The sequence below is a fragment of the Cervus elaphus genome, chromosome 25, assembly GCF_910594005.1.
Source record: "Cervus elaphus chromosome 25, mCerEla1.1, whole genome shotgun sequence".
Lineage (NCBI taxonomy): Eukaryota > Metazoa > Chordata > Mammalia > Artiodactyla > Cervidae > Cervus > Cervus elaphus.
Window position 1 is genome coordinate 66,885,476 of NC_057839.1, and position 72,089 is coordinate 66,957,564.

Here is a 72,089-nt window from a genome sequence, read left to right on the forward strand (position 1 = left end):
TCGACGATGCCATCCATCCTGGGACTTTGATATCTCTGGCTGACTCATGTCTTTATGCAACCACCCACGTGCAGCCTGTAGGTGAATCTCTTCTCCTCTGTGAACCCAAGGGTTCAGGAATTTATGAAGTCTTTTCCTGTAAAGGACAAGCTAGTAAATATTTCCAGCTTTGCTGGCCAGAGACTAAAGTCTCTGTTGCAGCTACTGAGCTCCGGTGCTAAGTGTGAAAGCAGCCACAGACAGTGGGTAGGCGGGTGGGTTGCCAGTGCTCATTCTTGCTCTCTGATGTATCCTGAGTTCTCTTAGAGCTCTCGATTCATCATCAAATTATTAGCTTTCCCTCCAGCCACAAGGCTAGATTATAAGCTATAGAACTTAATTTACGTGTTATTTCACCCAAGGATTGGAACTGGCACCTGAACTTGAGCCTTACTGCACATGGCTTTGACTCCTGACTGGTCATTCAGGGCCAACGAGTGGAAATGGACAAGGAGGAGATTTGGACTAGCACTCAGAACTGTGCATCAGAGATGGTCCATCTGGGAGTCAGTGAGTGAGAGGTGAGTACCCTGACTTTGGGGGTCACTGAGCAATGGCTCCAGGTTGCTTTGTTCTGGAAGTTACAGATTGGCCTTCCTGGACTCTGGAGACATTTCCAGTGCCTGACCTTCTGCTGTGGATCTGGAGTCTGGCTCCCTGCTCCTCACTCTACCTCCTGTCTGTGTGGGTCCCTCCCAGGCGGCCCCAGTGGTGAAGAGCCTGCCTGCCAATGCAGGAGACCTAAGAAACGTGGGTTTGATCCCTGGGTTGGGAAGATCCCCTGGAGGAGGGCATGGCAACCCACTCCAGTATTCTTGCCTGGAGAATCCCATGGACAGAGGAGCCTGGCGGGCTACAGTCCAAGGGGTCGCAGAGTCAGACATGACTGAAGCAACTTTTGACGCATGCTCCCTGGGCTGCTACTGCTGCTGGGGGTATGGATGTTGCAGGTCATCTCACCCAGTGCAAATCAAGTCGGGACAGATGCCTGTTGGAAAAATGAGTTGGAACCGAGACGCTGACGTTGAGTTATTGAATTGCTTTGATGGGCTCCAGAGCCTGATACGGTCACACCTGGCAGCCACAGCCTCAGCTTCGTCTGGCTGCTTATTAGTTTTGCAGTGAGCTGTAACAGCACACTTCCTGCTCCAGGGCTCTCCTTGGCTTCAGGAGCCTGCCTCCCCCTGCTTCCTTAGCAAGTGTCTGTGAGGCAGGATGGAGGCCCACTGGGTACAGAGCTCTTCTGGCTCCCCTGACCCTGCTAACAGGCAGCCTGTTTATTCTGTAGTTGCTCTTGTAGCACATCTAAGCCTCCCATGTCCCAGATGTCAACAGATTGGGTCCAAGAGGCAACACTCGTCCCTAGAGGGGTGTCAGGGCCGTGAATAGGGCTGAGTTTTTACCTGAGTGCCAAGCTCTCATGTTAGCCATCAGTCTCCTAGAGGCTGGTAGAAGACACGGCACTCAGAGACAAAGGTGATCGCTGAACACGGCAGGGCAGCCTCCTTGCCCCCGAGTCCCGTGGGCATAGGCAGGTGGGCCTCTGCACACAGTAGGTGTGTTATCACTCAGGAAACTTGAGCTCAGGGGACCTGAGTCTTTCAGTAATGGCCAGTGAGCATGCCCGTCCTTTTCTCTGGAGGGAGAGACTGTTTGTATGGAGGGATTCTCCATCGCATCACCAGGGGCATCTTGAACCGAATAATGCTTGGTTGCCGGGGGCTTTCCTGGGCCCCATAGGGTTTGGCAGCATTCCTGGCCTGGACTCACCAGATGCGTTGGCACACCCATCCCAACTATGCAAAGCAGAAATGTCTTCAGGCGTTGCCAAATGTCCACTGAGGAAGCAAAATTGCCCCTGACTGAGAACCATTGCTCTATGCAATGTATAAGCATGTATTCACTACCGAAACATCCTTGAGAAGAAAGAGCATCCTTATAACAAAGGGCAGGTGAGTGTTACCTGAGTGGGTTTGGGAGACAGTGATGCTCAGTATCTGGTCCAGGGTGCAAGGGTGGCCAGATACCTCATGAGTTTTAGTTGACATTTATCCATGGGTTCCCTTCTCCTGAGGATTGCCCTGGGACACTGATCTCCCCCACTTCCAAATTATGTCTGTATGAAGCTCAGCACCTTCTGTAGCTCGGGATGCTGGGTTTTTAAAAATTGTTTTAAAGGATACATCTTTAGCGCTCAAGGCAGAATGCAAACAGTTTTTTTTGTTGAATGAACAAATATAAAATCAGGCACGAGAGCTCGGATTATCCTCTTATAATGAGGATTTTTCTCTCTGTTGCTGAGGTGAAGTCTACCACAACAGTTTGTTCCTCTTCGATTCTTTGTCACCTGGTTTCTTCTCCCTGGAAAGAGAGAAGGGATGGGGAAGGTGGGCCTCAGGTTCTTCTGAGCCCTGGGAGTAACCACGCTGAAGCAACCCCACTGCATTTCCCGCACGGAGCTACGACGTGATGGCCTTTGCCTGCAGTTGGTCATCGTGGGGCTGAGGCCATGAGACGCAGGACAAGAGGAGGGTCGCCACCAGAAAGGCCTGACCGAGGGCCGCGGGGGAGAAGCTTTCTTTACATATTTGAGTGACAAGGCTGTGGATGCTACCTTGCTACTTAACTTTCACTGCTCTGTTCTGTGATGATCAGCATCTCTAAAGTTTAATCAAAGTATGAATTGGACCGGCTTAGTCTTGTTTTTAATCTTCACTCCTCTTTCTCCCTTGGGTTGTGAATGGAAATCTTTCATCCCACTGGCCAGTGGGGTATAAACACAGCCTTTTCCAGGAAAGGACTCCGTGTAAGCTTAAAGGAGTTTATTAAATTAGGATGTGGGATATGATTTCACCCTAGTAATAAAAGCTGCAGCTGCTTTTAAAGAAATGGCTTTCAGTCTTTAGCACTCCCACACAGGTGCTCTGTTCTGGAGACAGACGGCCGTGAGAGGCCTTCCTCGGGAAGGATAATCAGCCAGGAGACAAATGAGCGGTCCTGCCTTTCATACTGTACATGCCGGCTCTTCACTAGCGGAGGTTGGAAGTCATGGATTTCATTACTGCAGCACATTAAGGGCCAAGGGAAAAAAAATCCAATCTGCTGCTGCCTCAGTGACTTTCTGTTTTAATCAAATGGATAGGAAAGAATCATTAACGGATGCTCAGGCTGATTAAAATTCCAGCGAGAAAGAAAATAAATGAGATTGTGACACAGCCTTAGAAGGTCACTCGTTGGCTGGCAGTCCCTAGCCTGCAAAGCTTCAGACTGTTGATTGTTACTGCATGTTTACCTAGCATCCCAAAGGGGTGGGAAGCCTGATCACTGTCCTTGCTCAGGCGGTCCCTGCTGTGACGGAAGGTGGCTGTTCTTCCTGGAATGAGGCAGCAAGAGGGTCACGTACATCTTCTCTGTGCTGATAAAGTTTCCGTCTCCCTGCAACCTTGGATCTTGACTTAAGATTGCAGAAACTTTTAAAGATGTGGCCACGGTAGTGATTACTTGTGTATTTGCAGGGTTACTGGAGGCATGGAAGGAAGCTGCAAATGCATTTGAAAGCAGTCTGAAAGCTATGAAGTGCTACTCAAATTTCGAGCACCTGCTATTATTGTTATTATTATTATTTCCATCCCTGTCATTATTGTGATTACTGTCAGTGCTACTGGGAAGTTTAAGATCGCACGAAGTTTTCCACGTGGCTTGTCTGCTTGACAGATAGACAGAGCCCAGAGGGGCAGCTGGTGAATGGAAGTCTTTTCCAAGGCAGAATTTCCCTTCCTGACTGACAGGCTGCTGTCTCCAGGTGCAGCCTCAGGACCCTGGGGAGAATTCATCCACAGAGAAGATGGGAGCAATTTCACTGATGCGTTTGTGGGAGGTGGCTGCCACACAGACGCTTACGCCTTAGGGCAGGTTGTAGCCTTCATTCATTCTCGTTCATTCACTCCTGCCTTCCCTCCTTACCCCTTTAAGAGTGGGAGCCTGCTGTGTATCAGGCTGTGCTGTTCTCACGATCACATTTCCCGTCTTCCAGGAAGGCATGCTCCTTCATAGTCAGAACCCTCAAGGGCTGGCAAGATCAGCACCCAGAGGGGAGCCCCCTGAGGCCCCTGTGTGGGTGCAAGGATGTGTAGAAGGCGGACAGTCTTGATGGAGTAAGTCAGACATGCGTGGCTGTAAAATATATTGGAAACAGTTTTCCCAAAGCATGGACAATTTTTGAAAAGTCAAATAGGACTAAGAGATGCCATGGCCATGCGAAATGCAAATTAGACCCAGAAGCGACACGGAGTAGGCAAACAAAAATAAAGACAGGCAAGCTGCAGCATCCCTCAGAATTGCTGAAGCTGTATAAAAATCTGGACTGAGAGCTCTGGGCGGGGTGGGGGGCAGAGTGGAAGGGGATGAGCAGGTGGTAATCTGGTCTCCATTGCCCGGACTCAGAGAGACAGAGCCTGTCCTGCTACGATTTGGAGAAAAGCTAAGAGGGCTTTTTTTTGCTTTGCCTGCTTGGTTCAGTAGATAAAGAATCCACCTGCCAATGCAGGAGACACAGGAGATGAGAGTTGGATCCCCGGATTGGGAAGCTCCCCTGGGGAAGGGGATGGCTACCCATCCCAGTCTTCTTGTCTGGAGAACTCCATGGATCTAGGGACCTGGCGGACTATAGTCACAAAGAGTTGGACATGACTGGGTGACTAAGCATACACACAATGGGTACCATCTTGAAAGGTGGTACCCATCGGTGAAGTTACCCCTAATCTTCCCTGCTGCCCCTGAGTCTGCAGTCCTTCTTGACTTGGAATTTTCAGCTTAAACCCAAGTCAGAGGGTTGTGATTTCTGTAAGATGACCACACAGCAGGAGAAGTGGCTCTTCCTCTTGGAGACCCCTTGTCTTCTTCAGGGGGACGATGTAGGTTTCACATTGAGGGACTTGATTTAAACAACTGATGAGAATTAAAAATTGTATTGCTATCTGGAGTCCTATTTACTTTATTTTAGCCAAGGTGTTTGTGAACACCTCCCACGGGGACTCTGGCCGTGGCAGAGATGAGAGATGGCTGACAGTGTACTGAGCCCACCGCTGTCTCCCCCTCCCTTGCAGGAGCCAGGAGGGACCAGGACAAGCCCTTCTGAACCAGGAGCAATGACTGGGATGGTTGTGAGGAGGAAGAACAAGTGGAGAGGAGGAAGCCGCTGGGGCCAGTGTTCTGTCTGCGGCAGAGTCCTCGGCTCCCGATTGAACAAGACTTGTGTTAAAGGGCAGCTTCAGCCCTCCGCAGCTCACAAACCCAAGTAACTACAGACTGATGAGGACCTTTGGTGTTGCTCAAGTGTGCTTGATTCTTACAGCAACTTGCTTCTCTTTTTTTCTTCCTGGTGAAGAAAGAAAGAAAGGAAGGAAGGGAGGGAGGGAGGGAGGGAGGAAGGAAGGAAGGAGGTGAAGTCGCTCAGTCGTGTATGACTCTTGGCGACCCGGTGGACTGTAGCCTACCAGGTTCCGCTGTTCATGGGATTCTCCAGGCAAGAACAATGGAGTGGGTTGCCATTTCCTTCTCCAGGGTTCTGGTTAAGAATTTTCCTTTATTAAAACTGCCTTCCCCCCATACATACACACACCGAGTCTAAACCTTTGCTAAAACAATTTCTATACTTGCTTTCCAATATATTTTCCCTGAATGTTTTTATCCCACACTAACCTTTTCTCTTCTCGGCATTTTGATAATTACGAAGTTGTTATTAATACACCATCTCTTCCCATCACCCACCCCCCCATGCTGAGTCAATTTAGAATTAACTTGTTTCTTATTATGAAAGTAGTTCAGAATCATGCGTAATGTTTTCCAACAGTAGCAACAGAAGGGCAAACCACTCTCATCTTGCCTGCTAAGCACAGACATCGTTTTATGTGCTTCATGCATATGCGCTCACCTGAGCCAGACAACCCAGCCCGGTCCTCTTGGACGTGGCCAGCTTCCATCCCAGCCTCTGCCCCGGCTTCTTTCCCACCTCCCTTCCGATGGCGGCTCTGTTCTTTCCCACATCTCTTGCATTGATCGGCTCTAGCAGGCACCTGGTCGGGGAGCATCAGCTCTTCAGGGCGATTCCTGTCTATCTGCTCCATGCATTCCAGATAGTACTGACCTCAGGGGTAGCCCTCAAGGGACTTCCTGTTTCTGAGTTATTGAGGGGGAGCTCTTCAGGTTCAAGTGATGCTCTCTCAGGGAACATGAGCCAGTCCGGGGCCGGGGTGGGTTGGAAGTGACGATGAAGAAGTGTGTGTGAGTAAGAGACGATAGACTCCACTGAAAGGCCATGGCGCATGTATCGGTTATTGAGTGACGTTCCCTCCCTGGGATGACGCTGCGGGGACTTCAGGTCCTCCTTGCAGAGCTGTCTGAAGGTAATTGTGACTCCTGATGGCAGCTTCGTGGACTCCGTAGTGTGTCAGGGGGCAGCGCAGGAGCTGCGGACCACAGAACAGGTGGTTCAGTGGGTGGAGGTGAAGACCCTGATTTTGGGGGGATGGTGCATAGGTGCTCCTGGTCCAGTCCTGGCCAAGGCTGCGGGAGGGGCAGGGTGTTGGTCATGTGACCCTGGAGTAGCCGGGGGAAAGCTGACTGTGTCCTCAGTTCAGTTCAGTCGCTCGCTCGGTCATGACTATTTGTGACCCCATGGACTGCAGCACGCCAGGCCTCCCTGTCCATCGCCAACTCCTGGAGATTACTCAAACTCATGTCCATTGAATCAGTGATGCCATTCAACCATCTCATCCTCTGTCACCCCCTTCTCCTCCTGCCTTCAATCTTTCCCAGCATCAGGGTCTTTTCCAATGAGTCAGTTCTTTGCATCAGGTGGCCAAAGCATTAGAGTTTCAGCTTCAGCATCAGTCCTTCCAATGAACACGCAGGAATGATCACCTCTAGGATGGATTGGTTGGATCTCCTTGCAGTCCAGGGGACTCTCAAGAGTCTTCTCCAACACCACGGTTCAAAAGCATCAATTCTTCAGTGCTCATCTTTCTTTACAGTCCAACAACTGACTGTGTCCTGGGACTTCTCAAATGTGCTCAGATGTTTACTGTCCATGAATAAATACCCATTTGAACTCCTTTGATATTCTGCTGGGGCCATTTCAGTAACCAAAGGATGTGCAGCTGTAAAGTCATTCAGGATGTAGGAAAAAAAAAACAGAATACTGGCCCTAGACAACTAAGAATCATATCAAACGAAAAATTTCAATAAGCCCAGACCCTTGCATCTTTCCACACATAGAAGAACACTAAAATCATTAACTCAGTGTGTCTGTTTTTGTGATTAGCAGTAATCTTTGATGTTCAACTACATTTTTCTCCAGCAAAAACTCCTCTACATCTTGTCTTGTCTCTTATCTCTCTGCAACAGTCCCTCAGAATGATCTGAGAGGCTGGTTCCCAGGCTAGAGTCCTTAGCAGTGAAGAAAGCATGAGTCTCAAACTTTGCATTGTGCTCTTTTTCCTTTTAGTCAACAGCAGATCGGATAATCTTATTTTAAAGGGATTCATTTCTGTCCTCATTGTATGCCTTCTACAACTAATTTCACTTTCCAATAAAAAAGGAAATGGTTTACACACATCTTTTTTTTTTTTCTTTTCTTTTCTCCTTCTTTGAGTTGTTTATCATGCAGAGGCAAGTTAGCTCCCTGTGGTCTAAGAGGGGTGCCTCCTTTCAATATGACCTGTGATATTCTAGAGAGTGGCCTCAACTGACCTCACGTGCCTCATTATTGATTGGACACGCTGTTTCACGTTTCTAGCATTTGCCACCCATCACAGAAGTGGAGGAGGATTTCCGTCCCCCAGGAGGGCAGTAACAAGGTCACTGCCACTGTGCTTCTTCCCTCCCCCCGCAAAAAGTTCAGAGTTTCTTTTTCTCTCTTTAAATCATTTGCACCAGCCCTTTAATGAGCACATGCTTTTTCTTACACAATTATTTTTTTCAAGCCAGCCAAAAAATCAATTTCCTCTCCACCCATCATCCCCCACTCCCCACACTTGTGAGACAAAAGCGGTAACAGTGTCTGTTTCATTTCCTCTGTGTGTAGCAGGAAGGATGACGGGCTGCTGTCATTGGGGGAGGGGAGGTCTAGTTCTTAACCAGCTTTTTCTGCTTCTTAAATTTCAGCAGAAAGGACATCTTAATAATAGCTTTTGATACATACCAGAAGTTCTGAGAAATCACGACTATATTTATTTTCAGTTCTATTATGGTGAATCACGAAATATTTAAGATCTATAAGATGGCTTTTTTGAACATTGTGATCACAGGAATAAAAACTCTTTTTACTTTGGATGTAGAAACATTTATCATAATAACTACGCTTAGCTTTTAAAACTCCCTGTGAAGCCAACCATTTTCATTAGTCCAGCAAATGACATTTATTTTGTGTGGAATCATAACAATTTACTTATTGGGCTAAAGAACCCAGACCAGACCTATATGTTTGACTACCTCTGATGATTATTATAAGGGAAAGCTTCAGATCCTCAGTTACACTTCTGTTTGCTGTTCTATCTCCACATTGATGGTTTCAGGAGGATTTTGGAATGAATCAGTGGTGTTAATATGTGAAAGGCATGATTTTTTTTTCCTGAATCAGGTACCATGGTATGAAATGTGAAAGTTTGTGGTGGCCAAGTGTTCACAGCGATGTTGCTTTTTGATCCTTCGATGTGAGCTCTTCCTACCATTGTGAAGCAGAATTCACCAAGCACTGGATTGTTCATCCACTAATAGGGAATGTGAGCTGTGTTTAGACCGTCTTGAGACAGGTTAGTTTTCCCCTACTGATGATGTAAAAGTTAGCTCAAACACAGTGAGTGAGTGAAGTCGCTCAGTTGTGTCTGACTCTTTGCAACCCCGTGGACTGTAGCCTACCAGGCTCTTCCGTCTGTGGGGCTCTCCAGGCAAGAATACTGGAGCGGGTTGCCATTTCCTTCTAGAGATGCATTAATTAAGATGATCACCCTCGACACGTGGCCTTTTCTCCGCCTCCTCCCTCTTACCTGGGTTGTGGGAAACACTCCCTTCCAGCCCATTCTCTGGGCTTCTGGCAGATCCATGATCTCGAACATCTCTCTGACCACAAGACCACCCTCCCAGGACTGTAGTAGCTCGGTAGTTAACACTGCTGCTTTCCAAAATCCTTAGCCTGGAACTCAGGGGCACTCACGCACCCACCCACCTGGTCTCCCGACTTCCTCACACGCCTGAGTATGTCCCCATCCCCCCGTCCTGGCCAGCACCTGGAGGCTTGTCTCTACCCACACCTCAGCCCGGCCTCCTGAAACCAGACTGATTCCCAGACAGTCTGATCAGTGCCTTCTTCTGAACACCTACAGTGATGCTGCACTGTGTATACCACAGACCGACTCATTCTCCCTGGAATCTCCATGACTATTTTGTCCTATTGTTCTCAGCTTCCTGTCGCATGTCAACATCTATCTCTACATCTTATCTATATCTGTATGTGTGTCCAGGTCTATATCTGTATATATGTATATATATACTGTTATGTATGGGGATTTCCCAGATGACTCAGTGATAAAGAATCTTTCTGCCATGCAGAAGATGTAGGAGATGGGAGTTTGATCCCTGGGTCAGGAAGATCCCCTGGAGTAGGAAGTGGAAACCCACTCCAGTATTCTTGCCTGGAAAGTCACGCCGGGCAGGCTACAGTCCATGGGGTCAAAAAAGAGTCAAACATGACTTAGCGACTAAACAACCAACAAGTAAGTTTAAATGACATCATAAGGATGAGGTCCTAATCCAAGCAATTCAGTGGCATTATAAGGAGTGGAGGAGAAAGTGCTCTTTTTCCAGACACTGAGAAAAGGGCATGTGAAGATGCAGCAAGGAGGTATCCATCTGCAAGCCAGGAAGAGGGCCCTCCCCCCACCTGACCACACTGGCCCCCTGATCTCCCAGACTACGAGAGATGGACTCTTATTGTTAAGACTCTGATGCTGGGAAAGATTGAAGGCAGGAGGAGAAGGGACGACAGAGGATGAGTTGGTTGGATGGCCTCACTGACTCAATGGACATGAGTTTGAGCAAAATCTGGGAGATGGTGAAGGACAGGGACACCTGGTGTGCTGCCGTCCAAGGGGTCGCAAAGAGTCGGGCATGAATGAATGACCGAACAACAACAGCAAAGCCACCGAGCTTGTGGGGTCTGTTATTGTGGCAGCCCGAGCTGACTTCTACTCCACACATGGTAAAATCATTCCACATTCATTCAACAAGTCCGGGCTCTGTGCACTTGGGAAGAAGTCATTTATCTCCACAGTTAGGTTCTGGAAGCAACAATATTATTGAAACTCAGGTTCTGAATTTTCTGTTTCTTTTTTCCTGACTGCAGATTATGTTGACCTTTAGCCATCGCAGGCTCATGAATTTTGAGAAATCACCAGGTCTGTCAGGAAGCTGTGACAGTAATTGAAAGGATTTGTTTTTCTGCCCTGGCTCTATTCATCTGATTACATTGTAAGCAATATTTGTTTTAGTCCCTGTGGACAAAAATTGTTCATAAACTACAGAGAAATTGCAAGGCCTTGGAAGAAATCAACTTGTTAAGTGGGCCATGTTTTTCCCCGTAAGCAAGAGAGAGCCTGTAAGACGTTCTGTTGTGGAAAAAAAAGAAAAGGAAAGGAAAGAAAGGGAGGGAGGGGGTCCTGCAGATATGTGGGAAGAGCAGGTTTCCAGGCCAGGCATGCGGCACCCTCTCCTGCAGGGGGCTTATTTTAATAAGGGCACAGAATTGTGATGCTCTTTCCCCCACTTGGGGGCACTTTTCAAGGACATGTCAGTTAATAAAAGCAGCTGTATCAGCAAAGGCAAGCACACCAGTTAGCTGGAATCGATCCACTCTGAAGGCAGAAAGTGGCAACTGCCAGAGAGCAACCGTCAGAGTCTGGGGCGGTTCTCTGGGCGTGTCACTCTGCGTGGGCTTCCTTGGCTTGTGTCTTTCTGTGGGGTGAAGGAAGGGAAAGGCGAACGCCAATGACTCTGGAATTTTTTCTTTTTTAGAGGAAATCAAGTTGCCAGGCAACGATAATCCCCCAGCAAGGAGGGGCCAACCTCGGGGTCTCCACCAAGAGGGTCCCCAGCTGCAGACATGCAGGCCAGTGTAGACGTCCCTGTCACCCGGAGCGCACTCTGTCTCTTGCAAGAATGGAGTGGCAGTGAAATATTCACCTCCGAACTCTCTCCCATCAGCGCCCCCGACTTTCTGACCGTCTGTCCTCTAACTGCTCTTGGCCGCCCTGATCAATTCAGCTCTGTCACAGGTGGCCCTTGGATTCTGGACAACCAAGACACATGGTGCTGCTGGCTTACTCACTAAGTCGTGTCTGATTCTTGCAACCCCATGGACTGTAGCCCACCAGGCTCCTCTGTGCATGGGATGTACCAGGGAAGAATACTGGAGTGGGTTGCCATTTCCTTCTCCAGGGGATCTTCCTGACCTAGAGATTGAACCTGGGTCTCCTGCATTGGCAGGCAGATTCTTTACTGACTGAGCCGCCAGGGAAGCCAAAGGGAGACACATGCCAGGTTTAGAATATTTTATTTTTGTCTACTGGGACAGCACAGATGCTGGGAAAATTGTCATTCCTGGTTTGGCTCATAAAAGAACATTCTGAATAAAGGACCAGGCCACCCTCTCCACTGCTCCAACACTGGACAATCTCCCCCCACTTCCACTCCTTTCAGCGCCATGGTGGCCTGCATTCAAGGGCACCAGGTCCAGGAGACGCCAGGAGGGAGGGAAGACTCAGCTTATTCCTGTGACCTTCCTCCTGACCCCGATGTGTCTGCCCTGGAGTTTGTTGTTGTTCAGTTGCTAAGTTGTGTCTGACTTTGCGACCCCATGGATTGCAGCACACCAGGCTTCCCTGTCGATCACCAGCTCCCGGAGCTTGCTCAAATTCATGGCCATTGAGTTGGTGATGCCATCCAACCATCTCATCCTCTGTTGCCTCCTTCTTCTCCTGCCCTCAATCTTTCCCAGCATCAGGGTCTTTTCTAATGAGTCCATTCTTCTCATCAGGTGGCCAAAGGATTGGAGTTTCAGCTTCAGCCTCAGTCCTTCCAATGAATATTCAGGGTTGATTTCCTTTAGGATGGACTGGTTGGATCTCCTTGTTGTCCAGGGTACTTTCAAGAGTCTTCTCCAGCACCACAGTTCCAAGGCAACAATTCTTTGGCACTCAGCCTTCTTTATGGTCCAGCTCTCACAGCCGTACATGACTACCGGAAAAACCATAGGTTTGGCTGTAGCCCTGGTGTATAGCATTTGTGATTCTCAGCCCCAGTGCATCGAGTGTTCCTGGCACAACCAGGCCTTTCGGTCCAGATGGAAACCCTCGGAGTCCATCTCATGGCTAACATCAACTGGTCAGGAAAATATCACTGCTTGAATAATACATAACATCCAGGGATAAAGCGAAGCTAATGTATTCTTGAGCAAAGAGAGGTTTGGTGTATGCATTAAACAGGAAAGGAAACAGAGGCGTCTGGGAGAAAATTAGTTAACAAAAACAGCTTTCATCCAGACACTGGAGTCTGGGACAGCCGTGCAGTTTCATCCGAAGCACAGTGAACACGGCCGCCTCCTGCTCCCGTGTCTGAGTGGCTGTGTATTGTTGGCCGTGCTGACCTGTGAAGGCGCCATGTATGGTGCGCCTGGGTCAACCCTCCTGCTCAGATGTCTCCTAGGCTGTGGGTGTTGCTCCAAGGATGAGAGGTTCATTTTTCTGAACTCTCATGGTTCTTCTGTCTCATGAATCAGTTCTTCCAGAGCTACAGTCCCCGCCAGGCTGCTGCCCTCTTGTTAGGAGGAGTTATGAGGTCTGGCAGAGGATGAACCCTGGATTCTGGCAAAGGATGGAGCTGAGCCAGCCCTTAGCAAGCACTTGCCTCCCCCTTTAGGGCACTGGACTTAGGGACTGCCCACAGTCCTTGACATCAACTAAACACAACTTTGAGATCTTTCTGGTAAAATACAATCTAAGTAAAATGTTTTCTCAATTTGTATGGGCTTTTCTCTCCCCCAGAGTTAGTTCTCTTAGACAGAACAGTATTTTGTTTGTGTCTTGGGAGAAAAAACAGAAGCACTGGATGAAAACACGCCTATGCAAGCCAAAGGATTTGGAGCCATACGGAGCGGGCTGTATTCTTTTGATGAAGAATAAATCCAGAGGTTGTAAATTTAGAACAGTAACAGAGCAGCTATGACCTCGCTGCTGTGAGATCTGCCACTCACTGGCGTAGAGATGGGTAGTTGAGGATCCATGGAGTGGGGGTCAGGAAGATTTCATAAACTTCATAATCTGAAGGTCAGATTTTGTAATTCCTCCTAACAAGGGGATAGCACAGCCAACAGGACACGACCACTCAGACACGGGCTCCCAGGACGGGTCCTCCAAGCTCCCGGTGAGAAGCACGCGTCAGTGTGAAAGTGCTACTCTGGCATGTCCCCAGGCTCCCACGAGATTCTCTGTGTGGATCACAGTCGGAAGGGACTGACACGAACCAGACTTGAGGTCTGCAAACAATTGCCCTGGCTCTCCGCAGAGCTGTTGCCTTTTAATTTAAGAGAGTGGCGGTTCCGGTCGCAGAGGTCTGGATGAGCCGGTGACGTTGAGTGCTGGGGGCTCCAGGGCGCAGATGGTATGAAGCCATTTTTCATGCCAGTTCCCAAGCCTAATCCCTGGAGGTTCAGGCGGCATCAGTTCCTGATCAAAGTGCTCTGGGTGGTTTCATTATTTCAAACTGAACCGTCTGCTCACCTGTCTGTTTCTTTACAAATTATTATTTTAAACCGCATCGCAGTTAGTGGTTTGAAAATAGCAAAAGGGACAGGATGGGTTGTGGGAAGCACAGGCTAAGGCTGCTCTGCTGTGTCCCCTGGGGCCAGGGCTCAGCTTCTGGGTGGAGGCAGTCTTCCTAGGGGACTCTGCACAGCCCCCATTTTCCCATCTTGGGGTGGGGGGCAAAGAGATAAACAATGGATAAAATTCCAGGTAGCACAGTGGTAAAGAATCCTCTTGCCAACCCAGAAGATGCAAGAGATGTGGGTTCCATCCATAAGTTGGGAAGATCCCCCGGAGTAGGAGGTGGCAACCCACCACAGAATTCTTGCCTGGGAAATTGCATGGACAGAGGAGCCTGGTGGGCTTCAGTCCTTGGAGTCACAGAGTCAGACACGACTGAGCGTGAGCAAAAAGTCATTGGCAGCAGCTCCTGTCCATCTCAGGCTCAGACTCCCTGGTGTCCCATGAGGCCTTGTCCAGTAGAATAAAACCTCCATCTAATAGACTGCATTCTTCATTCTTACTAAACATGGATATTCACCCTCAGATGCAGACAGATGAGCAGGCATCTAACCCTGGGAGAAGGGTACTATTTGGAAATTTTCCCTGATATGTTTTTCTCCTTGAAATTCCCATTCACCTTGGGATTCTCCTGCCATTAACCTGGACACGAGGACAAGGCTCATTGTCCCAGGAACGGAAGACACCGAAGGGCCCAGAGAGAACACAAGGTTATGTTTTTGGCTTTGCTTCCGAAAGAGCCTTGGAGGCTCTAGTTTTAGGTTGCAAGAAATTGTGAGAAGAGTGGCATGTCTTATGAGCTTATTCATTTGTCCTATTTGGGTTTTAGCATGACGAATCTTGGCTTCAATACCAGGAGCAAACTCTAGAAGACTCAGAACACAGAAGCTCACCCTACTCCACAGGCTGGGGGTGGGGTGTCGAGGCTGCAAAAGCAGTGCCTCCTTCACAGATCGAGGGGTGACCCCCCAGGCTAGGGGGACGTGCGAAGGGGCTAGGAGAAGGAGACACCAGCCCCCTACCTCCTCAGGGGAAGTTCCTGGTGGAGAGGACCACAAGGAGCCCCCCAGACAGTGGGAGGGTTCCCTCACTGAGGGGCAGCCGCCACTGCAGCGGGCAGGTCTAGGCAAAGATGGATACCGTCACTCCCTCCCCAACCCCAGCATTCGCGACCTCAGCTGGGGACAGGACTGTCTGAAGATGCAGTAGCAACCTCACCCCAAGAGACACAGGTAGTGATGGAGAACGGCCCGTGGTGCAGGGGGTCTCAGGACCAGAGGGTGTGCGAGCCGCAGTGGCCACTTCTGCCAACTTGCAAAGGGTGCGTGTGGGGTCAGACCCTCATCCAGGATACCAGCCCGCAGAGAAAATAGCTGTAGACAGAAGTTTCCCTCTTCCTTGGCACCATGAAGTAAGTCCATAAATTCCCCATGAAGTGATACTCTCATGAATGTGAAGTGTTCCTCTCAAGGATGAGGAGATAGGGTGGGCTATATCAGTGTTCTGAACAGAGTGGAAATTCAGCAGAAGTCCCTGATCCAGTTAACACTGTCCACTTTGACCTTCCAAACTCAAAGTGAGCTTCTGGTTTGAGCTTTTGTGGCCACACATTATTTTTTTTTTATAAATTTATTTTGTATTGTATCATAGTTGACTGAGAGTCTTGAGAGTCCCTTGGACCACAAGGAGATCAAACCAGTCAATTCTAAAGGAAATCAATCCTAAATATTCATTGGAAGGACTGATGCTGAAGCTGAAGCTCCAATACTTCAGCCACCTGGTGCGAAGAGCTGACTCACTGGAAAAGACCCTGAATCTGGGAAAGATTGAAGGCAGGAGGAGAAGGGGATGACAGAGGATGAGATGGTTGGATGGCATCACTGAATCAGTGGACATGAACTTGGGCAAACTCCGAAAGAGAGTGAAGGACAGGGAAGCCTGGTGTGCTACAGTCCATGGAGTCACAAGGAATCAGACATGACTTAGTGACTGAACAACAACAAATAGTTGGTTTGCAGTGTTATGACCATATATTTTAAACAGGCTTCCCAGGTGGTATAGTGGTAAAGAACTCGCCTGCCAACACAGGAAATGCAAGAGACCCAGGTTGGATCCCTGGGTCTGGAAGATCCCTTGGAGGAGGAAATGTCAGCTCACTCCAGAATTTTTGCTTGGAAAATCCATGGACAAAGGAGCCACACATTTTAAATGACCACACATTTTAAGCTTAACACAACCATCTTATCTCATACTGGACAAGAACTTCAATGAATTAGAGAGTCTTCCGGCTGGGTCTTGCAGGATAATTCTCCATTAGTTTTGAGTTATGATATATTTTGCGGTTAATGTGAACATTAGTGGGATGTGACTTCAGGAAAGGAAAACCTATGCAGAGAAAAATAATCTGAAGCTGGTTTTACCTTTCATCCAACTCTCAGTGGCTGTACAACCCTAGCAGAACTGCAAGAAACACACTGAACTGGGCGCTGGAGCCAGACGTCTGGGGAGCAAAGGGGGAGGGGCTATGGCAGTGGGGAGGGGGCCGCCTGTGAGTCTCAGGGGTGCCACCTCGCAGGGCTTCTCAGAGGCTAATGATGCTGTCTTCTGGGCCCCGCTGACCCAGGGCCACATCCTTGATGGAAGTCAGTGACCTTGACTCCTGTCAGCCTGCTCGCTCAGTGGGGCTCTGCCTTCTCCAGGTCCCATGGGACCCATTGATCACATGCCTGGGGTTAACAGCCTCGCTCCCCTTCCAGGGCTGCCTGCTGGGCTGGCTAGACCCGGTTCTGGGCAAACTCTGGCCCCTGCTCCTCACTACTCCTCACTGCTCATCACTCAGTCCTCCTTTCCTCCACTTCTCTGCTTGCATGGTCCTATCAGGGGGGTCACAATACTGCCCCCTCTTCATTTGCAGCCTAAAGGTTGGTTCTGAGAATAGTCCTGGCTCAGGGCCTAGAGAAAAATCACCTAGTCAGACACCAAATTAGAATTTAAAAGGTTGCTTAGTGAGCATAAAATTGGAGCAAAGTGAGTTGGGTATTCTTTAGGGATGTTTCCAATGTGCTGCGGTAGCAAGATACGGTGTCCTTTTCAACACCGGGCTATTTGCAGAAGACCTGGGAGGGGGCACCTGAAATCAGGGCATCCATCCTCTGAGACAGTGCTTGGAAGAGCACAAACACCCGCCTCCCACTCCCACTTCCGGCTACATATTCCTCTTGTTTGCCCAAGGCTGATGCATTACAGGCTGTGAGACTGTCTCATCTTTTATTAGTTCCGTTTGCATCACTTGCTTCCTAATGGGATTTTGAGGAGGTGCCTTAATCTCATCAGTGATGTATTTACCGATCTGGAAAGAATTTTGCTGATGAGTGAATCTGACCCTCTGTGTCAAGTCTTAGATTTCCCAGTAGGTGGTGGGGCCACCTGACCCACACTCACAGGAGGCCTGGGGACCGCTCACTGTTCCCCTTTGGGTCACAGGCTTCACCGCTTCCACTGCCTTCTGCCTGTCCACCCACAGGCACCACTCAGCTCAGCACAGCCCTGGCTTCTGGCCAGGAAAGACTCTCTGAAATTGACCCTTGGAGTCCTGAACACCCCTCTTCATTTGGAATTTTATTTGATTAATGTGTGTATTAATTTCCTAGGACTGTCATAATGAACCCAGTATACAGTGAGTGGCTTAGAACAGCAGAAATTTATTGTCTGTTGATTATGGAGACCAGAAGTCTGAGATCAAGATGCTGATAGAGGCAGGCTCCCTCTGAAGGGGCGGGTGATAGGTCTGCTCCAGACCTTTCTCTGAGCCTCTAGCAGCCTCTGGTGTTGCCTGGCTTATAAATGTTCCACACCACCCTCTGCCTCCACATCATCTTCCCTGTGTTCAAATTTCCCCTCCATGAGGACAGCCATCCTGTTGAAGTAGGGCCCAAAGTTAATGGACTTATTTGAGCTTGATTATCTCATAAAGATATCTGGGATATATCAGGGATATATCTGGTATATCCCTGATATCCTTGATATACCTGGTATTTCCCTGATATATCTGGTATATCCCCGATATATCCCTGAGATACTTTGATTATCTCATAAAGATACCTGGTATATATCAGAAATATCAGGGATATATCTGGTATGTATCAGGGATATAAAGATATCAATGACCTCCCCGGCGCCCTCCCCACAGAGTTCTCTGGTCCTGTGGGAGCACCAGTGTGGTGTGTAGGAAGTGCTCCAGGGGATTCTAAGGGGGGGCCTGGGTTAAGGATGCGGCTCCTGGTCCATTTGTGAGAGCTGAGGCCCGGGGTCAGTCTGCGGAGAGGCAGCAAGTTCTGCTCTGCGTGGGCTTTAAAGGGGCAAGTCAGTGCAGCCCACACACCCGTGTGAGCACAATTTGGGGGAATTTATATAAAGAAAGAAGAGTAGACGACAGCAACAACAATTTGATAGATTGGTCTCCACGGAGGAGCTGATTGTCCTGCATCTCTCCTGAGACGAAGGACAGGAGAGGTCGGCCTTTCTCGCTTTTCAAGGTCCTTCTGCCTGTGGGGGTGTTGGGAGCAGGCGAAGGAGCTCTGCTGGCACCTCTGGAGGTGGAATCTCACGATGCTGAGGTGATTCCTCCACAGTCGTGATGCGAAAACGACCCAGGGCAGGAGGAAGAATAAGAAGGAATAGCAGCTTCTCAGGGGAATGTCCTGATCCAGGTCCCTTTGGAGTAAAGGAAGAATCCCAGCGCTAGGTGTGAATGAATGAAGCAGATGACACAGTGATATCTTCTCATGACACCCAGGGTTTGTTCCCAAAGAAGCCGTGCATAGGAGATTCATGTGTGAGGTGCTGGGAAGTTCTGAGAGCTCTCAGCTTGGAAATCTGTACTTAATGAAAGACTGGGAAAGTAAGGGGGCCTGTGAAGGGCAAAAAGATGTTGTTTTAGATGTAACCAAATGGGGACAATTATCCATGATGAAAACATGATTGCCAAAAGAAATTGAGGATATGTGTCAAATTGGGAAAAATCCCATTTGAAGTCAATAAGTTCGGCAGAAAACTATGTTTTTGTAAGCAAGGACCCATATGATTAAAAAAAAAAAACTCCTATTCTCTGATGTGAAATTTTGAAAACATGGAAAGTCATCTAGTCTATGCTACAAATAATCACTCAAACCAGCATGAATACAGGTTTGAATTAAACAGTCAGTCATGCATGTCTGAAAGCCAGAGATTTGAAAATGAAGGAAGAAAATCTCACTATCATCAAGTTGAGAGATCCTTTAGTGAGGGCTCATTACTTTTCCACCAACAAACATTTTCTTCCTATTCCAATATCTGTTACGTCGATAATAATGAGAGAGTCTTTATCTGGCTGCCATCATTCAATGGGTATCATAGTACAGATAATGCGGAACAACCTTCCATGTGTAATCCAACGAGTGAGGCCTTAAGCGAGAACTCCATCTTCAGTTATTACAACAGTATATATGATGGAGCCAGAATCTACCCATGCCTTGAACCTGGGAATCACTTTGACCAAGACTCAGGTCTCATGAATCATCAGAGAACTCAGTGTTCAGAGAACCATGATGAAAGGGATGAATGTAGAAATGTCTTTTATCAAAGCTCAAATCTTATTACAGATAGGAATATCCATACTGAAGAAAATAATTACAAATTTAGTGAATGTGGTCAAGTTTCTAACCAGTCATCACAACTTACTCAACATCCGAGTATTCATGCTAAGGGGGAACACTGCAAGTGGAATAAATGTGGGAAAGTCTTTCCTCAATTATCAAATCTAAACGGACACAGGAAAACCCATACTGGAGGGAAACCTAACCAATGCACGGAATGTGGCAAAACCTTTAGCAAGCCCTCAAACTTACTCGACATCTCAGAACTCATACTGCAGAGAAGACTTACAAGTGTACAGAATGTGGCAAAGCCTTTACTCGGAGTTCAAACCTTAATCAACATAGGCGAATCCACACTCGGGAAAAACCATATAAATGTCAGAATTGTGGGAAAGCCTTTAACCAAAGTACGGCACTTACTCGACATCAGCGAATCCATACTGGGGAGAAACCATATAAATGTCAGAATTGTGGGAAAGCCTTTAACCAAAGTACGGCACTTACTCAACATCAGCGAATCCATACTGGGGAGAAACCATACAAGTGTAAAGAATGTGGCAATGCTTTTAGCAATTGCTCAAACCTTAATCGACATCAGAGAATTCATACTGGGGAGAAGCCTTATAAATGTACAGAATGTAACAAAGCCTTTAATCAGCGCTCAAACCTTATCCATCATCAGAGAATTCATACTGGGAAGAAATTATACAAATGTACAGAATGTGGCAAAGCCTTTAATCAGAGTTCAAACCTTAATAAACATAGGCGAATTCATACTGGAGAGAACCCATACAAATGTAAAGAATGAGGCAAAGCTTTTAACTGACACTCAAACCTTACTTGCCATAAAATAATTCATAGTGCCAAGTAGTCTTACAAATATAAATAATGTGGCAGAGCCTTGAAGTGAACCGCCACCTCACTCAACATCAGAGAGTGTGTGCTGGAGAGAGATCCTACAAATGTAATAAGTGATGAAAGAGGTTTGTCCTAAGCATGCACATCAGAAAATGCCAGAGGGGTCATCCTGGGAAGAACGTTTAATGCGGTGAGAAGTGTACAAAACGAATTTAAAAACTCAGGTTTAAATAAATATCAGAGAGTTCATCAAAGATAGCATTCAGTCAATAACCCTTTTCTGGTACTACTTTAAATCAGGATATTATAGAAAATAATCCATAGTTAAAACACTTAGAAAAGTTATTTGTTACTTGGACCATAGGATCAAGGTGACAGATGTTGGACAATATAATTATTATCATTGTATCCTTGTTCATATTGACATTATGTGAAAATAAAATTTAATATAACTCAACTTTCAAATTACTACAGGCTAGACCTTTGTTTCTAGTGTGTATGTGAACTAATATGCTTTTTTAAAAACTAATATTCTTGATCTTTGCTGCCTCAAAGTTAAACAAGACCCTTCTATATTAGGTGGAAACAATTTTTATCTACTTTTCTATGGACTATTAAGGATCTTGTAATGTGAAATGTATAGTGGAAGTCTAAATGAAGGTGATGACTGTCATTGTTTAAAACATCCCTCTATGTCACCATTAGGTAAGTGTTCAGAGAATAATTCTTTGTATTAAAGTAAGAGAGTCTAAATTTTAAATAGGTGTGCCAATGGTTTTTTATGGATATAAAGATGGCAGTTCACTGAAATCTTGACTCATGTTTATAACTGCAATAACTAGAAGTCATGAATTTTAGTTGACATGGTAGCAATCAGGAAATCTTCACAGATACCCAAGAAAAATATATGTAACCTTTTCCTGAAAGGTCATGTAATGAATGTACATCTTTGTTTACTAAATAATGGCTCTCTCTGTTTTGTAAACCATAAATATCACATTTCTCTGACCATTGTATCAGAAGAACAAGAATGTTTCCAAATGCTTGTAATCTGTATTTTGATCAAAGATTATAAACTTTGGAAAGTTTTATTTAGATTATGTGTGAACTTACTATATGTTAACTAATAAAAGTGAACGGCTTTTCATATTAAAAAAAAAAAAAAAAAGATATCCCTGATAGCTCAGTTTGGTAAAGAATCTGGCTGCAATGCAGGAGACCCCAGTTTGATTGCTGGGTTGGGAAGATCCCCTTGAGAAGGGAAAGGCTACCCACTCCAGTATTCTTGGGCTTCCCTTGTGGCTCAGCTGGTAAAGAATCCGCCTGCAATGCAGGAGACCTGGGTTTGATCCCTGGATTGGGAAGATCCCCTGGAGAAGGGAAAGGCTACCCACTCCTGTATTCTGGCCTGGAGAATTCCATGGACTGTACAGTCCATGGAGTCACAAAGAGTCGTACACAATTGAGTGAACTTCACTTCCATTTTCATCTCATAAAGAGGGCTTCCCAGGTTGCTCAGACAGCAAAGAATCCACCTGAAATGCATAAGACACAGGTTCGATCCTTGAGTCAGTAAGATCCCCTGGAGGAGGGCATGGCAACCTACTTAGGATTCTTGCCTGGAAAATCCCGTGGACAGAGGAGCCTGGCGGGCTACAGTCCCTACGGTCCCAAAGAGTCAGATATGACTGAAGCAACTTGGAATGCAGCCTGCATCTTGTAAAGACCCATAGGTCACATTATGAGGTCACGGGAGTTTAGAACTTCAACACACATTTTAAGGGATACAACTCAGGCCGTAACTGTGTGTGGCCTCCATGAAGGTAGGAAGCTTATTCACTATCCTCAGGGCAGCCCCTGAGCCTATCAGGCTGTCTGGCATGGAGGGAGTGCCTAATAGTTATTGGTGATCGAATGAATGGGAGCTGATTATTTAAGATAAACACAACATCCTTCTAACTGCCTCCATGCATTTGTGGCAGTCTTTAGTAAGAATTGCTTACGAGCATCTTAAATTGGCCACAACCACACAAAAACTAAGCAGAAAATCCAACCCCTCCTGCCTTTCTTCCTCATTCTCAAAGCTTGAGAATCTGAATTTGTGGAAAAGCACAGTGAGTTTGTTCCTCTCTTCCATTCTCCTCCTCCATTTTCGGCTGCAAAGAATATAATCAATCTGATTTCGGTATTGACCATCTGGTGATGTCCATGTATAGAGTCATCTCTTGTGTTGTTGGAAGAGGGAGTATTCTATGACAAGTGTGTTTTCTTGACAAAACTGTTAACTTTTAACTTGCTTCATTTTGTACTCCAAGGCCAAACTTGCCTGTTACTCCAGGTATCTCTTGACTTCCTACTTTTGCTTTCCAGTCCTCTTTGATGAAAAGGACTTTTTTTTTGGTGTTAACTCTAGAAGGTCTTGTAAGTCTTCATAGAACCATTCAACTTCAGTTTCTTTAGCCTTATTGGTTGGGGCATAGACTTGGATGAGTGTGATGTTGAATGGCTCGCCTAGGAAATGAACAGAGATCATTCTGTCATTTTTGAGATTGCACCCAAGTGCTGCATTTCAGATTTTTGGTTGACTAGAGGGCTACTCCATTTCTTCTAAGGGATTCTTGCCTGCAGTAGTAGATATAATGGTCGTCTGTATTAAGTTCTCCCATTCTCATCCGTTTTAGTTCACTGCTTCTTAAGATGCCAGTATTCACTCTTGTCATCTCCTGCTTGGCCGCATCCAATCTGCCTTGATTCATGGATCTTTTAATAGCATCCCAGGTTCCATTTTGTTCCTTACAGCATCGGACTTTACTTTCACCACCATTATCCTGAATCAGTGAGCAGTAGAGGGGAACGCAGCAATAGAAACAGTTTGGTTTTGGAAAAGTAGGGTTATCAGCTTCAGCAATAGACAAGGGGGATGTCCAGTTACCTGTGAATTTCCCATGTGTTGCACCAAACTTGTGCTCAAATTTCTCGCTTATCTGAAACCCAGACACAGCTGGGCTCCCAGTATTTAGTCTGGCAACCCTGTGGGGTTGTTTGTTTGGTCATGCACTAAATTACTGATGATTGCAGCAGACTCCTCTGGAGGTGGAGGAGTTTGAGCTGGGAGGAGTAGGATTCCGTGATGACAGGTGGAGGCTGCAGAGATCTGGGTACATGCACTGTGGTTATTTCCTGCCTTTTTTTCAGTTCCTCTCTTTTGGGTACAAACAGCTCCAGGGCCCCGTTCCACCTGCCTCTCCCCATCTCCTTCTGCCCCATTTCCTCTCTTTCTGCATCTGCCTCTCTGTCCTCTGAGGCAGTAGTCCCCCTGAGGCATAGGTGGTGTGTACGTGGCAGGGCTCACACTCGGCACTGCCTTCACGGTGCGGCGCGGTCACTCGCCCTGCAGTAAGTCACTCATCCTGTGACTCACTTCCATTGTTTCCATTGTCAGCTGACGTCTTGTTCCTGGAACACCAAACATTCTTCAGACTCATGGTCATTCCAGGTTCAAATATCCTCCATGTCTCTTTCTAGTTAGATGATGGAGGTATTATTATTCTCATCTACAAAATGACAATAGCGGCAGGTGAAGCTTATATGTTGTGATGATTAAATTCAATAGCTTGATTAAGCTGTTATGGACCTAACATAGAGTAAGCACTCAAAGATGTTAGCTGTAATCATCATCATCTTTACCATGACCATCATCATGTTCATTATCACCATCATCATCATCACAACCATCACCATAACTATTACCATCACTACCACCATAACCATCACCACCATCATCACCACCACCACCACCATCACCATAACTATTACCAGCTCACCACTGTACCATCACCACCATCATGATCATCACCATAACTATCACCATCATCACCACCATCACCATCATGTCCATCGTTATTACCACCATTGTCGAAATCATGCCCATCGTCATCACCTTTCTCATCAGTTTACTCATGTTATCTGCTAGGAGAACTTTGCCTGGCTTAAAATCTGGATTGTTTAAATCCTTAGTTCACCTTTGTGGAAGTAATTTTATTGATATGTCCTTTGTTGATAAATTCTCTAGTGTTTACATCCTCAGGGCTGTGTTTGGTTCAGCAGAAACCTGCTTCTATTGACTTATTTGAATGTAGCAATTATCTCACCAGTGAGTGTGTGTAATCCTTGATCTGAATGGCTTTCTTCCTGACATACAATTCATCCCTCACCCAAGCATTTAAATGTGTAAAAGACTTTATGGAAACTTTGAGGAACATGATAGAGTTAATACTGTGTCAATGCAAACAATTTTAGATAGTTCAGTCCACAAAATCTCTCCAGTACCTCAACTCACCTCCCATTATTCTTCTATGCCTCCAATATTCACTTTTCCTCCTTTCTTCCTCTTGTCTCTTGCTGTAGGCCTCAACTTCTTGCTCTGGTCCCCTGCATCTCATATCAACTTTGTCCCCCAAGGCTTACATTTACTTCAAATAACTTATCAAAATGTTTTCCTATGTATAGTTCCTTTTTAAAAGAGCCTAGTGCAAACTATTTAAATGATACAATTTTAATTCAATGGCAATTGCAATCATCCCTAGGTATCCATGGTGGATTGGTTCCATAAGCCCCTGAAGATACCAAAATCCATGAGTGTTCAAGTGCCTTGTATAAAATGGTATAGTACCATGAATACTTCCCATGCGGCTAATCCACAGAGAATCTGCCTGCCAATGCAGGAGACATGGAGAAGGTTCGATCCCTGGGTTGGGAAGATCCCCTGGAGAAGGGAATGACAACCCATTCCAATATTCTTGCCTGGGAAATTCCGTGGACAGAGGAGCCTGGGGGCTACAGTCCATGGGGTTGCAAAGAGTTGGACATGACTGAGCACACATGCAGCAAGAATATACCCAGCCCTCCATACCCACAGGTTCTGCTTCTGGGGATTCAACCAACTGAATGCATGGATGCAAAACGTGTGGATACAGACGGTTGATTCTAGTTTGAAAGATGTAGGAAACTGCCTGAGTCACCTTCTTTAAAAGGACATGGTAAAAAGAACGAAACAATACCATCTGCAACAACATGGATGTATCTGTACATTATCACACTATGGGAAGTGACTCAGAAAGGGAAAGACACATATCATATGATATCACTTACATGTTGAATCTAAAATAAGGCACAAATGAACATACCTGTCTATGAAATATAAAAAGACTATAAAACACAAAAAGATATAGAAAACAGACTTGTGTTTGCCAACAGGGATGGGACTAAATATAGGATGGGACTTCACTGGTGGCTCAGATGTTAAAGAATGTGCTTGCAATGTGGGAGACCCAGGTTCAATCCCTGGGTTGGGAAGAGACCCTGGAGAAGGCAATGGCATCCCGCTCCAGTATCCTTGCCTGAAGAATCCCATGGACAGAAAAGCCTGGGGGGCTACGTTCCATGGGGTCACAAAGAATCAGACAGGACTGAGTGATAGGGTGGATAAACATGGTCTTACAAAACCCTGTCATAAACCACAATGGAAAAGAATTGAAAATAATTGAGTCACTTTGCTATACAACAGAAATGAACACATTGTAAACCAACTCTATTTCAATAAAAAAGTGCATGCTTCCTTTCAGCCTGAAATAACAATTCTATCCAATTTTTGTCTTCAGCATGAGGTATTGAGTCTCTTTCATCTCAGGCTCCAGAAACATCTTTCCCTAACATGGTTAGTTTGATTTTCACATGGCTTCATCACTAATTCCTAATTACTGTCATGCATTTTTATTTGTATGTAATGAATGCAAGCAATGGTAGAAAAGAGTTCTATTCTATAAGTCCTTCATGAAGAACAGTTGGGAAATTTGAAAGGTTTAAATGTGTGTGGGCAGAAAGCCAGGCAGAGTCAGCTTCAGAGGATGACTTCTCCTGCTGGAAAGCCTGCCTGAAAGCATTCCCGTGATTCAGTCCTGAGGCTCGCATGTCAGCATTATTGGTGGAGACTGGATTTGGTTCTGAAGGAGCAGTGAAGATTCAGGATGTTGGCGCTGAGCCCCGTTGACCTGGGCAGCTCCCTGAAGCACGTGCTCTTTGAGCTAAGGGATGGTTTTTATTTATTTATTTATTTTTAAGTCATTCATTTACTTTTGGCTGTGCTGGGTCTTCATTGCTGTGCATGGGCTTTTTCTAGTTGTGGCGAGCGGGAGCTATTCTCTTTGCTGTGCAGGCTTCCCATCACAGTGGCTTTTCTTGTCACGGAGATGAGCTCTAGAGCTCAGGCTTCAGTAGATGCAGTCACGGGCTCAGTAGTTTCAGCTCCCAGGCTCTAGAGCACAGGCTCAGTGGTTGTGGCCCATGGGCTTAGGGGCTTCACGGCATGTGGGATCTTCCTGGATTAGGGACTGAACCTATATCTCCTGCATTGGCAGGTGGATTCTTTACACTGGAGAACCACGGAGCCCCAAGAGATATTTTTGAAGCTTCAGCACTAAAATCATTCCTTTGAACACTGGGAACCATCCCTTAATTTGCAGGAGCAATCATTACACTTATGACTGTGAGGGAATACACCCTCATGTCAACAGAGGTTCCCAAACTTCATTATTACTCTAATTTTTATTCACTTATTTGGCTGCTTTGGGTCTCAGTTGTGGCATGCAGGATCTTTGTTGTATCATGCAGGATTTTTCATTGTAGCACACAAGCTCTCCAGCTGTAGCTCACAGGCTCTCTAGTTGTAGCCCACAGGTTCTCCAGCTGTAGCCCACAGGCTCTCCAGTTGTAGCTCACAGGCTATCCAGGTGTAGCTCACAGGCTATCCAGCTGTAGCTCACAGGTTCTCCAGCTGTAGCTCACAGGCTCTCCAGTTGTAGCTCACAGACTCTCCAGCTGTAGCTCACAGGCTCTCCAGGTGTAGCCCACAGGCTCTCCAGTTGTAGCTCATAGGCTCTCCTGCGGTAGCTCACAGGCTATCCAGGTGTAGCTCACAGGCTATCCAGCTGTAGCTCACAGGCTCTCCAGTTGTAGCTCACAGACTCTCCAGCTGTAGCTCACAGGCTCTCCAGGTGTAGCTCACAGACTCCAGAGCGCATGGGCTCAGTAGTTGCGACTTGCACTTAGTTACTCTGAGGCGCATGGGATCTTAGTTTCCAGACCAAGCACCAAAACTGTGGCCCCTACATTGCAAGGCAGATTCTTCACCACTGAACCACCAGGGAAGTCCTACTCTAGTATTTTGACATTGAAGAATTGGATTCTAGCAGTGGGGTTAATGCCAAAGGACTTTAGAAATTTATAAATGAGAACTTCAAGGGTAAAATTCTTTAATTGGGGGAGCTTTGTAATTCCCAAATAGGCAGCACAGTAGATAAAGTTACAGTGAATTTTCACACAGTGTGAAATTAACCGTGGCAATGAATTTTCAGCAAATGCAGCTTGAAGAGTCAAGCCTGCATAAGCTCAAGGTGAACGCTCTTCCGCCTGTGTGACAGAAAGGAAGAAGCTTAGACAGAAAGAGCAAGTGATGTCCTGCCTCCTGTCTCCACGCTCTACACTCTCAGTCCACTGGCTTCATCTCTCCTCTGTTTCAATTCAGAGTCTGGGGTTGGCAGCTGCCTTTAGGGTAACAGCATGGGATGGGGGGGTGGGGTGTTCTGGAAATCTGGACCAGAAAGGGAAGGGATTAGCTGGAATGTTCTTGTGGAATCTCTAAATCCAGAAGAGGGCATGTCTGGGATGGGACTGAGGTCTGCAATGGGGAATGGGAGGGGCTGCGGCAAGAGAGGAGACTGCACAGAGGGGACAGGAACACCCAAGCTGGGAGGTGACTGGCCTCCCCAGGTGCTCTGTGGTTTCCAATTGGGTGTTCACAACCCCATCACGCGTCAGGTTTCATGCTCGGGTTCACTCACCTCCTGGATGCTTCCTGCTGGACATGGCAGCTAACTCACACTGGTCTCCTGCCCCTTCCCCTGTGTCCACACAAGTCTACTCGATTAGATCAGTGCCCCCACAGCCTTCAGACTGACTGGACTCCAGGCTGTGGCCTTGGGCCCTTGCATGGTCATCTACATCCTTCTCCCCCGGATGGGAGGCTGGTACCCTGGATGGTACCTCCATGCCTGCTACAAGCCCCACCCTGGCCTTTACATTTCACACCCTTCTGACCTTCTTCTTGTTCCTGGACAAGTCTTCCTAGTTGGAAAGTTCTCTGCCCTCCCCGACCTCTGCAGGGCTCTTCCGTGCCATCCAGTGTTCTGAGTGATGCCCTATCCTCTCCCCATATCCCTGCATCCACCTCCATCCTGCACCGCATCCCATCACCAGCATGCAACCTCGACGGCCCCTGCTGGTGCTATTCAGCTCATACTCTGGTTTATTCATTTACTGCCTGTTGGCCTCTCTGTGACCCCCTCCCCTGGCTCAGTAGGGGCAGGAGACCCACTTGCCTTGGTCCACCTCTCCACCCACCCATGGCCATGCACTGGTGGCAATCTGAGCTGGGCAGGCCACTTGTTGACTGTTGAATAAAGAACCCGAGGCACCGGGAGAGGGTGGTAGTGAAACCGGTAGGGCGAGGCTTCCCCAGCGCCAGAGCCAGGGTACCCACGTGTGAAGAAGCCCAAATCAGCACCCAGGAGAGCCCAGCCCAGTCCCTGCACAGCCCCTTCCTCCCATCACACCCCAGCCTTTTATACTTGATGCAGACACTCCCATGGCCCTCTGGGGATCTGGCCATATCCTCTAAGTGTGAGTCAAGTCTTGACGGCCTTCAGGGGTTCTATGTACAGTACTTTTCCAACAGTAGCATCCCCCACTGCTGGCAGGGAGGCTATCCTGGGGGAGGGTCTGAGCCCCTGATGCGACAGTCAGGAATTGGGGGAAGGAGGCCTGGAGCTTCAGGAACTTCCTGTCCCCTTCCGTGACCCTGAGCCTGGGAGGGGGAGTGGTGGCCTGGAGAATGGGAGGAGCCTTGATTTGGGACATTGAGCATTTTATCGAGGTGGGTGGCCTGAGCAGGTGTGTGTTCACAGGGGTGATGCTCACAGTGGTACAGAAATCTCTCCAGCCCCTGACCCCCCACACGCCCACCCGCTGCTCTCTCCTGGACTTCACACCAGCTTGGGGCAGGTTCGTCCACGGCCAGCACTGAGTGGACCACACCCATCTCTCCCCCAAGGCGTTTTTAGTAGAACCATGTGTACAACTGTTTCCTGATTCACACTTAGGATGGACAAATATCCAAAAGTGACGGAATGCTCCAGCACCAAGTGATATCTGCTGATGAAGCCCAGACTCTGTCATCCTACAAGTGACGTGGCATCTCTCCACACCAGGGTTAGAACCGCACCTGCACTCCCAGGAGTCAGAAGACGAGCAGGAGGGAGTGTCTGGAGGTGATGGGCACAGCGGGGGAGGGGCTTCCAGATGCTGAGACCACCCTCGAGACCCGGGTGGATGAGACGTGAGGCTGCTCCTTCCCTGAAGCACATTCAGTGAAATGTGATGGGTTTAGAATTATTGATCTGATTCCGTTGTCAAGGTCTCACTGACAATGTGGGCAATGGACATGTTCACCTCTGTTAAAGTAATCTGCTCCGATTCAGGGACCAGCAGAGTGCCCAACACATTTCTGGCACTTTCAAGCACATCCCTTAGTGCCCTCCTCAGCACCCTGAGAAGTGGGGTGAATCTCCTCTTTATAGCTGACAGCGTGGTGGGGCAAGTGTGGGAAGACACTCACCATGATGATGACAGGCTGAACTGGGATTTGAACCCATGCCTACAGAGACTGAATCCAGGGTGATGGTTTCTGCCCTTCACACGGAGCATCTCACTAATCCATGGAGCCTTCTAGGTGTAACCTGTTCTTGGTGATAAAATCATAAACACTCATTATTGAGAACTTGGAGAACAGATGAGGGTACATAAAAGAAGATAAACAGCAACTATTTTCCCACCACAAAAAAATCAGTATTATATCTTGATATGCTTTATTTTCCCCTAAACTTCTCATTTTATCTTTCCAAAGCATATGCCAGATCATTTTACATGAATTTTTAAAAATTTATTTTCCCGCCTAACAACTCAGTATGGGCCCTCTCTTATTGCTGAGCACTGGTTGCTCAGTGCTGGCTGAGAGTCCCGGGGCTGTGTGACATGCTTCCAGAGGATAAATTGCGATGCTTCAAATCCAGGCTTATGCATTCAAAGCCTTTCTAATTTCTCCCTCTTTGAAGCAGACTCATTTTGATCAACTTTGTACATACATGTTTGACTACGGTTTTGATCATTTTCTTGGGACAGAATCCTTTCTACGTGTTTCCAAAGACAGCTCTGTCCCCTGGTCATGGTCTCAGAGCCTCTAAAGGCCATTTGTTTTGCAAAACAAGACATCGGGTGACACCATGCATGAAGTTGCAGGAAGAAACGTCTTTTAAAAGAAGGCTTGGTTGAAGAAAGCATCTGCGCCTCTTGATCATTCCTCCTCCATCAAACCTGGGTGACCTGGAGCCTTCCCTCCTCATGTCTGGAAGCTTACAGAAGGCTGCTTGGCCCAATGGAAGAACTAGCTGTGGCCGTCCTGGGGGCTCCACAGGGTCACTGTTTCCAACCAGGTCAGTTCTGCTGTTAGAGTGGCACCGATGCCCTCTAGTCCCCTTCCAGCAATTGCATGGAGTGTTCGGGGGTGAGGTCCCATCTACTCCATGGTAAGCACACAGCTCTCTGCAGGTAACGAGAGCTCAGAAGCTCATGTGCTCTCCAACACTTCACCTGTTTCCCATGGTGCCAAGTTGTGCTCATGGTGTGAGGTGGCACTTCGGTTGAGTGCTGGGGTGATGTGGGGGAACCTTTGTGGAGCCTTCTCAAATTATTAAGTACCAGGTAACCACAGAATGTTGGGTGAGTGCTTCCTGTTGTTACCTGCTCCTCAAGAATCACCTTTAGCTCTGTAACTTCCTGGGATTGGTAGGTCACATGGCCAGCTATGGAACACATGAAATTCATGGGGATTAAGGGGATTAATTGTGGGAATGGTCTCAGTGAGAAGGCTCCTGAGAAAAGGGCTGGCTAAGAGGACCTCCACTCCGTGACGATTCTTTAGTTCACATCTTTGGATACCTTCTTCTTAAGATAGTACATTAGAAATTTTATATACGCTGTTGCATTTGTATTTTACAAATTAGTGATATTCACAAAAACTGATAATACAAATATCTTATGGTATCTCTTATATGTGGCATCTAAAAAAATGGTACAAATGAACTTATTTGCAAAGCAGAAATAGAGTCACAGATGTAGAAAACAAATTTATGGCTACCAAAAGGAAAAAGAGGGGAGGGATAAATTGGGAAACTGAAATCAACAAATACACACTTATTAAATAGATGACTATTGATAGTAAGAACCCGCTATATAGCACAAGGAACTCTACTCAATACTCTGTAATGACCTGTATGGGAAAAGAATCTGAAAAAGAGTGGATACAGGTACATGTATAACTGATTCACTTTGTGGTACAGCAGAAACTAACACAGCATTGTAAATCAACTATACTTCAGTAAAAGTTAATAAAAACATAAAAGAAGTAATAATGAGAACTTTGAAAGTACCAAGGTTGGGCCGGTCCGCAGCCTGCGAGCTCTTCTCTGGATTTTCTCGGTCTCTTTGTTCTGCGAATGGCCGGCAGTGTGTTCGGGCCAGTTAATTTTCTCTCTCTCTTTTGGTCTCCCACAGTTCAAGTTGGCAACTCACAGAAGCTCCCTCCGATTGTCCTCAGGGCACTCAGGCCCGGACCCTACCCCAAGCAATGCTGCCTAAGACTTCCCGGGACGGATCTCCGTCCTTAGCTCTTTTGTCTCACTTTTTATCTTTTATATTTTGTCCTACCTCCTTTCGAAGACAATGGGCTGCTTTTCTGGGCGCCTGATGACCTCAGCTAGCGATCAGAAGTTGTTTTGCGAAGTTTGCTCTGCGTTCAGTTATTCTTTTGATGAATTTGTAGGAGAGAAAGTGGTCTCCCCGTCCTACTCCTCCGTAGGAAAGCCAAATCTTTTCTGACAGATAACGTGATTGCATGCATTAATAGACTGTTGGAATTTATAATAAGGATAGTCATGTTACTAAAGTAACACATAAAAATTTTAAATTGATATCTAGAAGCATATAAATTAGAATATTAAATTCAAAAAGATATTTACAGTAGCATTAAAACATCAAATATTTGAGAACAAGTGACACAAATATGTAAGACTTTATGCAGAGCACTACTAATAAGAGAAATTTAAAATATTAAGTGGAAGAGTATATCATATTTACAGATGGGAAGGTTCACTATTATGTAGATATCAGTGCTTCCTACATGATCTCTAGATCCAATGCAATTCCAGTAAAACTGTCAACTGGATGTGTATGTATGTGTAACTTGAGAATCTGATTCTAAAATTTATATGGATGCTATGCCAAGACACCCTTAAAAAAGAAGAAGGTGTGAACATTTTATTTTCTTTGAATATTCAACTTTCTGTAAGCTACTTGGGGCTCCTGAGGTGCCAGCAGTATCTTGACCCAGTTTGTGGTTACACTGGTGTTTAATTTGTGATCCTTCACTAGTTGGTTCTGTTGTGTGCACTCTCTTTGGGTATGATATACCATAGAGAGAATTTATAAAGGAAATGGTATAAGATTTCAAGAGGGACACACTCCTCTTTTGAAAGTGAAAGTGTTAGTCACTCAGTTTTGTCCAACTCTTTGCGACTCCATGGATTGTTGCCCACCAGACCCCTCTGTCCATGTAATTCTCCAGGCAAGAACACTGGAGTGGGTTGCCATCCCTTTCTTCAGGGGTTTTTCCCAGCCCAGGGACAGAAACTGGGTCTGCCACATTGCAGGCAGATTATTCACTTTCTGAGCCACCAGGGAAGTCCAAATGCTCCTGGTTCCTAAAAATTGACCTCTTTTGTCACCTAAGTAAATGATGATCTGATCAAGAAACAAAAGGGACAAATACAGACACTTTTTTCATTTCTACTGAGACAAGGCTTACCGCTTTCAGCAACGATTTTCTTGGTTTGGGCTTTTGGAGTATCCTGGAAATGAACAGGATGACATGACAGTTTCTCCTCCTCTGTTCGCCCTGCCCCCTCTCCCCTCTCTCCTCTCTCCTGGATGCCAGTGGACCAGGGCTGGTCCATGCACGGCTCTCAGACATGTTCTGAGAGCTTCTGAGACATCCTGCCCGGGATTGTACTCTGAGGGCCGGTTGATCATCAGGTTAAAGAGTGCTCACCAATGAAGTGGAGACAAGCAACTGGGAGACCTAAGTCAGCATCCAGTGAGCATGCAGGACCATATTAATCTCAAACACTTGGATGTTTTCCCCTTGGCAACACCACAGTCCTCATCTGGGATTCTTCTCATAGACGTACATTTCCATGTACAAAGAGGATAATGCCCACTTCATTCTGCCTCAGTGGGGATTCCAAAGATTAACTTTAATTAAACTTATTTACTGTGAGTTCTCTTGGGGAGTGGGTGTAATAACACAAAAGAGTGAGAGTAGCACTGTTAATTGGGATTATATTACTGAATATGCAACGAAAGGAATTCAAAGTTATATGAATAATATAATAAAATTATATGAATCATAGTTCCATTAAAAGAGTCTTATATAAATGCAGGGTAATATCATATTGAAATGATATCTTTCTTCTTAGTTTTCTTGACTTTTAACTCTCTGACTTTTACTTAAACACATTGTTTTATTGATGGTGATGTGATGTGCCTTTTAACATAATAATTTTCTCTCCTAAAGTAACTCATTTTATGTATGGGGAAAATATTCTTCAGATAATAGGGCTTTATATATTTTGAACCTGTACCTTTGTAATAAAATGTAGAGTACTTAATCCCCTAAGCTGTACAATCTTTCTACATATCCATGGGGGAATTCGTAGGTATTAAATTAGCTCCAAGGGGGCTTTGAAAATGTTCTCCAAATGCTGTAAAGAGATATTGAGAAATCAAGAAAGATATTAAGCATTACAAGAAAAAAATTTAATAATGCCACATAGTCTACTAGAATTCAAGTGTGGTTTATTTATATTAAGTTTTCCACTTATTTCTTGAGTGTTATGTTCCACTGCTAGAGCCAGAAGGTGGTTGTCCACGACTGAGTCTTAGAAGTGCATGGAATTTGCCAGCCTGTGGTGTTTTAGAAGACTTTCCTATAGCTCAAATGGTAAAGAATCTGCCTGTGAGGATTTGAATTCATCTCACCTGCTTCTCTGGCAAAGACCAGAGTGACCACTTTGCTGGGATGCTGGTCTATGAATTTCAGTCACACAGTCTACAAGCAGTCTTTTATATGTTTCCTGAATATCACAGAGTTGTGGGCATTATGACCTAAGCCCTCATTTGAGCCTGGTTATTGGTGTACATTTGAGCTTGTCGAGAAGCTTGGTCCATTAGAAAATAAGCTGTCCATCAGAGTGGTGTAAAGAATGACGGACGAGTGTGTTTTGCTCCACTGAAAACACGAGAAAGAATTTATCGTATTTGTGTTTTAAATTTCTCGACCTCCAACCCCTGCTAAAATAAAAAATTAAGATGTAGTCCCTCCTCCCAAAAAGAGCTGATATGTTTTGAAGAACGAGGAGAGTTTGAAAGATCCAGAGTTCCTAGCTCTGCAAGGTTCAGCACCAAGGACAGCTCTGGAGGGGCCCTGATAACACTCCCCAAGTCTCCCTCCCGTAGGAAAGCTGAGAGAGGGGCTGTCTGTGTGTCTACACTCTTTGCAACCCCTGGACCGCAGCCCGGCAGGCTCCTCTGTCCATGAGATCCTCTAGGAAAGAATACCAGAGCAGGTTGCTATTTCCTACTCCAGGGAATCTTCCTGACCCAGGGATCAAACCCACGTCTCTCACATTTGCTGCATTGGCAGACGGATTCTTTACCACTGCACCACCTGGGAAGCCCAAAGGGGAGTTTGCAGCTTGATTTAATAAAGGATGTTGGTGGATGTCGGTGATGCAGGCCTGCATTGTCTGTTTTGAGCATCCTGATTCTGACCGGCACCCAGGAAGGGCAGGGGCAAGGTTTCAAGGAGAGGATGTATGCGTCTTACCCTTTGCAACATTTCTGGCCACAAGCCGAGAGGAAGTGAGGGGGCTGCTTATAAACGTCTTCTTAAAAGACAGAGTGGGATCTCAAATGTTGAATTTGCTTCTGAACATTTTGCGAAGAGCCTGGCACATAGTGTGGATAAATATTTGCTGAATGAATGATTAAATAAGTCATCTAGAGCTGCTATCTTCTAGTTTTTGCCCTCCATTCATTTAAAAAATATTTCCTTTTGAGGTGTAATACACAGATAAGCACACAAGCTTAAATGTGTGCTTAACAAACGATGCTGCGAAATGTACCAGTGAAACGCCATACAACCCCGCCAAAGTCAGAGAGAAAACTGCCCTACGCCTCCACCCCGGCTGCTCTGATGAAACACTAGGATCTGGGCGGCTTAGAACAAACTGACATTTATTTCTCACCATTCCGGAGGCTGGACATCTGTGGCCATGGTGTCCATGAGGTGAGGTGAGGGCCCTCCTCTGAATTCACACGTCTCATTTGCCCCACATGGGTGAAAGGGTGAAGGAGCTCCCTGGGGCCTCTTTTAGAGGGACATTGACGACATTCAGGAAGTGTCCACTTTCAAAACCTAATCAGCTCCCAAGAGGCTCATTTCCTAATAGTGTTCCCTTGGTCATTAGGTCTCCAATATTTGAATCTGGGGGGACACAAACAGGCAGACCATAGCAAAGACAATTCCAGTGTCCCGACAGGCTAAAGACACCATGCCCCCTGCAATGACTGCCCCTCCCCATCCCCTTAAAAGCTGCCAACATGCCAACTATTGACTATTGTGGTGACCATTTCCTGCCTCTGCTTTATAATTATACCTGGCACTTGTTGTTCAGTTGCTAAGTCATGTCTGACCCCATGGACTATAGCACTCCAGGCACCTCTATCCTTTACTGTCTTCTTGAACTTACTGAAACTCATGGCCATTGATTTGGTGATATGATCCAACCATCTCATCCTCTGTCACCCCTTTCTCCTCTTGCCCTCAGTCTTTCCCAGCATCAGAGTCTTTTCCAAAGAGTCTGCTCTTCGCATCAAGTGGCCTAAGTATTGGAGCTTCAGCACCAGTCCTTCCAATGAATATTCAGGGTTTATTTGCTTTAGGATTGACTGGTTTGATCTCCTTTCTGTCCAAGGGATTCTCAAGAATCTTCTCCGACACTACAGTTCAAAAGCATGAATTCTCCTGCACTCAGCCTTCTTTATGGCCCACCTCTTACATCATACATGACTACTGGAAAAACTATAGCTTTGCCTATATGGCCTTTTGTCGGCATAGTGATGTCTCTGCTTTTTAATATGCTGTCTAGCTTTGTCATTGCTTTCCTTCCAAGGAACAAGCATCTTTTAATTTCATGGCTGCAGTCATGGTCCTCTGTGACTTTGGAGACCAACAAAAGGAAATCTGTCACTGCTTCCACATTTCCCCTTCTGTTTATCAAGAAGTGGTGGGACCGGATGCTATCATCTTCGTTTTTTGACTGTTGGCTTTAAGCCAACTTTTTCACTCTCCTCTTTCACTTTCATCAAGAGGCTCTTTTGCTTCTCTTCACTTTCTGCCATGCGGCTGGTGTCATCTGCCTATCTGAAGTTGCTGGTATTTCTCCCGGCAATCTTGATTACTGTCTGCGCTTCCTCCAGCCTGGCATTTCACATGATGTGCTCTGTGTATAAATTAAACAAGCAGGGTGACAGTGTACAGCCTTGTCATACTCCTTTCCCGATTTTGAACTGGTCAGCTGTTCCGTGTCCGGTTCTAACTGTTGCTTCTTGACCAGCATACATGTTTCTCAGGAGGGAGTTATGGTAGTCTGGTATTCCATCTCTTTAAGAATTTTCCAGCAGCACAGCCCAAGACCTGTTGGTTTGTTTGCTTTAAGTGAAATCAATCACTTTTTACCTTGAGCTTCTCTTGTTCAACTTACGTGCACGGCATTCACTTGTGTTGTTGCAGGTCTGTCTAGTTCTTTAATTTCCGAGGCTGTTCCATATCCGTTGTATGAAAGCACAGCAAGTGGTTCAGTTATTCCTCTGTGAGTGGGCATCTGGGCTGTGGATGTGGCTCTGGCTTTTAGAGAGACCCCTCCCTGAGCATCCCCGCTCACGGTCTCTGCTCCCCTGTGCACGCGGTTCTGTAGAGGGGCCCAGGAGGTCCTCTGGCCCAGGAGGCAGTGCTGACCTTGCCCCTGCTCTGGGCTCTGTGTAGGGAGGACAGGCACAGACTTGTTTGTGGAGAGCACCTGCCCTCCACGTGGCCCAGCAAAACTCATGTCTTGGCTGACACCATTCAGGCCCCCGAGTCAACTTCTCCACACCTGCCCTGTGGCCTCAGAGCAGAGGAGACAGCTCTGAAAGTGAACAGGCGTGGGAGTCGCCCCAGGCTTCGCAGTATGCGAGCTGCAAGGGGTGGGTGCTGGGGTCTGTCTAGACACACCAGTCCCTGGAGTGCAGCATGATGACAAGTCTTCACATTGGCATCTAGGAGGATTTCAACAGGAAAACTGTAAACAACTTTACAGCTATAAAAATATTTAATGCTTGAATTATAGTTTAGTAAATATATATAAGTACAGATTTATTTATATGATTTTGATTAAAAAATTTTGTGTTCATTAATCACAGTTTTTGTTTGACCTTCAGTTGTAAAAATTGGTTTAAATATTTTACAAGAAGAATAACTTTTTTGAGATAATACATGTAATGTATTTTTTAATTGTCATTTTAATGTTATTTTAATGTAACTGATTTATAGATATATATTTATAGACATATTCCATGTACATATATATAAGTATACAGATTATATTTTTATAGATATAATTTGTACATTTATAGATATACATTTATAGATATGTATTTAATGTATCTATTTCTTCCTTTTTCTTTTTAAAAAATTAATGTATTAATTTTAATTGGAGGATCATTACTTTACAATATTGTGACAGTTTTTGCCCTACATCAGCATGAATCGGCCAAAGTTACAAGTGTCCCCTCCATCCTGAACCCCCTTCCCACCTCCCTCCCCACCTTGTCCTTCTGGGTTGTCCTAGAGCACTGGCTTTGGGTGCCCTGTTTCATGCATTGAACTTGCACTGGTCATTTATGTTACATGTGTTCTTGTATATTGTTTTTTGGCCGCTCAGTCTTGTCCGACTCTTTGCAACCCCACGGACTGCAGCATGCCAGGCTTCCCTGTCCTTCACTATCTCCCAGAACTTGCTCAAACTCATGTCCGTCGAGTCAGTGATGCCATCCAAAGTATTGGATCTTCGGCTTTGGCATTAGTCCTTCCAGTGAATATTCTGGTTTGATTTCTTTAGGATTGACTGGTTTGATTAAATTCCTTTAGGATTTGACTTGGATTACTGTCTGCTAATGTATATGTGTCAATGCTATTCTCTCAAATCATCCCACCCTCGCCTTCTCCCACGGAGTCCAAAAGTCTGTTCTTTATGTCTGAGTCTCCTTTGTTGCCCAGCATGTAGGATCACTGGTGCCATCAATCTTTCTAAATTCCATATATGAAATGGCAACCCTCTCCAGTATTCTTGCCTTGAAAATTCCATGGACAGTGGAGCCTGACTCGCTACAGTCCATGGGGTAGCAAAGAGTTGGACATGACTGAGCACTCACACATATTCCATGTATTTATATTTTTGAAGAAAACATATTTAAATAAATACAGTTCAAACAACATTCCATTGTATATTTTAATCTGAAATACATATTATAAACTTTAGATCATGGAGAATAAATGCAGTCAGTTTTTTTTTTTTGTGTGTGTGTGTGTGTGTGTGTGTGTGCAATAGAAAATATGGAAGTGGGGCTCAGAAATAGAAAGCTGAGAAGGAAATAGGAAAATCTTCATGAAAGGAGCTCTGCTCACATTTAAAAATAATCTGGAAACAATGAAACCGAGCATACTTCTGCGGTGTGTGACTCAGATGAAACTTGCAAGCTCAACATCACACATTGTATAATTAGTTAGATTCAATTATTGAAAAAAAAAGAAAATGAGCAAGAAAATTGTTCTCATCAGATACAAAACTTAAACAGGTCAGATAAAATCTCTTTATAGTCATTATTAAAGAAAGATTGAATTTTTGATCAAACAATGAGAGTGGGAAAGAATATTTCTTATCCAAACCACAACTGGAAGTGACAGAGTGCCAGCCTGCTGTTAGGAGATGAAAATGATATTCATGAAATTGGTAAATTGGGCGAGAGAGATGAAGCCTCATCACACTGTTTGGGTAGTGTGTGAGTGTTTCTAGCAAAGGCAATCTGATTCAAATTGACGATTCTGATTTTCTTTCCATAAGCCTGATAGAAAATTGAGTATTTTACATTGCAATTATTTTGATTGGGAGAAGAAAGTATAGCCACCAACCTACAGATTTTAAGCTTAAAGGTGAAGTATTTTGCAACTATTTTTTCCTATTTTGTAACATAGCTTTGGGTTAGATGGTATCTGTGGCTGCAAACATCCAAACTCTTAATTATAAGAACATAAAACATCATTTGCATCTAGAACCACACAAATCACACAGGTAGTTACTGCCATGGGTGAGTAACTGCTCACTGCTCTGAACAGTGAGCAGGAGTGCTGAAGAAAGACTTGCGGACATGGAAGTGTATTGATGCCATGTTCTTAAAGAATAGTATTATCTGCTCACTATTAGCAAGCATGGTGATTTTTTTGTGATACCCATAGTACAATATTTATAGAAAACAAAAGAAATTTCCTAGTAGAAATGCTTGCAAAATTAAATGGTAGAATGACTGAACCTGGAATATTGGTTTAAAAATAAAGCATGTGAAGATGATCAAGGATGAAATATTCAAATGAGACCCATATCTTAATGAATGGATGTGAATGGATATCTTTCTAAGAGAAAAAAATCACACACAAAATGTTTAAAAAATGAAATACTACCCACTTCTATCACCTGTACCAAAGACAAAATGTTCTGTTGAACAAGTAGCATTTGTGGATTTAGTGTTAACCACCAGAAAGAGGAAAACAGGCATCAAAATTAATGGCTGTCATTGGTTTTATATCTATTGTAAAACGTGCAGGCTTTGATATGAGAAAGGTGTGACTGAACAACTTTCAGTTTTAAGTTTTGATACAAAGGATAAAGCACTAAGAGTACTGGTAAAGAGAAAAGCGTATGAACCAGAATTTTGGCTGAAAATCCGTTTGTTACTAGGAGTCATGACTCAACTATACATTTAGTGATGACATTTTTTGGAGCAAGTGTTGTGTTAGTTGGTCAGTCATGTCCAGCTCTTTGTGATCCCATGGACTGTAGCCCGCCCGGCTCCTCTGTCCATGGGATTCTCAGGCAAAAATACTGGGCTGGGTTGCCATGCCCTCCTCTAGGGTATCTTCCCAACCCAGGGATTGAACCTAGTCTCCTGCATTGCAGGCAGATTCTTTACAGTCTGAACCACCAGGGAAGCCCAATGAATGCAATAATTATATATGCTGTTTTCCAAATCTTCCCAAAGATAGAATCTCTTACCATATTTAACCTTTCAACCTTTCCTGACTATGTGAAAGGAATACCAAATCGATGCTTTATTTGAACAAGACAAAATTCTTACTAAAAGAGTGAAGTCAATCATGAGCCTCAGAGAAAACATTAATGTGGTTTCCAGCACACAAATAAATTAATGCTGAATCTGTACCATCCACACTTAGTGGGTATGAATTATTACTTGTTAATGTTATGTATAAAAATGTCTACAAAAAAGCTAAGTCTAAATTTAGGCATTTTGCTTTTAGGATTAAAATGCTTTTGAATTTTCTTAGTGAAAGGTGGATCTTGCTCAAACACATACTGAAGGTGACATTACAATAAAATTTGAAAACTTAGTACCAGAAAATGAAAATGTATAAGGAGCATGAGGAAAACTGTGCCTTCATGATTCTAAAATTCTGTTCATTGTTAATCACGGTATGATCTGAAGTGAAGAGCTGAATAAATTGAGCAGCATTTTGTCACTTTGGGTTTTCTTTATGATGTTCCAGAATAGGACAATTTAAAAGGATAACTTAAGGAATCAAGCTGATTAAGAATTAAGTACTAAATTAAGTAATGAAAAGTTAAGCAGTTCACTATTAGTATATCATTTTATAGCTTGCTTTTGCTCAATCTATTCAATGCGATCTGCTGATTTATTTTTTTAGTTGATTTACAATGTTGTGTTAGTTTCAGGTGCACTCAGAGTGAATCGTCTATATAAATATGTGCATATATCCTCTCTTTTATTTCTTTTGTAGGTTCTTTGCCCACATAGGCCATTGCAGAGTACTGGGCAGAGTTGCCTGTGCCGTGCGGCAGGTTCTTACTAGTTTTGTATTTTATACATGTGTGTGTGGCATGCTAAGTTGCTTTAGTCGTGTCTGACTCTGTGACCCCATGGACTGTGGCCCACACGGCTCCTCTGTCCATAGGATTTCCCAGGCAAGACTACTGGATCGTGTTGCCACGCCCTCCTCCAGGGGATCTTCCCCACCCAGGGATCAAGCCCACGTCATGCGTCTCCTGCATTGGCAGGCAGGTTCCTTACCACGCACGCCACCTGGGAAGCCCCCAGTTTACATGTAGCAGTGTGTTATGTCAGTCCCAAGCCCCCAGTTCATCTCTCTTCCCCTTATCCCCTGGCAGCCTGTTTGTTTTCTCCACCTGTAACTACTTCAGTTTTATAAATGAGTTCATCTATACCCTTTCGTTTTTCTTCCACATATAAGCAATAGCATACGATATTTGTCTTTTGAGTCTGACTTGCTTTACTCAGTATGACAATCTAATTTGACTGCTTTTTTCTTCTCTTCACATGGTTACCGTTTTTTTCTGCTCCTTTTTCATGTCTAGGAATCTCTTACTTTAGGCTGATGTTTTGCTTGGAATGTTGTAGGGACTCTGGATTTTGATATCTTCCTTTGCAGGATGTCATAGTTGCTCTGGAAGGCAGTTAAATTACCGGGTAAGCACCTAAATCCTGCTGAGAGTTTGTTTAAGGCTTTGCTGCTAATTAATTAGATTTTACTCTTGGTCAGATGGTGAATCTGTTAGTCTTAACTAACAGATAGTCCTAACTAACAGTTATTCCAACTATGCGGCTCTTCAGGGATTTCAATGTGAAGTTTGAGGCATTCAGCCTGCTTGCCTAGCTGGTGAGACTTGAACGCCAATCCCTGTCTCTCTAGTAGCAGTTCAGTTCAGTTTAGTTCAGTCAGTCGTGTCTGACTCTTTGCGACCCCATGAACCACAGCACGCCAGGCCTCCCTGTCCATCACCAACTCCCGGAGCCCACCCAAACCCATGTCCATTGAGTCAGTGATGCCATCCAACCATCTCATCATCGGCTCCTGAAATATTTCTCTTGGGCTTCTTGGAGTCATGCAGGGACTTGACTCTTTAGTATGAAGGGTTTGGAGCTTCCACTTGTGCCTCCTCCCTCTCCAGGACTTTTTTCTTAGTTTCCGATCATTTCAGCCCCGTTTCTTCCATTCCAGCAAGACTGCCGCTTTCTGTCTGAGCTTTATGCCCTCACGTGCTGTCTTGAGTCAGAAGTGTCCTCAGAGAAAAGCCCGGGTAAGTGTTGAGCGTTGTGCTCACATGTTTGCTTCCCTTCTTCAAGGATCGTGTGCCTCGTTTCCTTACTCTCTAGGCTCATCTCCAGGGCCTTCAGACGTTTTTTCCTCCCCCGCCCCCCCAGAGTTTGTAATTGTAATCGGCTTGAGGGCTAAAGCGATATAAGCTTCCCTATTAGTTCTGAGTCAGGAAGTATCTTTCTTAAAAATTTGTCTTACTTTGGAATTTAGGGATTTGTGCATCTATAGGTGATGTCCTTCATCAGTGTAATAAAGTTCTGAGCCACTGTCTTTTTTTAAAAAAATGTTTATTTATTTGGGCTTCCTTGGCGGCTCAGCAGTGAAGAATCTGCCTGCAATGCAGGAGACGTGGATTCACGCCCTGGGTTGGGAAGATTCCCTGGAGAAGGAAATGGCTACCCCACTCCAGTGTTCTTAAGTGGGAAAATCCATGGACAGAGGAGCCTCGAGGGCTACAGTCCATGGGGTCCCAGAGTTGGACACGACCGAGCGACTAAACAATAACGGCATTTATTCATTTGGCTACCCCGGGTCTTCGTTGTGGCATTAGGGATCCTTGTTGGGGCGAATGGGGTCTCTCCTTGCAATGTGAGGGCTTCTCTCGAATTGTGGCGCTCCAGCTCTGGAGTGAGCAGACTCAGGATTCGCGGGGCAGTTAGCTGCCCTGTGGCATGTGGCATCTTAGTTCCCTGCCCAGGGGTCGAACCCACGTCCCCTGCATAGGAGGGTGGATTCTTAAGCCTTGGGCCACTAGGGAAGTCCCTGAGAAGTTTTCTTTCCAAATACACATTCTCCATCTTCTTTCTCCTTTCCTGTTTTTCCAAACACATCTGCGCTAGACTGTTCACTGTGGTTTCATAGCCACTGGGATTATCCCAGGACACGTGGTGTTTACACTGTGAAACTTATCAAGTCTGGTAGAAGCTGCACAGGAATGGCCTACATCATATTCGTGTTCTGAACGCTGATTTAGTTTCAGTAAAATGACATAATTCTTAGTATTCAAAGTATATAACTAATAAAGCTAAGACTGGCAGTTTAATTTTTCAAATTATTTCAGCTTTCCAGTTGTCTCAAAGTTACTAGCATAAAGATTTCATATTTAGTTTTAAGTTTATACATGCCAAAATATCACTAGGCTAAAAACTATCTTAACACTTGGAGTCCATGAAACATTTTTAATTTACAGTGGCTCATATATTAACAAGCTTAGGTACACTGCTTTATGCCCTCAGAGAGGCTTACAGACATACAGTCAAGGATATTTCCTGCTATATGTTATAAAAGGTGAGCTATATTTTTATACCTTTCGGCCAACTTGAGTTAAATAGCACTACTTTTTTGTTATTATAAAACCCATCTAACTATCAAATGACATCAAGAAACTAAAAAAGATGATTGAATATAAGTTATAATCCTAATCAATGTCCGTTCACAGTTATAATGGGATAACTAAGTTTTTGGAGATTCCAGGCAGTTCTGTCTTACTCAGGTTTAGAAACATTACTCAGGATCTTAGAAAATAAGACTTGCCTTCATCTCTCCCATTATCCCACATATCAATCCTCCAAGAGCTCCAAGAGCTCACTTTGCTTCTGGGGCTGGGACCCGTCTGCTTCCTCCTGCTGGTCCCTTCTCCCCTGTAACCTCTGGAAAGGGATGCAAAAGTCCTTCTTAACTGTAGTTCCAGGTGGAAATATCCAAGCTGACCCTTCACTAGTGCATTGAAGATAGAAAGAAAAGGGCGACATCACAGAGGTCCTTCTGAGGGGCAGCCTCAGGACTCGAGACCAGCCGGGTGGGATGTGGGTGAGAGGGTATAATTAGAGACAGAAGAAAGGATTTCTCTGTTTCAGGCTAGTTGACTGGGTGGATGAGTCCTTGGTTAAATATACCCCAAACCTCTCTGGGAAACTGACAGATATTTCCCTGATGATGGGGAACCAGGAGGACTGCTGCAGGTGAAATAGAAGCATCACTCTGACCGCATCTCTGCTTTTCTAGTGGGGAGCTCAGGAGGGCGGAAGAAGGACCATTGTGGAGAGTCACTGGGAGGTGATTCAGGGGCATGTGGATGCCAGGCTTCCTTGATCCCACTTCTTGACAGAGACCAGCGGGGCTGAGTCGGGAGCTGCTGACCTGTGCCTGTTCCTGAGGCCGAGAAGGAGGTGGAAAGAAATAGCAGGAGCTCCTCCTAGCTTGCCTCTCTGTGCCCTGTCCTGAAAACAAACTCAATAAAAGTATCATTTTCAGAAAATAGTGGGTTGCTCTTCTGAGAAATAAACACAATTTCCTTTCTCTTCTTTTCCTTTTCTCCTCCTGCATTAACAGGAAGAAGAATTACTTTTGAGTCCAGCTCCAAAAGCTGCATTTACTTATTTGGCTGTTCTCATCGCTGTGATCAAATATTGAAGGTGAGGGCAGGGAATCGATACTGGGGTAGAGACGCAGAGTTATGTAAGGGCCACATGCATGAAACATTTAGAGCCGCAAATCAAGAGCAGGGGGTTTGAAATCCGAGAGCTATTACGGCTCTACTGTTTGAACTCTATTTTGGAATTGGGAGAAATCAATACGGAAAAGCACATACCAAGAAAAACTTTAAAAAAGCAGTCTTCACTGACCTAAAAAAAAGCCAGACCCAAAGTGCTCTCACATCAGTAAGCCTGAGGTCTGGGAGAACTGTGGATATCAAACTGTGGGACTGAAGTCTAAATTACAAGGCAGACGTCGTCCTTTCAGAATCTGCTGTGGGCGAGCAGGCAGCTTCAGAATCTGTAGTCACCTGGGTTCAAGTGAGCACAAAGGAGTGAGTCTTGAGAAAGTTTGAAATATGTAAGGTTTAGGCTTTTACAAAAGAATGGGGACTTATTACTTTTAAATACATAGACTAATTCAAGCTGGCCACAGAGAGTGAAAGTGTTAGTCGCTCAGTTGTGTCCAACTCTTTGTGATCCCATGGAGTGTAATCTGCCAGGCTCCTCTTGATAGCTTACAGTGAAAGGTTGGATTTGTGAACTCCGAAGAAGATTTAGCTTCGGGACCAGGGACCAGGCTTGATCACTCAAGAGCTTTTGTGTAGCAGAGTTTTATTAAAGTATGAAAGGGACAGGGAAAGCTTCTGATACAAACATCAGAATGCAGGTGGAAAGTGCCTCTCTTGCTAGTGTTAGCAAGGGAGTTATATACTTTTTAAATTAATTAAGAAAGATAGCGCTAAGTCGTGTCTGACTCTTGGGACCCTATGGACTGTAGCCTGCCAAACTCCTCTGTCCTTGGGATTTTCCAAGCAACGATACTGGAGTGGATTGCCGTTTCCTTCTCCAGGGAGTTAATCATTACAATAAATCAAAAGAATGTCTCAAGTTGGTGAAAATTTTACCAGACGCACTCCCATAATTTACATTTTAAGACAACAGGATTAGCCAGAAGGTTTTCAGGAAGGAGAAACTGTCCTCAAGCAGGATACATTGTTATTATATAATTCCTCAGTTCAGTTCACTTCAGTTCAGTCACTCAGTTGTATCCAACTTTGTGACCCCATGGACTGCAGCACGCCAGGCCTCCCTGTCCATCACCCTCTCCCCGAGTTTGCTCAAACTTAATGTTCACTAAGTCGGTGATGCCATCCAACCATCTCATCCTCTGTCGTCCCCTTCTCCTCCTGCCTTCAATCTTTCCCAGCATCAGGGTCTTTTCAAATGAGTCAGCTCTTTGTGTCATGAGGCCAAAGTATTGGAGTTTCAGCCTCAACATCAGTCCTTCCCTAGGATATAATCCCTAGTACAGAGTTTAAACTGAGTTATTTGTTGTATAATTATCAGTTCCGGGCTTAAAGAAAAATACCTTTTCTGTGACTGAGACTAAGGAATGTAGAGAAAGAAAAGTTTGTCCTTTCCTCCTCCTTGAGCACCCCAGACCCCATCTCCTCTTTGAGAGCCCCAGAGCCCTTCCTCCTCGGGGACCCCCAGACTTCTTATCAACCTGCCTAGGAATTGACTTTCTCACTCTGTCCATGGGATTCTCCAGGCAAGAACACAGGAGTGGGTTGCCATTCCCTTCTCCAGGGGATCTTCTCAACCTAGGGATCTAACCCAGGTCTCCTGCAGTGCAGGCAGATTCTTTACCATCTGAGCCATGAGGGAGAATTCTATTGAAGGGTTTGGTTTAATGAGGAGTAAATCTAGTTCCTGTTCACATTCAAGAAACCCTGTTTGCATTGCTGGTTAGTTCAGCTATATCTAAAAGCAGCTCATTCTTGAGTAGCAAACTTTTCTTCCTCGTTGTTATGCATTTTAGCTTAGACCCTGGCTTTTCACAGAACCTGAGGAGGTGACCTTTCGTGCAGGTGCTTTGCCTCTGGCTGCTGGCAGGTCTGCGTGGCGAGGCCCAGACAGTGATGGATGAGCACGATCTCCCAGGATGCAGGGTGCCAGCCCTCCCTGCCCTCCCCAAGGCTCTGCCTGCAGAAGCTGATTAACAGACGGCTTCATCCAGCTCCAGGAACACCCTCCTTCCTGATGAATCTCACACATTGTTAGTATTGACTGAGGACCATGAAGATAAATATGCTTCAGTTCTGTCCTGGGAACCAAGAGTTTAGTCGTTGTGCAGACAATGGGGAGTGGGCTGTCGCAGAAGTCATCATGGGGTGTAGAGGGTGGGGAGGGGGAACATGCAGCGGGAAGAGTTAATCTGCCAGTAGTGGAAGTGGGGGCTCGGGAAAGTTATGCAAAACTGGCTTCTGCTTTGACTTTTGTCCCAGAGCTTGATTGAGAAACAGACTCCGAGATGAAGGAGTGATGAAGGCTTGGGGCCTTGACTGTGAAGCCTGGCTGCCTTGGGGGGCTGTAAAGAGCTTCGTGAGGGTTGAGAGGATGCTGTTTGAATGTATCGGGGGAGGGGGCGCATGGAGGAGGACCTTTCCTCAAGAATCCCTCCAGAGCTAACAGTAGCTAAGATCATGGGTGGTTCCGATGCTGCAGCTAAGAGGTTGGATTCTACTGACCCTGCCAAGCCAGTGAGGGGCTTTTAAATTATTTTCCCTGCCTTTTGTTTGAACATTTATGTATGTGTTTTCGGCCGCTCCGGGTCACTGTTGCTGTGCTCCTGATTTCTCTAGTTGCGGAGGGTGGGGGCCACTCCCCAGTTACGATGAGCAGGCTTTTCGCTGCGGTGGCTTCTCTTGCTGTGGAGCATGCTCTGGGCGCGGAGGCATCAGTAGCTGTGGTTCTCAGGTTCAGTTGCCTCATGACGTGCGGGGTCTTCCTGGACCAGGGATCCAAGAATCCGTGCCTCCTGCATCGGCAGGCGGATTCTCAACCCCTGAACCACCAGGGAAGCCCCTGAATAACTTCAGTTTTACAGAAGAGTTGCAAAAGTATCACAGAGAGTTCCTACATACCCAACTTCCTCTAACATGAACATCCATTACCACGGTTGGGCTCCAAAGTCACTGCAGATGGTAACTGCAGCCATGAAATTAAAAAACACTTGCTCCTTGGAAGAAAAGCTATGACCACCCTAGGCAGCATATTAAAAAGCGAGACATTACTTTGCCAACCAAAGACTGTCTAGTCAAGGCTATGGTTTTTCCAGCAGTCATGTATAGATGTGAGAGCTGGACTAAAAAGAAAGCTGAGCACCAAAGAATTGATGGTTTTGAACTGTGGTGTTTGAGGAGACTCTTGAGAGTCCCTTGAACTGCAAGGAGATGGAATCAGTCCATCCTAAAGGAAATCAGTCCTGAATATTCATTGGAAGGACTGATGCTGAAGCTGAAACTCCAATCCTTTGGCCACTGATGTGAAGAACTGACTCATTGGAAAAGACCCTGACCCTGGGAAAGATTGAAGGCAGGAGGAGAAGGGGGTGACAGAGGATGAGATGGTTGGATGGCATCACCGAGTCAATGGACATGAGTTTGAGTAAACTCCGGGAGTTGTTAAGGGACAGGGAAGCCTGGAGTGCTGCAGTCCATGGGGTCACAAAGAGTCAGACACAACTGAGCAACTGAACTGACTGACCATGGTGTGTTTGTCAAAATTAGAAATTAATACAGGCATAATATCATCAACTGAACCACAGACTATTGAGATTTCGTGTTTCCCCACTAATGTCCTTATCTCTTCCAGGATCCAATTGAGGTTCCATTTGCACTCAGTTTCAGGTCTTCAGTCTCTGCCAGACTGTTCCTGAGTGTTCCCCAAATCCTTCATTCCCCTGACGTTTTTGAAGACTGTTGGTCTGGTGTTTTGTAAAATGTCTCTCTATTGGATATTTATGATGTTTCTACAAGATCGTATTGAGGTTATGGATTTACAGGACGAGTGCCCCAGAGGTGATGGACTGCTCTCCACATGTAGAAAAAGAGGTGCTCAGTTTGGTGATATTAACCTCAGTCACTCAGTGAAGGTGTTCTGTGTGGGGTTTCTCCATTATGAAGTTACCACGTTTCTCTATTTCATTTTGGGGAAGATACTTTGAGGTTAAATAAATATCTTTCTCCTTGAGTCTTTGCCCTTTAATACAAGCATTCACTGGTGAATCTTGCCTGCAATAACTTTTGCTATGGTTGTTCTAACCTTCATTTTCTATTTCCCCCACCTGTTCTACATTTATTTGTTGGAATTATTCTGCAAGGAATACTTGTGATGTATTTATTCAATCATTTGTTTATATCACTATGAACTCATGAATATTTATTGGATTCTTTGTGTTACAATCCAATACTATCATTATTATGTGCTTTGTTGCTGAACTGTTTCAACCATGGTCATAGAGATCTTTATCAGTTCAGCTCCTGTATCCTTTTGACGTGTCTCCATCTATCCTTGCCCTTCCTTCCTTCCCACCTCCATCCCTCCCTCCTCCCTTCCTTCCTGCCTACCTTTCTCCCTGCTTTCCCATCTTTCCTTCCTTTATTCCTTCCTTCTTGTCTCTCTTCCTTTCTTTCTTTCATTTCTGAGCATTTTCTTACTTCAGGCCAACACAAAATGCTCCAGACTCATCTTGTATTTTCCCTGCCCCTAACTAGCTTGGTTTTTAAAGCCGGGAGTAGCCAGACAGGAGGCCAGTTTGGAAAGATCCCCTTTGCGGGGGATGATGGGTGTGTAGAGGGTGTGAGTGCTGTGATGATCAAGCTGAGGATGGTGAGGCTGGAAGCCAAGCCTGTGGCAGCCAGGAGCAGCTGGAATAAAGGGGACCACAGACAGGTGTGAGAGGGGTAGGACCCACAGGAGGCTCCCTGCCATTTGGAACAAAAGAAGGGTTGGATGTGATGCGAAGCTTCAGAGGTGATGGGTGGATGGGCAGCTCACGGGGCTGGAAGCAAGGAGGGGCTTCACTCTGCTTTTCTGGCTTCCAGCAGCAGTGTTCCTGAACAAGTTTTCCCACTCTCTTCCTCTGGGCTGTTTTGGGGAGAGGAATGATATTTTCCTCTGCGTGGTCCCCTCAGTTCTCCAGCTTCTCTCCTTTCTTCAGTCAGTTCTGTTCAGCCGCTCAGTCGTGTCTGACGCTTTGTGACCCCATGAACCGCAGCACGCCAGGTCTCCCTGTCCATCTCCAACTCCCGGAGTTTACTCAAACTCATGTTCATCGAGTCGGTGATGACATCCAACCATCTCATCTTCTGTCGTCCCCTTCTCCTCTTGCCCTCAATCCTTCCCAGCATCAGGGTCTCTCCTAATGAATCAGCTCTTCCCATCAGGTGGCCAAAGTATCGAAGTTTCAGCTTCAGCATCAGTCCTTCCAATGAACACCCAGGATTGATCTCCTTTAGGATGGACTGGTTGGATCTCCTTGCAGTCCAAGGGTCTCTCAAGAGTCTTCTCCAACACCACAGTTCAAAAGCATCAATTTTTCCATGCTCAGCTTTCTTTACAGTTCAACTCTCACATCCATGACTATTGGAAAAACCATAGCTTTGACTAGATAGACCTTTGTTGGCAAAGTAATGTCTCTGCTTTTTAATATGCTGTCTAGGTTGGTCATAGCTTTTCTTCCAAGGAGAAAGTGTCTTTTAATTTCATGGCTGCAGTCACCATCTGCAGTGATTTTGGAGCCCAAGAAAATAAAGTCTGCCACTGTTTCCCCATCTATTTGCCATGAAGTGATGGGACCAGATGCCATGATCTTAGTTTTCTGAATGTTGAATTTTAACTCTCCTTTCTTATCAGGACTTAAGTAAATCGCTTCGCTTCTGACAAGGGGGGCACTTCTCAGGCAGCCCACATGATTTGAGATGCACAAAGATGATGTTCCTTCTTGTTCCACTGGCTCTCTGGTGGGAACCAAGAGGAAGATGTCCCAGTTAAGGTAACTGCTCTCACAAAGCTGACAATCCTAGGATACAAGGGAATAAATAAACAATCCGGGTTATTCCAGATAGTGGGATAAGTATAACGCAGGTCATGCAATGGGGTAATCTGATGGAAAGGGGCTGAGAGGGGAAGGGAAAGTGAAGTCGCTCAGTCATGTCCAACTCTTTGCGATCCCGTGGACTGTAGCCTACTGGGCTTCTCTGTCCATGGGGTTTTCCAGGCAAGAGTACCGGAGTGGGGTGCCATTTCCTTCTCCAGGAGAGGGGAAGGGGCGGGGATAATTTTGGCTGGAGAGTCCCATTGAAGGTCCCATTAAGGAGGGGCATTGAGCAAAGATCTGCATGGAAGAGTCAGCCATGTGAAGATCCAAGGAAAGAACGTTCCAGACAAAGGACTGGCTAGTGCCTGATCACAGAGAAGGAAGCAAGCTTGGGCGCATCTTTAGGAGCAGAGAGATAATCCCAGTGGCTGGAAAACTGGGAGGGAGGGGGTTAGGTGGGGTTAGAGGGGAGACTGTGAGCTGTTGGGCCACAGGAAGAGGATGAATCACACTCTCGGAGGAGTGGGAAGGCTTTCACCTGGAGGAGCCACACGCCCTGATTCCCTCCAGCTTCTGTGGTCTTAGCATTGCAGGAAGGCAGAAGCAGATGCAGAAAGACAATCAGGTGAGAGGTGATGGGTTGGAACACGGTTATAGAGGTGCGCACGAAGGGAATTGGGCATGTTGGGGTAATATTGTGTAGGCAGAACAGTAATATTTGCTGATTCACGTCAATGTATGGCCAAAACCACCGCAATATCGTAATTAGCCTCCAATTAAAATAAATAAATTAATTAAAAATTTTAAAAAGGGGAAGAAAATCAAGGTAGAAATCAAAGATGAAATCAGTGTTTTAAGGTGCACAGCTGGGTGCTGGGGACAGCTTACTGAGGAGGGAGAAAGAGATGTGGCAGGAGCCAGTTTCCAGTGGGGGAATGAAGAGTTTGATACATTAATTTGTGATGCTGATTAAAAACCCTCATGGAGATTTTGAGAAGCAGAACTAGTTTGGAGCTCACGTGAAATATTAATTTGTGAGTCATCACTCTGGGGGTGGAACTGAAAGCCTCGGGGCTGGAGAGGATCAGCAGGAGAGACAGGGCAGATGGGGACTGCTCCCGGGTGCCTGAGTTTCACACCTCCTGCAAGCACCGAATGTGGCTTGAGTTTCAGAGTCCCAGACCCCAAATGATGCTCTGTGCACACAGGTGGCCAATTTTATCAACATAAAAGTAAAGTAATACGGACCTGATTATAAAGAGAATATGCCCTCTACCTGGACTAAGATGGAGAAAAAGATGGAGCAAAGTTACTGTAAAACCGAAGCCCAGGAAACTGTCCACGTGAACATATCTGGTTGTCTCTGGGAATCAAGGAGCAATGACAATGGTATTGAGCCTGTTCCTCAGACTTAGAACAGGGGCAGAAGCCAAGTGACAAGGCTGGAGAAACACCGAGGCCTTCAGATAGGAAAGGGAAAGTGAGATGCATTTAATCTAACTACTCTTAAAGGAAGCTTTGAAAATGAGATCGCTTGTTGTTTTTTCAGATCAGTAAGGATAACAAGGGACCAGAAAAGTCTAACAAGAGAAGGGAGGTCTCAGTAAATAGCTGGGGGTGACTCCCAGGAGGGCGTAGGGATCTGGGCCACCATCTGGGAGCCACTGGGGACAGGTATGTCACCCTGAGGACTGGGCCAGCATGGCAGGCCAGGAGGTGTAAGAGGGCAGCACTGGAGAGTCAGCATAAAGTAGGCAAAGGACGTCTGAGCAAGTGTGGGTGGAATTGTCCTTTTGACATCTGTACCCCATGAAGGCATCTCCCAGGCAGTTGGTGCAGAATTAAGACCTGGAGAGAACGCATGTCAATGAAGAACTATTCAGGGTGAGGCAAGATGTGCAACACAAGATCGGGAGTGGATTCAGCTGGCTCCAATGGGGACTGCCTCCAGGAAGGATTACATCACTCAGGGACACGTAGGCAATATTGCGTTGAGTGTTGAATGCCTTTGGCAAGATTAGAACTTCCAGATTGAATCCCTGTCACTGTGGGATACTTCCCAAGGTAAAATCTAATGTGATATGCTAGAACCACAAATGTCAGACTGGAAAGCTAAAAGAAGATATAAGGGAGGGAGGTACTAAATTCTGGCAAATGGTCCTAACCTTCCGTTTCGTGGGGAAGGCAGAATGTAGCTTAAGAAACACATCGCACTGTTTAGAAGCTCAGTTGAGCTTCAGTTCAGTTCAGTTCAGTTCAGTCACTCAGTCGTGTCTGACTCTTTGCGACCCCATGAACCACAGCAGGCCTCCGTGTCCATCACCAACTCCTGGAGTTTACTCAAACTCATGTCCATTGAGTTGGTGATGCCATCCAACCATCTCATTCTCTGTCATCTCCTTCTCCTCCTGCCTTCAATCTTTTCCAGCATCAGGGTCTTTTCAAATGAGTCAGCTCTTCGCATCAGGTGGCCAAAGGATTGGAGTTTCAGCTTCAACATCAGTCCTTCCAATGAACACCCAGGACTGATCTCCTTTAGGATGGACTGGTTGGATCTCTTTTCTGTCCAAGGGACTCTCAGGAAGAACTCTCAGCTGAACTTAGGGGCAGATAAGCCACTAGAGGCATTTGGAGAAGAACTCTGATGTCCTAGACTATATGCTAAGCTAAGCCTGCATTATAGGAGAGGGACAAAAGTGATTTGAGAGTGAGGGCAGGTTCTCCTGAGGTTCAGAGGGTCCGGGTCCAACTTTGGTAGCACCAATGTGCTTGTTCTTGAGTCCGCTGAGGCTGGGTCTCGAGTTGGAATATGCATGGGGATGAGGGGAAAGTGTCCGGTGGGGCAACATTCATAGACTTACACTACTCCTCAGCGGGACAGGGTGGCGGCCACCACTGTGAACCAGGTGAACTCATAAGAGAAAGCAGAGGTGATGCCTTTAGACAGAGCCCGTCACCCCTGGAAACCTGGGACCTGCAGGAAAGGGGGAGATCGGGGAAATGGGGATTGAGAGTACTTGCAATACACAGATGCAGAGGAGGGGCCCCTTAAATGAGCTCTGGAGATGGGTGCATCATGGTTGCAAATTTCACCTTTGCAGAAGGCCCTACTGTGTGCTCAGTTGCTCAGTCGCTGTCCAGCTCTTGGCGGCTCCATGGACTGTAGCCCGCCAGGCTCCTCCGTCCGTGGGATTCTCCAGGCAGGAATACTGGAGTGGGTTGCCATGCCCTCCTGCAGGCGATCTTCCCAACCCAGGGACTGAACCTGAGCCTCTTGCATCTCCTGCATTGGCAGGTGGATTCTTTACTATTAAGCCACCAGGTAGAGATGTCTGAAATATGACTCTCTGGAAGGAAGAGATAGTGCACCCTTTTTCCCTTTCTTTCCAAGGTATGGTAAATGCATCATGTCAAGACCGGGCATGAGGGGAGATTTGCCTGGGCTTGGATCACAAGTTGTAGAGTCCACATTCAGGGCTGGCTTCATGGACCTGCACTTGGAAGGGCTCAATACATGGAGTATGCATGTGAACAGAGAAAAGAGAGACCTCTTAAATGTGATGTGGAGAACTGGCAAATACGTTCTCCTGGCATGGCCTCCAACCCCTGCCATCCTGTTCACATATGGTGTTCCTGACACCCACGAGTGTAGCATTCCTGTGGACTCGTGACGCGTAGGATCTCAATTGTCTATACCTCATGATATGCCACTAGTGTTGAGATGTCTTACGGTTCCAAAGAACTCTTCAGATTCTTTAAAGACTGAGGCTCGTGGGGGCCATGGTGTTGGATGAACTCAACTTCTGTGGTCTTTTAACTTTTTATTTTGTATTGGGGTGTAGCCAATTAATAATGTTGTGATAGTTTCAGGTGAACAAGGAAGAGACTCAGTCATACATATACATGATCCATTCTCCCCCAAACTCCCTTCCCATCCAAGCTGCCACTTAACACTGAGCAGAATTCCATGTGCTATACAGTAGGTCCTTGTTGTTTATCTATTTTAAATACAGCAGTGTGTACATGCCCATCCCAAACTCCCTAACTATCCCGTCCCCCCACCCTTCACCCTGGTAACCAAAGTTTGTTCTCTAAACCTGTGAGTCTGTATCTGTTCTGTAAATAAGTTCATCTGTATAATTTCTTCTTAGATTCTGCATATAAGGGATATGGTATGTTATTTCTCTTTCTCTGTCCAACTCAGTATGGCAATCTCTCTCCCGGGCATATATCCAGAGAAAAACATGGTCTGAAAGGATACACCTACCCCAGTGTTCATTGCAGCCCTGTTTACAATAGCCAAGACATGGAAGCAACCTAAATACCTAAATGTCCTTTGACAGAGGAATGGATAAAGATATATTTGTTATGGTTGTTCAGTCACCCAGTCATGTCTGACTCTTTGTGACCCCATGGACAGCAGCATGCCATGCCTCCCCATCCCTCATCATCTCCCAGAGTTTGCCCCAAGTTCACGTCCATTGCATCAGTGATGCCATCCAGCCATCTCTTCCTCTGACACCATCTTTTGCTTCTGCCCTCGATCTTTCCCATCATCAGGGACTTTTCCAATGAGTTGTCTGTTTGAATCAGATGACTAAAATACTGGAGCTTCAGCTTCAGCATCAGTCCTTCCTGTAGATATTCAGGGTTGACCTCTCCAAAGATTGACTGGTTGGATGTCCTTGCTGTCCAGGGGACTTTCAGGAGCCTTCTCCAGAACCACAGTTCGAAGGCAATGGCATATTACTCATTCTTTAAAAAGAATTAAATAATGCCAGTTGCAGCAACATAGATGGACGTAGAGATGGTCATACTGAGTGAAGTAAGTCAGACGAGAAAGAGAAACCTCTTAGGTCTTGAAGTCTTCATGCCAGAGTCAGGTAGACAACTCAGGAGCAGCTGCAGAAGGAAGTTCAGTGTGGCCCAGGCACCTGAGAGGGGCCCCAGGTTGAGACAGAACAAGCTAGAGTACTTTTTTCCTCATTTTAATTTCTTTAAACTTTAAAACTTTTTTCCTTAAAATATTTTTAGGCTTTACATTTTTTTCTTCAGTTTTTAGATTTTGTACTTGAATTCCTTTGGCTTAGAAATTTGTCATTTTCATTTCTTTAGATTTTAACTTATGAGTAAAGGGGAACTTAATCTTTGGATTTTAATCCTGAGAAGCTGTTGAGTGAGAGCGTTTATATTCAAACTTGAGGCATCTCCGCACTGTAGACATTTTCTTGTTGTAGCTCAGTCACTCAGTTGTGTACAACTCTTTGTGACCCCATGGATTGCAGCATGCCAGGCTCCCCTGTCCTCTGCTATCTCCTGGAGTTTGCTCATATTCATGTCCACTGCATTGGTGATGCTGTCTGACCGTCTCATCCTCTGCCACCCTCTTCTCCTTTTGCCTTCAATCTTTCCCAGCATCAGGGTGTTTTTTAATGAGTTGGTTCTTTGCATCAGGTGGCCAAAGGGCTGGAGCTTCAGCTTCAGCCTCAGTCCTTCCAGTGACTATTCAGAGTTGATTTCCTTTAGGATTGACTGGTTTGATCTCCTTGAAGTCCAAAAGACTCTCAAGAGTCTTCTCCAATACCACAGTTGGAAAGCATCAATTTTTTTAATGCTCAGCTTTCTTTATGGGCCAACTCTCACATCCGTACATGACTACTGGAAAGACCATAGTAGTTGCTTTTGTTGACATTTACTCTCTTCACACCACCTTGCCTTTTGCCCCCATCTGCAATTTCAGTGTCTTTGCTCACGAGGTGCACATGCGTGCTCTGCACTCCAATCATGCTGGGCCGCTTCGCTTTGCCTGAATAGACTCACTTCGTGCCTTTGCAGACACTGCCCCCTGTCTCTAGAGTACCTTTCACTGCTCCTTGCTGCAAACTCAAGGCCCATCTCAAAGGCCCATCTCACTCACAGAGAATTGCTTTTCCTCTCAGCCACCTGTGCACGGCTCCTCTGCAGGTAGAAATGGAGGTTACCTCTGCTGGGAGTCTGCATCTCTGCACTCCCTTGGCAAACATACAAACAGAGCGATAAAAATCACAAAAGTACAACTAACTACGGTTCTGTACCTGCACTGTTAGCCATGTTTACCGTGATTCTGAGGGAGCACAACGGAGCTTACGTTCAGGTCTCCTTCTCCCACACACCTGAATGAGAAAACCAAGTCAGCATTTTTTAAACCAGTGGCCACATAGTCAAAACTGTACACCATTATCCATTCATTTAAAAACCAAAGTCACTACGATGGTACAAAAGTGATGTGTTGTGCTGTGCCAAGTCGCTTCAGGCGTGTCCACCTCTTTGCAACTCTATGGACTGTAGCCTACCAGGCTCCTCTGTCCATGGGGTTCTCCAGGCAAGAACACTGGAGTGGTTTGCTGTGTCCTCCCCTCGGTGGTCTTCCCAACCCAAGGATTGAACTCGCGTATCCTCTGTCTCCTGAGTTGGCAGGTGGGTTCTTTACCACTAGTGCCCCCTGGGCAGCCCATAAAAGTGATAACCAGTGTCTTTCTAACTGATGATGACCACCTCTGGTGTCACTGAAGCCTGGCCTTCATCTCTGCCTCATCCCAAGCCTGTCCCAGCTTGAAAGGGGTTACATATGTCAAGGGCACTGCGATTCTCCAGTTTACAAAGTGTCACCTTTCTGAGGCCAGATGTTGTGCGAGCTCTGACTGCCCCAGTCCAGGGCCCCTTTTGGTATCGAAGTCTCTGCTGTGTTGAAGAGCTGAGTCTGCTTTTCCATCTCCCTCTCCACCCTGTCCTGCCTGTGTGCACAAGGACCAGTTTCCCTGCATTTTGCTATTGGTTTTGGTCAGTGGTTCTGGGGCAGACGTTCCCACTTGTGGGATCTCAGTGTCTTGGTTACTTCCTGCCCTGAAGCCGTGGTTCCTCTTAATGCAGCTGCCCTCTGGGCTCTGGAAGCCCCCCTCTGCTGAGCCTTTGGGTCTCCCTGGTGCCCTCAGCCCAGCGGTGCTCCATCCTCCCTTGTGGATTTCTTTCACTCAGTCCACATCCACGTCTCATAGGCGGTGGTGGCTCAGATGGTAAAGAATCTGCCTGCAAGGCGGGAGACCTGGGTTCAACCCCTGGGTTGGGAAGATCCTCTGGAGAAGGGAATGGCAACCTGCTCCAGCATTGTTGCCTGGAAAATTTCATGGATGGAGGAGCCTGGATGGCTACAGTCTATGGAGTGAAAAAGAGTTGGACACGACTGAGCAAGTAACACGGGGCTCCCCAGGTGGCATTAGTGGTAAAGAACCCGCCTGCCAATGCAGGAGACATGAGGGACATTGGCTCGATCCCTGGGTTGGGAAGATCAACCCACACTAGTATCCTTGCCCGGAGAATTGCATGGACAGAGGAGACTGGTGGGTTATAGTCCATGGAGTCACAAAGAGTCGGACCCGACTGAGCGACTTAGCATGCGTGAGCAACTAACGCACATCTCTGTAGACACCTCTCCATTAACTTTGCTCAGTTGACTTATTCACATGCTCGTTCTTGTGGGGACCCCGGCTGAGATACTTGAGAATAATAACAACAGTGATAATACATTATAGCAAAGGGAGGCGAACTGCCTTGAGACCTCAGTTTTCATTTCCTAGTGCCGCATGATGGAGCACCACAAGCCTAACAAAGTTTAGAACAAAGCCCATTCATGATGTGAACATCAGAAGCCCACACTCAGCACAAGACTGAGATCAAGGTGCTGTCCTGGCCGGCTGGCTGGCGCACTCAGGTTGACGGCACAATTCAGTCTTTGCGGTTGTAGGACTGAGGTCTCCACTCTCTTGTGGCTTGTTGACCTGGGGCTGCTCCCGGATCCAGAAGCAGAGCATACTCCTTGCCACTCGACCTTGTCTGTCTTCACAGCCAGTGATGGAGAGTTCCCCTTGCATCAGATCCCTCTAACTTTGAAAAGCCACATTTGTCTTACGGCTCACCTGAGCAAGCCACCTGCAACGTATAACAAACCTCATCACTTGTGGAACGTCCCCCCACATCCACAGGTCCCTTCTAAGAGGAGGGGATTCTACCAGGGGATTCTACCACTGGCTTACCAGTGGGTCATGTTAGGATTCTGTCCACCACACCCTTGACGAGTCCTGGTTGGATCGTCAGTTGCTCAGTTTTCCTGTGCCAGTGACATGTGTCCCTTGGATTCACAGTCATTTCCTTGGAAAGCTACAGGTGCACCCAGCTGCCTTCCGGATATCTGTCTTAGTGTTCGTGTGTTCCAGATTCCTATCTAGAGATCTGCTGCCCTCACAGGAGTGTTTAGAAAGGAGTGGGGTGGTTTTTATTCTCATCATTACTAAGGGAGGTCCGGGCATCTGGCCGACTTCAGCCAAAGATGCTGGATACTCTCTATTGATGCAAGGGAGAGGCCTGCATGACCGTGAGATGGTTAGACAGCATCACTGATTCGATGGACATGAATTTGAGCAAACTCTGGGAGATAGTGAAGGAGAAATTGCAGTCCGTGGGGTTGCAGAGTCAGACACAACTTAGAGGCTGAACAACAACAAGCATGGTTTCTCGGGGGAGAGCACTGTGCCAGAGATGAGGTTTCTGCTTAGTGAATTATGACATTCCAGCTGTTCCTGAGAAAATATTTCCAGGCTGTATTTTGGGCAAAAACTGTTGCCTCTCTTTGCATGAGGTGGTTATTTTTCATATAGCATTTTAGATAAATGGGAATCCTGAGGGGGAAAACAACCCCTAAATGACACCAGTAACAGAGGCTTGGGACTCAGGCTCTGAAACAGAAAATGAGTCTAGAAGAGTTTCTCCATGGTTGACTGAGGAAAATAAGACCCATCCCGTCACTGCCAGTACTGAGTCTTTCAAGATGAATGTGGTGTCTGAATAGACTGGCCCTGCCCCCAGTCAAATTAGCTCTGACTGTGCTATTCTGGGGGTGCTGTGCTGTGCTAAGGAACTCAGTCCTGGCCAATTCTTTGCAACCCCATGAGCTGCAGCCCGCCAGGCTCCTCAGTCCAAGGGGATTCTCCAGGCAAGAATACTGGAGTGGGTTTCCATGCTCTCTTACAGGGGATCTTCCTGACCCAGGGATCAAACCCAGGTCCCCCACATTGCAGGCAGATTCTTTACTGTCTGGCCACTGGGAAGCTCATTTTGGGAGGGGGGTGGTGCAGATCCAATGCGCTGATGAGTCCTACGGAGTTTCCTTTCTCAGTCTCTCTTCAATCTGCCTCCTTTTCTACTGTTGCTTCACGGCCCAGTTCCCAACAACTGTTTCTTTTTTTTTTCATTTATTTTTATTAGTTGGAGGCTAATTACTTTACAATATTGTAGTGGTTTTTGTCATATATTGACATGAATTAGCCATGGATTTACATGTATTCCCCATCCCGATCCCCTCTCCCACCTCCCTCTCTACCTGATCCCTCTGGGTCTTCCCAGTGCACCAGGCCCGAGCACTTGTCTCATGCATCCAACCTGGGCTGGTGATCTGTTTCACCCTTGATAATATACACGTTTCGATGCCGTTCTCTTGATCTCACACTGTGTGCCAGGCACCAGCCTGACTACTTCCCGTTTCAGACTTACCTTTATGGCTTGTTTAGTTTCTCTCTCCAAGACTAAGCCTATTCCAATTAGTTCTTCATTCTGACAACCTCAAATAACATCAAGTTATGGATCAAAACTCTTCAGTATTTCTCCTGTGCCTCTTTTGGTTCCAGTCCTAGCAGGTGAGATCCACTCCTCTTCAATCTGATTCCAAACCACCCTTCATATCCGGTCCCTGACCCCCAGCCCACTACTGCTCCAGAAAAATCAGCTTCCCTGGGCTTGCTTTCCTTTCTACTCTGTTCAATTTACATATTCCCCTAAAATGCTTCCCTCACTCTGCCCATTGAAGAGAAACTCATCTTAGAAATGCCTTAGTAAATAATTTGTTGAAAGCTATGGTTTTTCCAGTAGTCATGTAAGGATGTGAGAGATGGACCATAAAGAATGCTGAACCCTGAAGAACTGATGTTTTGAAACTGTGTTGTTGGAGAAGACTCTTGAGGGTCCCTTGGACTGCAAGGAGATCCAATCAGTCCATCCTAAAGGAAATCAGTTGTGAATGCTCATTGGAAGGACTGATGCTGAAGCTGAAACTCCAGCACTTTGGCCACTTGATGTGAAGAGCCGACTCATTGGAAAAGACCCTGTTGCTGGGAAAGATTGAAGGTGGGAGGAGAAGGGGATGACAGAGGATGAGATGGTTGGATGGCATCACCGGCTCAATGGACATGAATTTGAGCACACTCCAGGAGATGGTGAAGGACAGGGAAGCTTGATGTCCTGCAGTCCATGGGGTTGCAAAGGATCGGACATGACTTAGCAACTGAACAGCAGGGATATATTTTTATGGTTTTCCCTAAAAAGGTATAACTTGTCCCCTATTGAGGTGGGGAGGGCCTTACTTCTGCTGTCTGTTTCCGCGTGGACTGGTTTCCTTTGGATGCATTCGCATCAAATGTGTGTCACGTGAATCAGTCACATTCAAGGAGATTAAGATAAAACTAGAAAGTCTCTTCTTACACTGACTAAAACTTATCAGTAAGATTCCAAGGGAGGTCAGAACCACTCCCTAATTGTTTAAACACGGAGCTGACACGATGCATAAACACAGTTTGAGGCGATCATTATCTTTGCCGGCTCTCAGGAAACTTCTGCTGTCCACTTCCTGTTTTGCCTCCATCTGAGTGAGTGACACTTAGAACCTTTAAACACAGGAATGAGTGAGGAGCTGTGCTTGCCTCCCAGGGTGATGTGAAGCTTGATGGCAATGCCAGTCAGAGTATTACTACTTCTACCCTCTGAATTTTCTTATTCTAGCTTAACCTACTTCCATTAAACATATTCTCTACAGTGAACTTCAGATTGGTAACTGCTTCATGTAGCCTCCATCGTTGTTGCTTTCTTGCTGTTCAGTCGCCCAGTCGTGTCCTGCTGTTTGCCACTCCATGGACTGTAGCCCGCCAGGCTCCTCTGTCCGTGGGGTTTCCCAGGCTAGAAGACTGGAGTGGGTTGCCATTTCTTACTCCAGGGGACCTTCCCGACCCAGGGATCCAACTTGGCTCTCTGGCATTGGCAGGTGGATTTTTTACTGCTGCACCACCTGGGAGGGGATTGGTGAGCACACAGGTATCTGAAACAGCTTTGGGCTGCAGAGGCTCTGGGAGGACATAGAGTTATTACTAGTTAGAGATAAAGCTTGCATTCTAGCCTTTTGGATGAAACTGGCCGCTGTCTTTTGTGTGTGCTCTTAAGTGGTAAGACACTCCTGGTGGCCAAGTGGTACAGAATCTGCCTAGAATGCAGGAGCCAAGGGTTTGTTCCTTGGGTCAGGAAGATTCCTGGGAGAAGGAAAGGGCAACCCACTCCAGTATTCTTGCCTGGAGAATCCCATGGACAGAGAAGCCTGGAGGATTACAGTCCATGTACAGTCCATGCAAAGATTCAGACATGACTTAGTGACTAAACAACAACAACAACAACAACAAAATAACGACCCTCGTAAACATATAAAATTAACACATATCAAGGATTTTATTCAGCACCTTAATTAATCAGGAAATCAGTATGATGTTATAACTGGTTCAAAGGAAGGTTAAAATAATCATGTACATTCACACATGTATAGACCATCAAGAAAAAAGGAATATAGAAATGAATTTAAACATAGATACAAAATTAATCAATATCCACAGTGCAGTAATCTAGTGTGTCTCCACCAGACAGAACGTGCTTTACATGGACAAGAGCCATTTTCATTATTGTTGGCTGTCTACCACTTACATAGTTGCTTAATAGCTCAAAGCCAATGAAAGATGCCCTAGACAGTAATTAAATTTGCTTATTTTGATGTCTTCTATACTTTTTTCTGACATTATATTTTGAATGCTGCCTTTGGACTCTGCTTTAATATCCTATATAATTTTGCCTATAGAATTAAAATGCCTGCATTTTTGTATATCTAATTCTTAAGTAGTTAAGTGATCTTAGCAATTAGAATAACTGTGTTTTACACAATATTCTTTTTGACCTTGCAGCATGTGGGATCTTAGTTCCCTGGCCAGGGTTGAACCTATGCCCCAAGCAGAGGGTGCTCAGGGTCTTAACGATTGGACCACCAGGGAAGTCCAACACAGATGCTTTTGTTGGCTAACATCATGACTTTTACTTATTTCAGCTGTTGCTGCTGTTCAGTCACTGAGTCGTGTCTGACTGTTTGCCACCTCAGGGACTGCAGCATGCCAGGCTTCCCCGTCCTTCACCATCTTTCAGAGTCTGCTCAAATTCATGTCCATTGAGTTGGTGATGCTATCTAACCATCTCATCTTCTGCTGCCCCCTTCTCCTTTTATTTTCAATCTTTCCCAGTATCATGGTCTTTTCCAATCAGTTGGCACTTCACATCAGGAGGCCAAAGTATCAGAGCTTCAGCTTCAGCATCAGTATTCAACTGGATGTGTTTGTAATTAGTACAAAATACATCCAGGCTAGGATAACAAAGCAGTTTGGGATTTCCTGCTCCAACCTACACAGAACATAAAGTCACTGATGAAAGCTGGTAGGGAAACCCTCGTGGAGGTCACGAGATTTGTACCTCTCTTTCTCACACGCCCTTGAACAACTCTTTTGACTTATGCTGGATTTTGGCCCGTTCATCAGTATAAGAAACGTGTTTTCAAACTTGGGTTCTTCAGCACCAGATTCAGTGATCCTCTACTGTCTCCGCAGTGAGTCCTGAACATGAGCCTAGTCTTCAACAAAGGTGGGCACCTCTGGCCTAGGACCATTAGAGACACACTCAAGACTGACGCACCCATCAGCTGAGTCCTCTCTTCTCCATCAGTTTCTCACCTTTGCTAGATGTGCGGGCTGTGTTAGCTGCTCAGCTGTGTCTGACTCTTTGCCACCCTGTGGACTGGAGCCCACCCGGCTCCTCTGTCGGCGGGATTCTCCAGGCAAGAATACTGGAGTGGGTTGCATTTCCTCCTCCAGGGGATCTTCCTGATCCAGGGATCGAACCTGGGTCTCCTGCATCATAGGTGAATTCTTTACCTCTGAGCCACAGGGAAGCCAACTTACCCAGATACTCCTCCTCAAAAGGACTGAGAGCAAAATAATTACTAATGGATACTGTTTCTCCCATTTAAGGGAAGAACGGCGCAATGCCACTAACTCAGAAACAGGAAACAAAAAGAGCCCATCCCCAGCTGCAATTCATACCTTCCAGATCACCGATTCCATCAGCTCTCTCGCTGGCAGAACCAAAGTCTTCTGAACGCAAGCTCTTTCCCACGCTTTCTGAACACAACACTTTACACCTGTTGTCTATTTTAAGACCTCGGGATTCAGTTGTTCCATTTTACAGAACAGGGGACTGACTTTCTGAGATTAAAGACACTTGCTCAGAGTCCAGACTGCTGGCTGAACTAAGAATGTAGGGTCGTGATGAGGAGATTCGGACATCTGCTCAGTGCAAACATTAATGCTTCCGGGCGGAGCCTGCTGTGTGTTGTTCTCATAAGCCTGTTGACTTAAGAAAAAATGAAAATCCCAGACCGAGTGAAGCCAGAGCCTCTGGGATGCAGTTCTGCCCCCCTCCTCCCACCACTTTCTTGTCCAGGAACTGCTCTCCTGTCAGACAGGTGAGAGCAAGTAGAAGAAACCGCTCAAGAGCTCACAGCATCATGAACAAATACGCCGTGACTGAGAGCTGTACTGCCAAGTAACTTAATTGTTTAAAATATCTCAAATGCTTAAAAAAATTACCACCTCTCCTAATTAAGGGCTTCCCTGGTGGCTCAGATGGTAAAGAACTCTCCTGCAATGTAGGAGACCTGGGTTCAATCCCTGGGTTGGAAAGATCCCCTGGAGAAGAGAATGGCTACCCGAAACAGTAGTTTTGCCTGGAGAATTCCATGGACCGAGGAGCCTAGAGAGCTATCAGTCCATAAGGTCGCAAAGAGTCAGATGTGACTGAATGACTAACACTTTCAGATCCTAATTAGAATTGTGATATAGAGAGTTGACTGACGGTCATATCTATTATATGTTACAGGTCTTCCAGCACATTATCCAGATTATCAGGTTCTCTAAGCTGTCTAAGCATCACATTGTTGCTGAGAAAGTACACAATGACCACTCCCTGCTGACCCCAAGCTTGACCTCTGACCCCAAGCTTGGTCATCAGCATGGCAATCAAGAAGAGCAATAAAAAACGTTTTCACATTCAGAACTGGAAAAAGGACTGGGGCAGAATACTAAACATGTTTTTAATAAATTTTGAGTGGCAGGCTGTCTGCTTCTAGAAAAATATAAAAATCTCTTTGTCAAAGGAAGAGAACAACATTGCAAAGGCATTGACTTGCTTATAAAGCATGTGTTGTGTTGGCAGATTTTTTTCTCCACGATGACATTATCCTGATTGGACACATACCAAAAATCATTTTTGTCTTCTTGGAATCATGAAACTAAATTTAAAAAATCATCTTAGGTTGTTGGCCTTTTAAAAATTAAACTGAAATTCCGAAGGGTTGCTTACTCAGCTTCACACCTTGCTTGTAGTTTGCCCCGTTTCAGACCTTCTCTTGTCTCTCTCTTTGCTGTGTGACCTTGGGCAAGTTGCTTAACATCTCTGTGCCGAGTCTCTTGTCTGAAAATGGCGATAATAGTAGTTTTGTCTGGATTGGTTGCTGTGAGAATTTAATGTTAGCACACAACAAATGCTCAATAGATGCTTTTGGAGATAAATGTCGTTTCTTACTTAAGGTAGGTGAATAGAACAATCTTAGATTTAAAAGAGAGTGCTGGGCGGTGGTATTGAAGTGTACAGAGAAAACACAGCAGTGTCGCTGCTTCGTAGCATCGTGACAGCTGGGAAACCAGGCTGACACAGAGTCAGAATCACACCCACAGGTTTACGGACTACAAGTAGCTACCTATTGCCACTGGGCTTTCACTGCAGATTTCCTGGGAAGCAGGATAGAATTCCTTTGTTTAAGGAACACAGTAGCATTAACAACTCTGCATGGATCAACTGTACTTATTTTCTCCAGTTGTTTGGAGATTAGGACATTCATACAAATGACTATCAGGGTGAAAACTAGGAACCCTTAGGTGCGGATAAATGCAAACATGAGAAGATGTGGGTCCTAGATGAAGCCACAGTGAGCACAGGTTGACAAGGATCTGACCCATCTTTTTCTTAGAGTAATTCTCAGCCACTGCTGAGCGAGGACCTCAGTGCATCCTGAGTGGCTAAATTAATGAAGCAGAAATCAGGTTATAAATCATCTCTCTAATTTGGAAGTTTCATCAAGTTTGATTTCTTACTGATTGCTAATCATTCATGAATCCAAAATTGTTGACAAAAATTAATTTACAAACAATGCACTGATCATAAAATTTATTTTAAAGTGGTTTTCCAATTATAGATACCAATGAATTGTTTGCATTTTCCTTGTAGAAAACTTCTAAATTTTCATCAACATTATTTTTTCCTCATTATTTATATTCATTGAAAAACAACCAGCTCTTATTATATTTTTGTTCTTTGCTGGTGTTGGAAATAAATGGTGCTACTTTGGGTCCTTGGTTGAGCAGACGCTAAGGTAGGATTAGACATCTGAGAGGTTATCAGGGAAATTTCTGTGAAGGAAGAAAAAGGGAGCGTGAGCAGGCCAGCGAGCTGCAAGGCAGGTCTGACTCTGTGAACAAGAAGTGGGGGGACTGGCTGAGGGGGAAAGCCTGGGCTTCACACCCCAGTGCAGGGTTTTACTTGATGGCTGGCTGTGGGTGATCAAAGGATGGGCAGTCTTTTCTTGGCCTGGAGCTCCTTGCCTTGCCTCCAACCTTCTTCAGGTATGGAGGGGGCTTCTCCCACTCAGGAAAGAAGTGGACATCAGGTTTCTGTGGACACTTTCTGGATTTCCAATGTCTGGCTTCCACCTCTGGGCTGTTAGCCATTCTGCAGAAAAGCCCCGGGATCAACAACAAGCAGAGAAAAGTGAGCTACAGCTGAAACTCACCCATGTAGATTTCTTCAGGGATGCCTTACTCATATTTCACTTCATTCCTTTTCAATGTTTTCAGTATGAAAATATTTGAAACAGATAGAAAAATACAGAGAACAATATGAGAGACCACCAAGAACTATGACACAGCTACATCAAATCTTAATACTTCATCCCTTTAAAGGCATAAAATATTACAGTTGAGTTTTATTAACTTTCCTACCCTCTCCACTCATTTATCACTGCTGGGCATGTTTTTATAGTCTGATATGTGTTTCCATCAACAGTAAATATTCTTATTTGTATGATATTAAGTGCTATCATCTTGCTTACACCTACTTTGTGGTCGCCAAGAACTGGGGTTCAATCCCTGGGTTGAGAAGAACCCCCGGAGAAGGGAACAGCAAGCCACTCCAGTATTCTTGCCTGGAGAATTCCACGGATGGGGGAGCCTGGTGGGCTACAGTCTGTGGGGTTGCAAAGAGTCAAACAAGACTGAGCAACTCACACTTCCGCTGTTTTCACACTTCCCCCCCAGTCATGTCCCTCTCTGCAAGGTTTCTCTCAAGTAATCTTGAAATGACATCAAAAGAGATTACAGATCATGAACTATCACATTTATTCATCATCAAATAATGTCAGTTTCTGGGTAAAAAATAATCAGAGTTCTTCCTGTGATTCATACACTACTCAGAAATCTTTGGCTTCCTAGAATGCCAATAAAAACTCTCCATATCTAGGCAATAATTCCTCACAGTACTTTCTTCTTGGCTGAAGAGCACCAGGAATAAGGCCAGAATAATTTGGCCACCTGATGTGAAGAGCTGACTCACTGGAAAAGAACCTGATGCTGGGAAAGATTGGAGGCAAAAGGAGAAGGGGGTGACAGAGGACGAGTTGATTGGATGGCATCACTGACTTAATAGACATGAGTTTGAGCAAACTCTGGGACATAGTGAAGGACAGTGAAGCCTGGTATGCTGTAGTCCATGGGTTCATAAGGAGTCGGACACAACTTGGCAATTGAACAACAAAAGTATATATCTTGCAAATCTGAGCAAAGCTTTCTAAGGGGGCTCCCTCCTCTGAATTTCCTGTGATGGGAGGAGGAGCGTGTGACGTCCACTCACACGTGTGGTACAGATGTTAAGGCCAGAACCTGTGCTGGGTGCCATGTTCTAACCCTGGGAAGACTCAGTTCAGCAGATGAGGCATTTTTTGGTCCAGTGAGGGTGAAGAATAGCAAACCAGCAGTGCCCAAGCTCTCCTGCCTGGAGAGCTGCTCCAGGGCACCCTGGAGGTGAGGAGGGCCACGGTTTGCAGGCAGGAGACCTTCCAACTTGGAGGAGCTTCAGCTAAAAAGATGGATTTATTATGACAATATTGGGGGAGGTTCTGAACTGAATTGTGTCTCTTCAAAACTCATATATTGAAGGCAGAGGAACCAGAGATCAAATTGCCAACATCCCCTGGATCATCAAAAAAGCAAGACAGTTCCAGAAAAATACCTATTTCTGTTTTATTGACTATGCCAAAGCCTTTGACTGTGTGGATCACAATAAACTGTGGAAAATTCTGAAAGAGATGGGAATACCAGACCACCTGACCTGCCTCTTGAGAAACCTGTATGCAGGTCAGGAAGCAACAGTTAGAATTGGACATGGAACAACAGACTGGTTCCAAATAGGAAAAGGAGTACATCAAGGCTGTATATTGTCACCCTGCTTATTTAACTTATATGCAGAGTACATCATGAGAAACGCTGGGCTGGAAGAAGCACAAGCTGGAATCAAGATCGCTGGGAGAAATATCAATAAGCTCAGATATGCAGATGACACCACCCTTATGGCAGAAAGTGAAGAGGAACTAAAAAGCCTCTTGATGAAAGTGAAAGAGGAGAGTGAAAAAGTTGGCTTAAAGTTCAACATTCAGAAAACTAAGACCATGGCATCTGGTCCCATCACTTCATGGGAAATAGATGGGGAAACAGTGGAAGCAGTGTCAGACTTTATTTTTGGGGGCTCCAAAATCACTGCAGATGGTGACTGCAGCCATGAAATTAAAATACACTTACTACTTGGAAGGAAAGTTATGACCAACCTAGATAGCATATTAAAAAGCAGAGACATCACTTTGCCAACAAAGGTCCATCTAGTCAAGGCTATGGTTTTTCCAGTGGTCATGTATGGATGTGAGAGTTGGACTGTGAAGAAAGCTGAAAGCCGAAAAATTGATGCTTTTGAACTGTGGTGTTGGAGAAGACTCTTGAGAGTCCCTTGGACTGCAAGGAGATCCAACCTGTCCATCCTAAAGGAGATCAGTCCTGGTTGTTCATTGGAAGGACTGATGCTGAAGCTGAAACTCCAGTACTTTGGCCACCTGATGTGAAGAGCTGACTCATTGGAAAAGACCCTGATGCTGGGAGGGATTGGGGGCAGGAGGAGAAGGGGATGACAGAGGAGGAGATGGCTGGATGTCATCACCGACTCGATGGACATGAGTTTGAGTAAACTCCGGGAGTTGGTGATGGACAGGGAGGCCTGGCATGCTGCGATTCATGGGGTCGCAAAGAGTCGGACACAACTGAGTGACTGAACTGAACTGAACTGAACTGAAGTCCCAACCCCAGTACTGCATTATGTGACTGTGTTTTGGGGTAGGTATTTAACAGAGGTGATGCAATTAAGACAAGGTCATTACAGTGGGTTCTGATCCAATATGACTGGTGCCGTGTTGAAGAGGACGTTAGAATTCAGAAAGGTACACGGGGAGGACCATGTGGAGATACAGGGAGAAGACCTGCCGGCACCTTGCTCTTACACATCCGGACCTTGGAATGGTGAGAAAATCAATTAACTTCTGTTGTTTAAGCACCAGTTCCATGGTGCTTTGTTACGGCAGTCTTAACAAACAAATACAGGATGTATCATGGAGACCTGCTGACCAGAACAAATTGGCCTTGGGAAAGACTTTCGGGTAGGAGGAGGTATGGGAGGAGGGGTCCCCCAGGCGCCCCTCTCCTCTCCCGGGTTTCTCTGTCCACCCTCTTCCTCCTCTCCTCTGTGCGAACAGGGAAAACATGTGCATGGAAGGCCTCATGTACAGTCAGCAAAAACAAGACCTGGAGCTGACTGTGGCTCAGCTCATCAGCTCCGTGTTGCAAAATCCAGGCTTACATTGAAGAAAGTAGGGAAAACCACCAGACCATTCAGGTACGACCTAAATCAAATCCTTTATGATTAATACCATGGAGATGACGAATAGATTCAAGGGATTAGAGCTGGTAGACAGAGTGCCTGAAGATCTGTGGACAGAGATTTGTGACATTGTACAGAAGGCAGCAGTGATCAAGACCATCCCCAAGAAAAAGAAATGCAAGAAGGCAACGTGATTGTCTGAGGAGGCTTTAAAAATAGCTGGAAAAGAAGAAACGTGAAAGGCAAGGAAGAAAGGGAAAGATATTCCCAACTGAATGCAGAGTTGCAGAGAACAGCAAGGAGAGACAAGAAAGCCTTCTTCAGTGAACGTGAGTGAGAAGGTGGAACTTTAGCCACCTGAGAGAACACTCTTGGAGAGCTCCATGTGCTAGAGAGAACACTGGTATCCTTACCTGGTTCAAGCTTCCGAATCTCCGAGGAAGGAGTTTGGACTGGCTCTGCTTGGGTAGGAGGCTTACCTGGAACAAAGCCCCCATGGTGGGGGCTGAGGAAGGGGTGTGCTGGAGTGACTTGGTGGGGCCATTCTAGAAGCCAAAGAAAGTCCAGCAAGTAAGGGAGGCAGTGAGCAGGTGCAATGTGGTCTCCCAGGAGGGTGGGGTGAGTTCGAGAGAGAGGGGAGCTGGACATTGAGCTGAAGGGCTGGGGGACAAGATGGCCCATGTGAGGGCAACCTGAGACCCACCTGGGGCAGGGGCAGGGCACCTTCTCAGGCGATGACGGAAGGGCTCTGAGCTGAAGGATGACAGCTCCCAGGTCACAGCACAGGTTGCTCTTTGGACAAACAGCTTCTGAATCAAGCAAGCTGCTGGTTTAAACCAGATTTACAGCCATGCACAAGACCTGCTAGATCAAGACTTCCTGAGGTTGAATCCAGGAATCTTCACCAAGCTCTCTAAGCCATTCGGAGGCACCCTGGGGATTGAGAATCAATTGTTGGTAGGGAGTCTGTGGGGGAGTAGCTTGGAATCTGCTGACAAAGACATTCCCCGCCCTGACTCCCCATCACTCTTTGCTGCTTTTGACCTTTCTCTAAGTAGAACAATGTCTTGGGTATTTTACAAGGCAGCTTTCTATTTGTGTCATATTCTCTAGCTATAGAGAGAGTGTGTGTGATGCGTGTGTGTGCACATGTAAGACTATTTCCTATGAAACCCTTTAGCACTGGGCTACATGAAACTGACACGGTTCCACTGGGGATCAAAAAGAAACAAAACAGAACAGCTCAAATAAAATGATGAAATGAGCAGCTGCATTTGAATTTCAGCAAGGCCAGCCTCTGGCCCTCTAAAGTTAAAATCAGGC

The 72,089-nt window shown here is 45.7% G+C and overlaps 1 long non-coding RNA gene across 1 annotated transcript; it reads right to left on the minus strand.

The window, feature by feature from the left end:
* Positions 1 to 21,761: 21,761 nt before the first annotated feature.
* LOC122683957 lies at positions 21,762 to 40,998 on the minus strand. Its single transcript, XR_006337877.1, has 3 exons — positions 40,988 to 40,998; positions 37,657 to 37,662; positions 21,762 to 21,893 (listed from the first exon to the last, which is right to left on the minus strand). It is a non-coding gene; the product is annotated as an uncharacterized LOC122683957 (long non-coding RNA).
* Between the last annotated feature and the right edge of the window lie 31,091 nt (positions 40,999 to 72,089).